We start from the raw sequence: 72,089 nt of genomic DNA on the forward strand, positions 1-72,089 counted from the left end.
GCTGCAAACTTAATAGTCTGTTTTATTAATGAAGGATTTGCTTATCAGTGCCTTTAATTTTGCAAAATGCTTCCTTCTCAAGCGTGACAGGAAATATTGAAATGTCAGACCCCCATGGGAGCCACCAAAATATTCATGAGTGCCTCAGAGAATCTTATCTATGTACAAACAGAAAAAAAATATGCCTAGATATATATCAGGGAAAACTTAATTTTTCTACATGAAATGCCTTCTAAATGAAGATATATTATTTTCTGATATAATTGAAATTCAGTTCTCGTAAACTAGCAGTAAAAAGTCCATCCATTCATCAAAACACAGCATGATTACAAATGAATAATATCAGTTAAAAACATTAAAATTATCTTTCTTTTAAAATCTTTAACATCCAAAATTATATGTTTAAACAGTAAAGGAAAAGGAATCCTACTCAGCTCACGAAAGTTCTCAATCTGTCTTATCTAATTATGAGCAATCTGAAAATTCTTCTCACTTTTGGCTGTTCCCATTCCTTTACATTAAATTTGGCTGATGTAATTATTTTAACTATTCTCCCTAAAATTTTTCATCAGCTTCTAATAGTCTCTTAGTAGAAAAAATATATATTTTTTCACTCTAACAGTTCTTCTGTCTTAGGCTGAATGCTTTTAAAGACATTCTCATCTTCAGATTAGATCTTTCTCTTTTTTTCCCTTTATAGAATGTATGCTTCCTAAAATCCAGATTTTTTTTCTGAGTAAATACCATTTTGAGACATGATTTATTAGAAGCAAGCTAATATTTCGGACTTGGAATATGAAGCTACTGGAAAAAGAAATTCTGAGAAATAGATAGGAGGAATGGGCTGGGAAAAAGCCTTAAAGAGCAAGGTGAATCTGAGTAATATATAAAAAACATAATTTCTATCAAAGTTATTCGATGATATTTTTTGAGCTGTCCAGAAGGCAATGGTACCCCACTCCAGTACTCTTCCCTGGACAATCCCATGGATGGAGGAGCCTAGTAGCTGCAGTCCACGGGGTCGCTAAGAGTCAGACACGACTGAGCGACTTCACTTTCACTTTTCACTTTCATGCATTGGAGAAGGAAATGGCAACCCACTCCAGTGTTCTTGCCTGGAGAATCCCAGGAACAGGGGAGCCTGGTGGGCTGTCGTCCACGGGGTCACACAGAGTCGAACATGACTGAAGTGACTTAGCAGCAGATCTCAAAACTATTTAAAGACAAATATTTATCTATAACTCGTAAAAAGTTGTTTAGGATTGATCTTAAGAAATAAATAACAATTAAAATTCTGCTTTGTAAATGATAATTTTTATTTAATCATTTATCTAAATCTAGATTCTCCTTCTCTATATCTTGTTTAGGCAAAAAGACACCCTCAGAAATCAATTAAAATGATTATGTTTGGAGTTACCATTTCATAACCTTAAAATACAGTTTGTTTGATCATATTTTAATTGTTCACATGCTCTAATATTTACTATAACTTTAGCATTTCTTATGTGATAAGTACGTGAAAATAATTTATGAATTGAATGTGAAATTCAAATAAATGAATTCTTCTGCACTGGAAAGAGCTTAGAATGTACCTTGTGTCAGCTGAAGCTGGTATACACAGAATTTACAGCAGAGTATATCAAGAGCTAATTTGGATAATTTTAGCAGAAGATGATCATCCATATAACTCCACAAGTAATTGTTTATAATGTGCACACAGAAATGGAAAGAAAAAAGGAAAAGCTAGTCCTTTAATCAAATAGCAGCTGATTGTTAAGTCTATAGGCCTTCCTTTGGTGTTAATAATCAGTTCTTCCTTTCCAATTACAATGCCTTTAGAACATTATTTAAGGAATTTAAAGAAAATCATCCGTGGAGAAAATTTCTTTATTCTTTGATCTAGTTTAACTTATTATAGCCTCCTTTAATCTTCAGCACATTTTTTCCAATTGCATATTATTCAGGTAAGTAAAATAATTCAACATTTCACTAATTACAGAGAAATGTAGAAACGTCTATTTGTGGGGTTTTTCAAATACCGCTAGAAGGACAGTAACTCAGTAACTTTCCGAAGGATGATTTGGTAATGAATCACAGAAGACTAAAAATTCACAAATTCATTAACACAGGATCACATCACATAATTGGTGGTAAAAAGAAGCAATAAATAATATTCACACAGAAATACATATGGAGGATTTTAAGTATTAGCCAGTTTACAATACAAAAAGGTATTTGGAAACAGCAAATGCCTTCCAAGAAAATACCATCGTGGCACTAGAACACATCAACAATGATGCAGTGTATTCCAGTGCACTGGAATCTTTTGCATCAGCTGTTATTAAAGGAACGTATAATGCAATGGAAGAACAAATTAAATACTATTTACTTGGAAAATAGAGTTGCTTTGATCTCAGTTTGTATGCTCTGATCTCATTTTATTTTAAAAATTATATCCCATGTATTTTTAAGAAGCATAGTCTTAAAATGTATAGTCTAATATATATATATATTAAAAATCTCAAATTTTTTGCCCGTGGAGTTTTAAAATAATATACCATGAAATATATTTTATTTTTTAAACCCAGAGTGTATGTGTACTTAATCTTTCCAAAAGCTTCACTTTTACTCTCTCAATTATTGTCCTGCTGCTGCTGCTGCTGCTAAGTCGCTTCAGTCGCGTCCGACTCTGTGTGACCCCATAGACGGCAGCCCACAAGGCTCCGCCATCCTTGGGATCCTCCAGGCAAGAACACTGGAGTGGGTTGACATTTCCTTCTCCCATACATGAAAGTGAAAAGTGAAAGTGAAGTCGCTCAGTCGTGTCCGACTCTCAGCGACCCCATGGACTGCAGCCTACCAGGCTCCTCCGCCCATGAGATTTTCCAGGCAAGAGTACTGGAGTGGGTTGCCATTGCCTTCTCCTAATTATTATCCTAGCCTACAACTATTAAGAACCTACTGTATAGCACAGGGAACTTATTCAATACTCTGTAATGACCTATATATGGGGAACACGTGTACACCCATGGCTGATTCATGTCAATGTATGGAAAAACCCACTACAATATTGTAATTAGCCTCTAATTAAAATAATTAAAATTAAAAAAGAGTGGATATATGTATATGTATATATATAACTGATTTACTTCACTGTGCAGCATAAGTTAACAAAACATTGTAAATCAACTATACTTCAATAAAATTCTATTTTAAAATATTCAAAAAATAAAATCTTGCTCTCTGTGGAGAGAATAAGCTTGGGAAGCGTTGAGATCTTCCCAGGAGACCATGCATCATTCCATTGCCTTCCGCCTATCTTCCTTTCTCTCTTTTCTATTGCTCCTTATTCTTGACCTTTTCTTTTCTCAGGCTCACTAGTCCTCCTCCCAGCAACTCCTCCTCTCATTTACCTTTCTCTTTTTCTTTCTCTCTGCTTCACACTTCTTCACTTAACTGCCTCCTATTACGCCCTATACTCTTTTTTTATGTATTTATTTTCTCTGATTTATATTGGAGTATAGCCAATTAACAATGTTGTGATAGTTTCAGGTGGACAGCAGAGAAACTCAGCCATAAATATACATGTGTCCATTCTCCCTTAATTGTCATGGATTTGATTTACGTCATACATGAATGGTCATCTGAATTAAATTCACCTATTCCAGTCCGTTTTAGTTCGCTGATTCCTAGAATGTCGACATTCACTCTTGCCATCTCCTGTTTGACCACTTCCAATTTGCCTTGATTCATGAACCTAACATTCCAGGTTCCTATGTAATATTGCTCTTTACAGCATCAAACCTTGCTTCTATCACCAGTAACATTCACAACTGGGTGTTGTTTTTGCTTTGGCTGCATCCCTTCATTCTTTCTGGAGTTATTTCTCCACTGATCTCCAGTAGCATATAGGGCACCTACCAACCTGGGGAGTTCCTCTTTCAGTATCCTATCATTTTGCCTTTTCATACTGTTCATGCGGTTCTCAAGGCAAGAATACTGAAGTGGTTTGCCATTCCCTTCTCCAGTGGACCACATTCTGTCAGAACTCTCCACTATGACCTGCCCATCTTGGGTGACCCCACATGGCATCGCTTAGTTTCATTGAGTTAGACAAGGCTGTGGTCCACGTGATCAGATTTGCTAGTTGTCTGTGATTGTGGTTTCTGTCTGTCTGCCCTCTGACACAGTTTCTCGGTGCCTACCATCTTACTTGGAATTCTGTTACCTTGGATATGGGGTATCTTTTCACGGCTGTTCCAGCCAAGTGCAGCCACTGCTCCTTACCTTGGACGAGTCACCCTTCCTGACCTTGAATGTGGGGCAGCTCCTCTTGGCCTCTCCTGTGCCACTGTATCTACTACTGTGGCAGGAATCCCTTAGAAGAAATGGAGTAGCCATCATGGCCAACAAAAGAGTCTGAAATGCAGTACTTGGATGCAATCTCAAAAATGACTGAATGATCTCTGTTCATTTTCAAGGCAAACCATTCAATATCACGGTAATCCAAGTCTAAGCCCCAACCAGTAATGCTGAAAAGCTGAACTTGAATAGTTCTATGAAGACCTACAAGACCTTTTAGAACTAACAACCAAAAAAGATGTCCTTTTCATTACAGGGGACTGGAATGCAAAAGTAGGAAGTCAAGAAACACCTGGAGTAACAGGCAAATTTGGCCTTGGAGTATAGAATAAAGCAGGGCAAAGGCTAACAGAGTTTTGCCAAGAGAATTGCACTGGTCATAGCAAACACCCTCTTCCAACAACAAAAGAGAAGACTCTACACATGGACATCACTAGACGGTCATCACTGAAATCAGATTGATCATATTCTCTGCAGCCAAAGATGGAGAAGCTTTATACAGTCAGCAAAAACAAGACGGGGAGCTGACTGTGGCTCAGATTATGAACTCCTTATTGCCAAATTCAGACTTAAATTGAAGAAAGTAGGGAAAACCACTAGACCATTCAGTCAAGACCTAAAACAAATCTGTTATGATTATGCAGTGGAAGTGAGAAATAGATTTAAGGGAGTAGATGTGATAGACAGAGTGCCTGATGAACTATGGATGGAGGTTTGTGACACTGTACAGGAGACAGGTGTCAAGACCATCACCATGGAAAAGAAATGCAAAAAGGCAAAATGGCTGTCTGAGCATGCCTTACAAATAGCTGTGAAAAGAAGAGAAACAAAAAGCAAAGAAAAATAGGAAACATATACCCATTTGAAGGCAGAGTTCCAAAGAATAACAAGGAGAGACAAGAAAGCTCTCCTCAGTGATCAAAAAAAAGAAATAGAGAAAACATTACAATAGGAAAGACTAGAGATCTCTTCAAGAAAATTAGAGATACCAAGGGAAATTTTCATGCAAAGATGGGCTCAATAAAGGACAGAAATTGTATGGACCTAACAGAAGCAGAAGATATTAAGAAGAAGTGAAAAATATACACCGAAGAACTGTACAAAAAAGATTTCCATGACCCAGATAATCATAATGGCATGATCACTCACCTAGAGCCAGACATCCTGGAAGGTGAAGTCAAGTGGGCCATCACTATGAACAAAGCTAGCGGAGGTGATGGAATTCCAGTTGAACTATTTCAAATCCTGGAAGATGATGCTGTCAAAGTGCTACACTCAATATGCCAGCAAATTTGGAAAACTCAGCAGTGGCCACAGGACTGGAAAATGTCCATTTTCATTCCAGTCCCAAAGAAAGGAAATGCCAAAGAATGCTCAAACTACTGCGCAATTGCACTCATCTCACACCCTAGTACAGAAATGCTCAAAATTATCCAAGCCAGGCTTCAGCAATACGTGAACTGTGAACATCCTGATATTCAAGCTGGTTTTAGAAAAGGCAGAGGAACCAGAGATCAAATTGCCAACATATGTTGGATCATGGAAAAAGCAAGAGAGTTCCAGAAAAACATCTATTTTTGCTTTATTTACTATGCCAAAGCCTTTGACTGTGTGGATCACAATAAACTGGAAAATTCAGAAAGAGAAGGGAATACCAGACCACCTGACCTGCCTCTTGAGAATCCTATATGCAGGTCAGGAAGCCACAGTTAGAACTGGACAGGGAACAACAGACTGCTTCCAAATAGGAAAAGGAGTATGTCAAGGCTGTATATTGTCACCCTGCTTATTTAACTTCTATGCAGAGTACATCATGAGAAATGCTGGGCTGGAAGAAACACAAGCTGGAATCAAGATTGTTGGGAGAAATATCAATAACCTCAGATATGCAGATGACATCACCCTTATGGTAGAGAGTGAACAGGAACTAAAAAGCCTCTCGATGAAAGCAAAAGAGGAGAGTGAAAAACTTGGCTTAAAGCTCAACATTCAGAAAATGAAGATCATGGCATTTGGTCCTATCACTTCATGGGAAATAGATGGGGAAACAGTGGAAACAGTGTCAGACTTTATTTTTTTGGGCTCCAAAATTACTGCAGATGGTGATTGCAACCATGAAGTTAAAAGACGCTTACTCCTTGGAAGGAAAGTTATGACCAAACTAGATAGCATATTGAATAGCAGAGACATTACTTTGCCAACAAAGGTCCATCTAGTCAAGGCTATGGTTTTTCCAGTGGTCATGTATGGATATGAGACTTGGACTGTGAAGAAAGCTGAGTGCCGAAGAATTGATGCTTTTGAACTGTGCTGTTGGAGAAGACTCTTGAGAGTCCCTTGGACTGCAAGGATATCCAACCAGTCCATCCTAAAGGAGATTAGTCCAGAATATCCTTTGGAAGGACTGATGCTGAGGCTGAAACTCCAATACTTTGTCCACCCCATGCGAAGAGTTGACTGATTGGAAAAGACCCCGCTGCTGGGAGGGATTGGAAGCAGGAGGAGAAGGGGACAATAGAGGATTGAGAAGGTTGGATGGCATCACTGATTTGATGGACATGAGTTTGGGTAAACTCCAGGATTGGTGATGGACCAGGTGGCCTGGCGTACTGCAATTCATGGGGTCACTAAGAGTCGGACACGACTGAGCAACTGTAATGAACTGGTACATGAATTGTCTAGTGGTTTTCCCCACTTTCTTCAATTTACGTCTGAATTTTGCAATAATGAGTTCGTGATCTGAGCCACAGTCACCTCCCAGTCTTGTTTTGCTGACCGTATAGAGAGAGCTTCTCCATCTTCGACTACAAAGAATGTAATCAATCTGATTTTGTCATTGGCCTTCTGATGATGTCCATGTGTAGAGTAGTCTCTTGTATTGTTGGAAGAGGGTGTTTGCTATTATCAGTGTGTTCTCTTGGCAAAACTCTGTTTGTTTTGCCCTACTTCATTTTGTACTCCAAGACTAAACTTGTCTGTTACTCTAGGTATTTCTTGACTTCCTACTTTTGCACTCCAGTCCCCTATATTGAAAAGGACATGTTTTTCTGGTGTTAGTTCTAGAAGAAGGTCTTGTAGGTCTTCACAGAACTCTTAATTTTCAGATTCTTTGGCATAAGTGGTTGGGACATAGACTTGGATTACTGTAATATTGAATGGTTTGCCTCAGAAATAAATAGAGATTATTCTGTCATTTTCAAGGCTATGGTTTTTCCAGTAGTCATGTATGGATGTGAGTTGGACTGTGAAGAATGCTGAGCACTGAAGAATTGATGCTTTTGAAATGTGATGCTGGAGAAGACTCTTGAGAGTCCCTTGGACTGCAAGGAGATCCAACCAGTCCTTTCTGAAGGAGATCAGCCCTGGGATTTCTTTGGAAGGAATGAAGCTAAAGCTGAAGCTCCAGTACTTTGGCCACCTCATACGAAGAGTTGACTCATTGGAAAAGACTGATGCTGGGAGGGATTGGGGGCAGGAGGAGAAGGGGACGACAGAGGATGATGACTGGATGGCATCACTGACTTGATGGACGTGAATCTGAGTGAACTCTGGGAGTTGGTGATGGACAGGGAGGCCTGGAGTGCTGTGATTCATGGGGTCGCAAAGAGTCGGACACGACTGAGTGACTGAATTGAACTGAACCACATTTCAGACCCTTTGGTTGACTATGAAGGCTACTGTATTTCTTCTAAGGGATTCTTGTTCATAGTAGTAGATATAATGGCCACCTGAATTAAATTCATCCATTCTAGTCCATTTTAGTTCACTGATTGTTAAAATGTTGATGTTCATTCTGGCTATCTCCTGTTTGACCACTTCCAATTTACTTTGAATCTTGGACCTAATATTCCAGGTTCTTGTGCAAGGAACCCTGTTGTTCTTTACAGCATCAGACTTTACCTTGACCACCAGACAGGCACAGCTTGGCATTATTATTGCAAAACTGAGACTTAAACCTAACAAAGTAGGGTAAACACTAGCCATTCAGATACGACCTACATTAAATCCCTTGTGATTATACAATGGAAGTGAAAAATTGCTTAAATGGATTAGATCTGATAGACAGATTACCTGAAGAATTATAGATGAAGGTTCATAACATTGTAGGGGAGGCAGTGATCCAAACCATCCCCAAGAAAAAGAAATGCAAAAAGGCAAAATGGTTGTCTGAGGAGGCCTACAAATAGCTGAGAAAAGAAGAGAAGTGAAAAGCAAAGGAGAAAGATATATCCATTTGAATGCAGAGTTCCAAAGAATAGCAAGGAGAGATATGAGAGCCTTCCTAAGCTATCAATGCAAAGACAGAGGAAAACAAGAATGGGAAAGACTAGAGACCTCTTCAAGAAAGTCAGAGACACCAAGGAAACCTTTCATACAAAGATGGGCACAATAATGGACAGAAGCAGGATGGAACTAACAGAAGCAGAAGATACTAAGAGGAGGTGGCAAGAATACACAAAACTAGACAAAAGAGATCTTAATGACTCAGATGATTACAATGATGTGATCATTCACCTGGACATCCTAGAATGTGAAGTCAAGTTGGCCTTAAGTAATAGCCCTATGAACAAAGCTAGTGGAGCTGTTGAAATCTCAGCTGAGCTATTTCAAATCCTAAAAGATGATGCTGTGAACATGCTGCACTCAATATGCTAGCAAATTTGGAAAATTCAGCAGTGGTCACAGGACTGGAAAAGTTTGGTTTTTATTCCAATCCCAAAGAAAGGCAATGCCAAAGAATGTACAGCAAAATTGCACTTATTTCACATGATAGCAAAGTAATGCTAAAAATTCTCCAAGCTAGGCTTCAACAGTACATGAACCAAGAATTTCCAGGTGTATAAGCTGGATTTAGAAAAGACAGAGAAACCATAGATCAAATTGTCAATATCTGTTAGATCATAGAAAAAGCAAGAGAATTTCAGAAAAGCATCTACTTCTGCTTTATTGACTACGTTAAAGCCTTTGAGAGTGTGGATCACAACAAACTATGGAAAATTATTAAAGAGATGGGAATACCAGACCATCTTACCTGCCTCCTGAGAAAACTGCATGCAAGTCAAGAAGCATCAGTTAAAACCAGACATGGAACAATGAACTGGTTCCTAAGTGGGAAAGGAGCACGTCAAGGCTATATATTGTTACTGCTTATTTTACTTCTATGTGGACTACATTATGTGAAATGCTGAGCTGATGAAGCACAAGCTGGAATCCAGACTGCCAGGAGAAATACCAATAACCTCAGATATGCAGATGATACCATTTGAATGGCAGAAAACAACTAAAAGAGCTCTTGATGAAGGTTAAAGAGGAGAGTGAATAAAACTCTACATTCAAAAAACCAATATCATGGCATCCTGTCCCATCAGTTCAGTTCAGTTCAGTCTCTCAGTCGTGTCCAACTCTTTGCGATCCCATGAATCACAGTATGCCAGGCCTCCCTGTCCATCACCAACTCCCGGAGTTCACTCAGACTCACGTCCATCGAGTCCATGATGCCATCCAGCCGTCTGATCCCCTGTCGTCCCCTTCTCCTCCTGCCCCCAATCCCTCCCAGCATCAGAGTCTTTTCTAGTGAGTCAACTCTTCGTATGAGGTGGCCAAAGTACTGGAGTTTCAGCTTTAGCATCATTCCTTCCAAAGAAATCCCAGGGCTGATCTCCTTCAGAATGGACTAGTTGGATCTTCTTGCAGGCCAAGGGACTCTCAAGAGTCTTCTCCAGCACCACAGTTCAAAAGCATCAATTCTTCGGTGCTCAGCTTTCTTCACAGTCCAACTCTCACATCCATACATGACTACTGGAAAAACCATAGCCTTGACTAGACGGACATTAATCGGCAAAATAATGTTTCTGCTTTTGAATATGCTATCTAAGTTGGTCAAAACTTTTCTTCCAAGGAATAAGTGTCTTTAATTTCATGGCTGCAGTCACCATCTGCAATGATTTTGGAGCCCCCAAAAATAAAGTCTGACACTGTTTCCACTGTTTCCCCATCTATTTCCTATGAAGTGAATGGACCAGATGCCATGATCTTCGTTTTCTGAATGTTGAGCTTTAAGCCAACTTTTTCACTCTCTTCTTTTGCTTTCATCAAGAGGCTTTTTTAGCTCCTCTTCACTTTCTGCCATAAGGGTGGTATCATCTGCATATTTGAGGTTATTGATATTTCTCCTGGCAATCTTGATTCCAGCTTGTGTTTCTTCCAGTCCAGCGTTTCTCATGATATACTCTGCATATAAGTTAAATAATCAGGGTGACAAAATACAGCCTTGACATACTGGCAAATAGTTGGGGGAACAAAACAGTGACAGGCTTTATTTTCTTGGGTTCCAAAATCACTTCAGAGGGTGACTGTAGCCATGAAATTAAAAGACCCTTGCTCCTAAGAAGAAAAACTATGACAAACCTAGACTGCATATTAAACAGCAGAGACATTGCTTTGCCAAAAAAGGTCTGCCTAGTCATAGCTATGGTTTTTTCCAGTGGTCAGGTGTGGATGTCAGATTTGGACCATATAAAAGGCTTTTTGTGGTCCATAAATTGATAATTTTGAACTGTGGTGCTGGAGAAAACTCTTGAGAGTCCCTTGGACAGCAAGGAGATCAAACTAGTCAATTCTAAATATTCATGAGGACTGATGCTGAAGCTGAAACTCCAATATTTTAGCCACCTGATGGGAAGAGCCGACTCACTAGAAAAGTCCATGATACTTGTAAAGATTGAAGGCAGGAGGAGAAGGGGATGACTGAAGACAAGATGTTTGAATGGCACCACCGCCCAATGGACATGAGTTTGAGCAAGCTCCGAGAGCTGTTGAAGAATAGGGAATCCTGGCATGCTGCAGTCCATGGGGTCACAAAGAGTTGGACATGACTGAGTGAATAAACAACAATTCTACTCTGCCCCCCACAATTTCTCCCTCATAAGTTCATTGTCTAAGACTGTGAGTCTATTTCTGTTTTGTAAATAAGTTCATTTGTATCATTTCTTTTGAGATTCTGCACATAAGGAATATAATACCATAGTTCTCTTACTTCACGCAGTCTGACAGTCTCTGGATCCATCCATGTTGCTGCCAATGGCTTAATTCATTCCTTTTAACGGCTGAAAAATATTCCGTTGTATATATTACTACATCATCTTTATCTATTTCTCTGTCGTTGGGCATTTAGGTTGCTTCTATGTTCGACTATTGTAAATAGTGCTGCAATGAACATTGGAGCGCACTTATCTTTTCCAATAGAGTTTTCTCTGGATGTATGTCCAAGAGTGGGATGGCTTGATCAAATGGTAGCTCTATTTTTTATTTTTTAAGGAATCACCATACTGTTCTTCAGTTGGTACAGCCCCCTTTACTCTTTTCCTCATCCTTCTTTGACTATGACCTGGAGATTCTGAGGGCTAAATACAGAGATGTCTGACTTAAAGCATGTGATCTCTTTTGCTTTGTGGCCTTTCTAATAATAACTGTAATGGGATTTTAAGTATAAAACGTTGTCTAATTTAGAATCAAATGGATAACATCTCAGAGTTGAAGCCAGGAAGGCTCTTAAGAGGATCGGAGTATCAAGGAGCCTGCAGTAACCATGGCCATAACCTTAACGTACACTTAAAAGACTTTTGCTATAATTCTCTTTTATGCTACCTAAGCTGAATCATTTATAAGTTAATTCTATACCACATGATATAGTAATACAGATGCTGCCCTCGTATTTTAAAGTGTGGCCTTTTATAAGAGAATATAGATTAAGGGCAGTATTTTAAATGACAAAAATATCCTGTATATTATTTTTAAAAGGCACCTAAAAACCTTGTGAACAATTATAAGTTTAGATATTCTTTCTCATGACACAAATACTTCATTCAACAACTCTTTCACACTTACATGTTGTAATAAATATCTGATATGAATGGCTCAGAAATGCGTTTTCTCTCTTCTGTTTCCCCACAGTTTCCAACCCTAATCCTACCTAAGAAGGAATGAATGTTAATAGGAGGAGAAAAGTGATCACAGGGTCAGTCCTGAATGAGGGCTTGGAGAAGTTTGAAAAATCTCTTAGATGAGAGATAAATCGTCATCAGGGATAAATCACATAAAAAGTAAGATACTTAAGCAAGGCCAAATGACATTTCCTGTTATCTGGATATAGTAACATTCAAAGTATTTAGCCTTGACGTCTGAGAACATGTGAATATTTGCTAGTGGTAATAATAGTGTCCTTGATAACCTAAACATTTTCCTAGCTAGGAGAAATAAAGGCATGTCATGATCCATGCTAAACCGGAAAGAGTGCTTATTTCATACTTACATGTCAGAGGTTTCTCAGAAAATGAACAAACTGTAAGAAACCCTCAGGAAAAAAAGAAAGCAATGAGTGAAGGCCCTAATGCAGAATGAGCACTAAGCCATTGGGAATGTCTGCTCATGGCTCTTAGAAAGCCACGTGTCTTTAGCAGGCCATATTACCTGAGTTTGTTTTCTAATTACCACACATGCATGAGTATTTGGACTATATTATCTCTGAGCTCCATTAGATCTCATGGCATGTGATCTTATTTGCTTTGGTGAAAGCTGTCCTTTTCCTTCCAAACATACACACACACACACACACACACACACACACACACACACTTTACCTCTGCAATTACTGCGAATATTGGGAAAATGTTCTTTCAGTTCAGAGATCAACTGAAACTTTAAGTGATATTTTCTTTAATTCTCTGGTCACTTTTAAGTATAACAGTTGTATCTAGAATGAACATTCACTTGCATGTCTAGTTGATGTCTCCTCTGCTTCCTAAACCCTCAATCCCACATGGGCATTGGCCAAACCAGTCTTCTTACCATTAAAAATAAAAAAAATTATATTATTTATATTGTTATTTTTTATTGTTAGTTTTTGGCTATGCCATGTGGCATATGGGATCTTAGTTCCCTGACTAAGGATCAAACCCACACACCCTTCATTGGAAGTGTGAAGTCCTAACCACTGGTCCTCCAAGGAAGTCCTCCTCTTCCTTTCCATTTTACACATGTTTTCTTCCTTCTCTGATTGGAGTGAGGACTCCAGCGGCTGAAAGGGAACCATGTCTTGCTGCTGTAGTTTTCTTTGCTCACCACTGCTTCTGTGGCCAAGACTGCTGTCTCAGGATCCCCTTTGCAGCTTATGTCACAGTGCTGGTTCTCAGGCAAGTTCATGTGTGGGTCATCTAGGGGCCCTGAAGGCCCCACTCTGCTTGTACCTCTGAAGAGAGACCCCCTCTGACTTAAACTTTTCTGGTGCCCTTCACTCCTGCTCTGGGAGGAGGAGATGTTTGCTGCTGGAGTCAGATCTCTTGGGTCACATAGCAACAAGCTGGTTCAAGTTAGGCTAATGCTTATAGTGTTCACTTCAGTCTCTACAAGCTCAGTTTTCTTTTTGGATCCTCCTCTCTGCCCTGTTTTCTTTCTTTTCAGTTATCTGCCTTCCTTACACTTCCCTTGTGCACAAAAGCCCAGTTGACAAGTAGGAAAGTTTACCGTGTAGGCAGATGCCCAACCAGGACTTGGGGTGTTAGTCTCAGTTATAACAGACTCCCTTTAATCTCTACAAGTAAATCTCTTGGAATTTCATATTTATGGGAGGAAGCTGTAGCATTGCAAATAAAAGCAGAAAAAAAGCCACAGTACTCACTTTCAAGCTTGCACATCTAATTCAGCTCTAACTGCATGCTACCATCTTATTATACCAACTGAGGAAGAAGCAGGTAGAAGTATCATTTGTTGTTTGTTCATGTGGATAGTATACGTGTGTATGTATGCAATGCTTTAAAATCTCAAGAGGCCTAGTAACAATGCTTTTCTGTTCTTTCTAGGGTGCTTTCAGGCTAACTCTCCCTGGGGTTGTCAAAGTGGGCAATTAGAGTAACAGTGTAAAGCTCACTTCACATCCTGTTATTCCACACTGAAGTGCAGGTTATTCTTCCTATGAGATTATTTCACCAAGTTCCCAGGAAAAACTTACTCCTCATGGTTATTCCTTTAGTGGAAGAAGGAGGAACATATTGACTAGAAGAACTTAAGGAAGTTCAGTTCAGTCACTCATTCGTGTCCGACTCTTTGCAACCCCATGGACTGCAGCATGCCAGACTTTCCTGTCCATCAAAAACTCCCTGAGCTTACTAAAACTCATGTCCACTGAGTCAGTGCTGCCATCCAACCATCTCATTCTCTGTCATCCATTTCTCCTCCTGCCTTCAATCATCCCCAGCACCAGGGTCTTTTCCAATGAGTCAGTTCTTCGCATCAGGTGGCCAAAGTTTTGGAGTTTCAGCTTCAGCATCAGTCCTTCCAAAGAATATTCTGGACTGATTTTTTTTAGGATGGACTGGTTGGATCTCCTTGCAGTCCAAGGGACTCTCAAGACTCTTCTCCAACTCAAGGAAGAGATAACAAAACAATGGGAAAGCGGGATACTCTAACCTCCTTAAGATGGAAATCAGGAAAAAGATACCTCTAAGGTTCTTAGTTAATCTTTTATCTCTCTTCTCTGTAAGGTCAGCAGATTCTTAACGTGTTGGGAAATGTGGCAGCCACAACCCTATATGTCACATATAAAAAATTTGCAAAAATCATGAGAGAGGTCTAGTTTTTAGAAATTTTATAAGAATCTCATTTTAAACCAATTGATTATGGACAGTAAGGTAGCATCCTGAAAATCTATTTGATATTGTATTGTATAATATACAATAGTATATGAAATAAATCAATGTTCATCAACTGATGAATGAATACCTGAAATGTCTTATATGTATACAGTGGAATATCATTTGATGATAAGGAAAGAAATATATTACAATGTGAATATACTTTGGAAATCATGGTGTTAGAAAATATGTCAAAATATGTCAGAAAGGACCTCATACTGTTCATTTATATTACATGTTCAGAATAGACAAATCTACAGAGACAAAAAGGCTAGTTTCTGCCTAGGATGTTTTGGGAGAGGACAAATGTTGTAAAGTTAGACTGGTGATTATTGTTTAATCTTATGAATTTATGAATGAAAAGATTCTATTCACTTTAAATGGGTGATCTGTACAGTGTGTGAATCATATGTCTATAAAGCTGTTAAAAAGAGAAAACAACAAATATTCATGGAATTCCCCTGAACTAGGGCAGTTGATCTTATAGGTGGGAGCTTTCCTACCATGTTACATTGACTTTCTTCTAGAATGCATCCCAGATTCACAAGGGGTCCAGATTCTTTAGAAGATAGCATAAATTTTGCTAGAATGGAATTGATTTTTTCTTCATGAACATCAACATATGATACCAATGACCTTCTTTATATACATTTGTCATGAATGAGTTCATATGCTAATAACTCATTGGACCAGAAGAATGTGTGAAACTTAAGTCTGCCTCTTGAATGGAGGTGAGGAAAGTGAATGTCCAGGAAATGATCAAGAGCAAGAATTTGGTTATGGGAATGAATTATTATAACTTATATCTGTAATTTTAACTATTTGATATTTGCATAGATATTCGTGCTCATCAGGCTGATAGGTCAGATAATTCCTTAGGGTATATGAGTTATCTTGAGAGAAGGCTGAACATTCTGTAATGTGTGGAGCATGATAGGAACACCCAAATGTGGTCATATACCTGCAGGATGTTGAGATATGTTGCAATTTATGCATGACTATAAATGTGGATTATATTATCTAGTTTCATTGACTTCCATGCTCATCAAATAACCAGGTGTCTGAGAAAACTTCCTTGAAAAGAAGCCACAGAAAATGTTGAATAATGCCTTTGTAAACAAAGCAATAAAGATATCTGCAGAACCGACACATCTCCCCCTAACACGAGCTCTTTGTCAACCAGGTTTTGAAGTAAGACAATCAGAATTAAGCACCTCTGGCAAAAATCTGACGAAGATTTTTTAAACCATCAAGAAGATACTTTGAAATTTAGGTTTCCATCCACTATTGTTAGTGGTAAAATTTCCCTTAAATGCACGTTGTACCTTGAGTGATTAGATAGTGATGCTTGGAAGGCACAAAGCAACTAGGAAAGCTTTTTGGAGATAGGGGCCCAGAATACAAAGAAAAAAAAAGAGTATATTTTTTAAAAAACATTATGTGGAATTGAAATGAGCATTTTCCACAATTTCATTAAGCTTAATGAACATAAAACTTTCTTATTTAATAGTCAAATGCAAGAGGGAAGAGAAGTAAATTCGACCACCAAATAACACTGAATGAAACCTTATTCTTCCTGGCTCTGTTCAAAATGTCGAAGATAATACATGGCAAATGTCTTGTTAATGAACCAATCTCATTTCTTTGTTCTTAAGTATTTTTGGAAGATAATAATAAAGATAAATGTGATAAAGACATGAACAAATGAATATAATGACAGATCATAAGAAAGGAAAGAAGTACTGATAAATGACAGCAAGGATGAAAACATTGACCAGAAGTGAAAGTTTAGCTGCATAGTTCAACTGAATGTATAGATATTTCCAGAATGACTCAATTTATGAGGATTTTAAAAAACTACAGTGAATAGCTAACTTTTTGTGAACTGCTTTTCTGGTTTCAGTAGTAAAAGACTCAGAACAGGTGAAGAAAATGTCTTAAAAATCTGTTCCTTTCATTAGAGCAAAAAAAAAGGTTTTTTTTCTTATTTGTTTGTTTTGTTTTTTGCAAAATTTCCTTTTAATATTGATGGAATGACTTTGACTTAAAACACAATTTCTCATAAAGTTATAAAAATAGCACCACACATGAAAATTATTCACTGCATTATTCATGGGCAAGTTATTTCAGTGGAAAAGTTTTGCCAAAAATGGTTAAAGTACTGCATGAGGTCAATTTTTCATTAAAAAAAAAAAAAGACATTTAAAACATAGTATCTTTTTAAAAAATGCTTTGTAATAGATTAAAAGTGAAAGAAAGAATATCTTTTCTATTATGCAGAAGTTCTCATGTTACCTCATGGAAAAATACTTGGAAGAATTGCATATGTATGTATTTTCCTTTTATTAAGAAGACAAGTGTTTCAAATTTGTGAACTTTGTGTGTGTGTGTGTGTGAGGTAAGTGAGTCAATAGCCTGCTATCTACCAGAGAGCACTACACCCAAGAAAGAAAGACAAATGAATGAATGAATAAATATTTAATCTAGTGCTTATAGGCAAAACTGATAGTTTAACAGAGAATCAGAAAGTAACTGCTTTCAGTAGAAAAGAAAAAAGGAAAAAAATGATGCTCCAGAGAGAGGATTTTTTAATTGTGTTTCAAAATGTTTCCATAATTAAGTAATTTTGATCAAAAACAAGTATGTCACCTATAAAATTTATTTTATGCCATATTTTAAAGAGAAAATTTCATACTCTATTTTCAAAATGAAAAACTATAGTAAGGTTTGATTGATTCATTATAAATATGAACTTGCAGTTACCTTCAACTAGTTTGCAAGGATAGTAACATGGACAATTCTAAATCAAATTTCAAGAAAAAAAGTAAATAAAAGCCTTGTACTTTGTGTATCAGGTAGTTGGAACTAACCAATCATTGAGTAATTGGATTTAACAGGATAGCCAATAATGTACTTCTTTGATTTGGATCCACATATCCTAGTAATAAATCTTTTTTTTTTCCCTTTTGACAGCCTTTAAAACAAGTCTTCAAACAAATGGAACTTAGAATTATATGATCACAGAGTTATATCACAAAACATTAAACCAATATTTTCAAAAACCGTAAAGCATATTCATGTTGTGCTCACCAAATACATTTTAGGGAGAATAAAAATGTTTTTGAACAATTTATCAATACGTGTAAGTGAAATTCTTTTTAAAAAGCACTATTAGTTTCAATTACCTTAAATTTGTTTTTAATCTTCTATAATGCACAGTTATTAATATATCAAAATTCTACAACCTGAGATAAATAGACTTAACAATGATTAAGAAAGTGATATATACATTTTGAAAGAAGTCTAGAGTTAGGCAGTGCTACAGTTAGTTCAGTGCGTGTGTGCATTACGTGTGTGTCTGTGTTTGTGTACTCTCAGTCATGTCCGATTCTTTGCCACCCTGTGGACTGCAGCCCACCAGGCCCCTCTCTCCATGGGATTTTCCAGGCAAGAATACTGGGGTGATTTGCTACTTCCTCCTCCATGGGGTCTTCCAGATGGTAAAGCATCTGTCTACAACGCGGGAGACCTGGGTTCAATACCTGGGTCAGGAATATTCCCTGGAGAAGGAAATGGCAACCCACTCCAGTACTCTTCTAGAAAATCCCATGGACAGAGGAGCCTGGTGCAGTCTACTGTCCATGGGGTCGCAAAGAGTCGGACATGACTGAGTGACTTCACTTTCACTTTCTTTCCTCCATGGGGTCTTCCAGTCCCAAGGACTGAACTGGGAACTCCTGCATCTCCTGCTTTGCAAGCGGATCCTTTACTGCTAGGCTGATGGGGAAGCCAGTTAGTCCAATAGCTCAGATAACTTCCTCAGGAATCTATTCAGCAATTTCCCTGTTCTCACTGTTCTGACATGTGCAGCCTCCATGATAGCTGCATCATGTCCTTAACCTGCTGTCTCCAAGGATAGCGCAGAGATGGTCAACACAAAAAGGCAGTTCTCCTTGGTAGAAACACTCTTTTTTTCAATGAAGAAAATCTCTGGAAATTTCTAGCAGATATCTTCTTGTGTTTGCTTGGTCCTGAGAGATTTTCATGATTATGTTTGGACCAAACTGCTGGCAGCAGCAAAGAGAACAGCCATGGTCTACTGAGCATAAGTGTGTTTCATGCCCAAGGACTAGATAAATCACCCAAGTGAAATGGGTTTTCTGCTAACAAGAAAAAAAGTTTTCTGTCAGGTAGACGACTAAGTTTCTGCACCTGTAATACATTAGTATAGTATGTCTTGTATATGATTTATGAGGAAATAAATATGCCTATATTGGCATTTTGTGCTCTTTTATTTATTTATTTATGTTTTCTGATAATTGTATGCTATCAAGAAAGTTTTACAGTTGTGGCTATACTTTAATCCCAGTGATATTTGTAAAAGAATGATCTAATTGAAAAGTTTCTAATTAATCATTTAAAAAGTGAATTAAAAATAAATCACCAGTAAGTGAATAAAAATTCTGTCTAAGAGGATTAAGAATAGGGAATGACTTGAGTACTTCAGTCTTTGTTTTCATTTTTAATACGACATTTGTGTTTGAAGGGAAACTATTGAGAATTCTAAACAGCTTAAGCTAACTGGACCTAAAACTATCAAAAAATATTAGGAAAATGTCTATAGTAGCTGTCACTTCAAATGAATAAATGAGACATCTTAAAAATAGACTTGGCAACATAAAGCATAAGTCTTAGATTGTAAATGGCCCAGAAAAAATACTGGGTTTTTCTTTAACTCCAATCCTGGCATAAGGGATCTTTATAAGAAGTGAATTGTTAGTTCATTAAATGTTTAACATTAAATGGTATATTCATTAAATGTAAATTAATTTCAAGTAAACATTAAATTAGAGCCATGTAGTTAGTAAATCAACAATATTTATGTGCTGAGATTTACAAAAGAGGCTATAGTCCTTAAGAATACAGACAGTGAGTCCAGTGAGGGTAACAGGACAAATACAAACAGAAAAGATTTAACTAAGAATATATAATGGGAAAATATACAAAGTAAATGTCAATCCATCCATCTCTAATGAACTGAATGTATAAATACTTGAAGAAAGCCAAAGAAAATTGAATAACTGAAGTCAAATGGAAGCATTCAGTAGAGAATCTGTAAGTGATGTCAACAGTTGACTTGTGCATGAACAGGGCAGCAGACTTGTGGCTGAAAAGCACAGTGATCATACATCCATTCCCTGTTGGCTTGGAAAAGTTATAATTGATGTGGACTATCCTGATATCCTGATTTAGAATTTTCTTTCTGTTTTTTAAAGCTGGATATTATTAGTAAAATTTGCTTTAACATAGATGAGATAGTTTTGGTAGATCTCTGCTTTGTATTTCCAGCCCTGCAATTACTTCCTCTAATAGTGAATTAAACACATGTATAGTGGACATAGTTTTCATTTTTATATGTGGATAAATATAAAGAGCAAACAGTGATATCCTGCCACTCATTTTCCAGTTGTTCCATATGCAGAGTAGTTGCCTTCTCCCTTTCAAGACAATAACATCAAGGCACTTGCTGATAAACCATGAGTGCTGAAATTATGTGCTGCACAGGCTGCATTGTGCTGTCACTTCAGTCATGTCTAACTCTGTGACTCCATGGACCATAGCCCACCAGGCTCCTCTGTGCATGGAATTCTCGGCTAGTCATTCTATTCTCCAGGGGCTCTCCCTGACCCAGGAATCGAACTAGGGTCTCCTTCATTGGAGGTGGATTCTTTACCAACTGAGCTTTCAGGGAAGCCCCTATTGGTTGTGAGACACATATAATTCACAGATGTGTTCAAACAAGCTGCAGTATTCTAGCATCTAAAATAGAAGTCCTTGCCAAAAAATATTTTTATACATACTCACACAAAAGAATTACGACATTTTTCTGATGTTGATATTGAATAAAACATTGTGGTAGTATAAAATTCTCCTTTTATTGTGCAACATTATATAGCATATTGAAAAAGAGAGACATTACTTTGCCAACAACGGTCGTCTAGTCAAGGTTATTGTTTTTCCAGTGGTCATTTATGGATATGAGAGTTGCACTGTGAAGAAAGCTGAGCGCCGAAGAATTGATGCTTTGAACTGTGGTGTTGGAGAAGACTCTCATCAAAATGACACTTTCCATGTCACTCTAGATGGCAGTACTGATAAGGAATGAAGGCTGGGAACTTAATCTAATTTACTGAACTTACTGTGCAGAGAATTATATAGCTCTAACCTTTCTACCCCTGTTCCCGTGTCCTATTCTACCACCTGCAGCCCTATAAACAGAACAGCCTTGCCGGATGGGAGCCATCTGTAAAATAACTCATCTCTTCAAAGGGCAGCTGGATTCAAGTGCTATCATGTCTTCTAATATGCAGTATATTTTAGTTATTGCTTTTAAATAATCTTCAGTTTTCTCTTTTGCATATTGGTAAAGACATTAAATAGCAGATGTCAAAATCACTTGATTCTTTTGCTTATTGACTTCCAACCAGTCCATTCTGTGGGAGATCAGCCCTGGGATTTCTTTGGAAGGAATGATGGTAAAGCTGAATCTCCAGTACTTTGGCTACCTCATGCGAAGAGTTGATTCATTGGAAAAGACTTTGATGCTGGGAGGGATTGGGGGCAGGAGGAGAAGGGGACAACAGAGGATGAGATGGCAGGATGGCTTCACTGACTCGATGGACATGAGTCTGAGTGAACTCCGGGAGTTGGTGATGGACAGGGAGGCCTGGCATGCTTCAATTCATGGGGTCGCAAAGAGTCGGACACAAATGAGTGACTGAACTGACTGAATCTTAGTTTGGATATATTTGAGCCTGTAAAGAACTATGTCACAAGTCAAACTGTTTCCTATATTTGTATTAAACTATTTTTAATATTTTTGGTTGTAATTTTTTTAAATATTGGAAATCTTTTAAAATGTTTTATTGGAGTATGGTTTCTTTACAGTGTTCTGTCAGTCTCCATTGTATAACAAACTGAATCAGCTGTACCGATACCTATATTCCCTGTTTGTTGGATTTCTTTCCCATTTAGGTCACCACAAAGTACTGAATAGAGTTCTCTGTTACATGGTAACTTCTCATTTGTTATCTATTTTATACATAATAGTGTATATGTCAATCCCAGTCTCCCAATTCATCTACCCCCATCCCCTGATTGTGTCCATGTTTGTTCTCTATATTTGTATCTCTATTTTTTTTTCAAATAAGTTCATCTGTATCATTTTTAGATTGGCACTTATTTTCTCTTTATGACTTACTTCACTCTGTATAACAGTCTCTAGGTCTAGTCACTTCTCTGCAAATGGCACAATTTCATTCCTTTTTATGTCTGAGTAATATTCCATTGCATATATGTACCATATCTTTTCTATCCTTTCCTCTGCTGATGGACATTTAAGTTGCTTCCTTGCCCTGACTATTGTAATTAGTACTGCAATAAACAATGGGGTGCATACATCTTTTTGAACTATAGATTTGTCTGAGTTTTTGTCTAACCTGATGTGGAAAGGTTAGCGCTATATAATTCTCTGCAGAGTAAGTTCAGTTTATCTCAGGAGTGAGATTGCTGGGTCACAAGCTTCTATTTTATAATGTGAATTTGCATGGAATTCTAGTCAGCTACATGTTTAAGACATGTAATTTTGTTTTAGGTTTATTCTCATATTAATCTTATTTCTGAGGTTTAGTAGTCAAATTACACTTGCATTTCATCACAACATTATCTTTCTAGGTAAGATGCCAACAAACACTTTTCTTCTCAGCCACCATCAATGTGAGTTATTTTAAACTTGAGAAGCTGGGGATTACCTGCTCCATAAGAGACAGTAGTGCAAAGACATGTCTTTAAAAAGTATACCATGTCCTTTTCTGTTAGCATTAATTTCTGATATAGACTAAATAAATATTAAAATATCTGAAAGGATTAGGAAGCACACACCTTGGAAAATACAATTGATGTTTTATTCAGTTGATACACAGTGCTATGGCAGCAATTCATGACTCTAAAACCTCCTATGTTCAGCCAAGAAAACCATTCTTAGAACAAACCGTGTCTGTTGGATGCTAAAAATGGTGAGATTCTAATGAGAATGTATCTGGATCAACAACCTATTTCTACCATTATCTGAGCACCATATGGCATAGCACTCATCATAATTTTAACATTTGTATTATCACAGTGAAGCCAGCTTATCTTCAATTCTCATTAAAGGAAAAAGAAAATCCCCAAATCTGCCCACAAAAGGTAAATATTGAAATAAGGACTCTTTGTACTATTACTACTGTTTGTGCTCCCCTACCAGTGTGTATTTTGCATTCACAGCAGGTAGAGTAAGAATTAGGGCATCAACAACAGTGGCATGAATTTTTGTTTATCCTGGAGGAGCTAAATATAATAACAAAAATATCTAAGCTAATTTCTGGGTAATGCATTCAGAATTTTTCTCATCCATGGCCCACTGCTGTCTATAGAAGAAACTTGATTAAATTACATTATTTCATACAAACTATGCTGTGGAAGGAGATCTTCATACTTAACACTTCTGGGAAGTCAATAAGCAAAAGAATCAAGTGATTTTGACATCTGCTATTTAATGTCTTTACCAATATGCAAAAGAGAAAACTGAAGATTATTTAAAAGCAATAACTAAAATATACTGCATATTAGAAGACATGATAGCACTTGAATCCAGCTGCCCTTTGAAGAGATGAGTTATTTTACAGATGGCTCCCATCCGGCAAGGCTGTTGTGTTTATAGGGCTGCAGGTGGTAGAATAGGACACGGGAACAGGGGTGGAAAGGTTAGAGCTATATAATTCTCTGCACAGTAAGTTCAGTAAATTAGATTAAGTTCCCAGCCTTCATTCCTTATCAGTACTGCCATCTAGAGTGACATGGAAAGTGTCATTTTGATGAGAGTTTAGTACATGAAATCAGTTTTTCATAATTTAGCATACTAGTCCAAAGGAAATAGCTTCCTTATTTACAGTTGAAGTGGAAATACACTTTCCATGTCAGTAAGACTGATATACGCAATTTAACTCACTTATACAAATTTTATGAACAACCATATATAGCCATTTATTTTATAAATAGAATAATTTACATAATTAGGTTGATTAGGAATGAATGAAAATTAGGGTGTGGATCAGCCAAGACAGAGAAGATAGCAACCAACCTCCTCTCAGTGACTCTCAGACAATAAACAAGTTTTGGTTTTTTTTTTTCTTGATTAATCTAGATGTAATGTACAGGTTCAGAAGAGACATTCTTCTTATCAAAAGACACCCAAGATTTGGGCAGACAGAGGCTTCACCATCTTTAGATGTAGTCCTTTCACTAAAAGCCTCTGTGATTGTCAGTGGAGGGAGCATTTGAGAGCCCTGCATTGGAAATTAAACAAGCAAGCCTAGAAATGACATGGTCCACTTTTGGCCATTTTTAATAGCAAAGCAAGTTACATCTACGACTTCACAGGGGTGAGTAAATACAATGTATCTGGAAAATAGAATCTGAAACACTAGTGCTCAGCAGCAGTGCTACCCAGGAGGAAAACAGCACAGAGTGATGAAGTTATATTGTCCAAGCTGCTGCTGAGTCACTTCAGTCGTGTCTGACTCTGTGCAACCCCATAGACGGCAGCCCACCAGGCTCCGCCACCCCTGGGATTCTCCAGGCAAGACCACTGAAGTGGGCTGCCATTTCCTTCCCCAACTGTCCAAGCTGTGAAACTATAATAATACACCTGATATTTCAACATTTTTTCTTAAACATCTTTCCAAATGCCTTCCTAAAGGTATCACTGTGAAAGGGTACTTGAGGTAAATTTAAGAGTATAGTTAAAGGAGGGGAGAAATTATGATTAAATTTCAGAGAAAAAATACTGGTTCGCAAGATTAAAGACAAGTTTTTTTTTTTTTCCTTAGCAAATATACTATAACCATTTATTGAAAGGCATAACACAGAAATGATATCAAATGATCACGAATTGATATGCTTTAGAACCCTAGGACATAAACTGTTGTTGGAAGTGGAGGGAAAAAGACAGTATCACTATTCATAGCCAGACATCTTGACAAAATTCTTAAATAAACTTCCCTAAATTTAAATAGCAATTTCAAATACTTCATAATAAAACATTGGCTCATACTATGGTATTTTTTACCCATTATCTATATAGATTTTTTTTGGAAATGATGAAAAATTACTAAAATAGATTCCTACTTGCTTTGGGTCTGAAAGTCTAGAAGTATCTATTTCCAAAATCTTTGTTATGACCTGTGGATTCTATGACTTTGCTCAATTAGATCAGTTAAAAAAATCAAATGTCCAGAAATTTGGATAAACTTGAGAAAGCATGTACAAAACTATCAACGAAGCCATCACACACACTGTCACTGACCTAGTCTAGCAAAGTTGGCTTTTATTAAATGGCAGCTGTGCCTGATTAAAAAATTATGACTCCCTTCAGGAATCATGAGGGTCATTAAAAACCAAGTCATAAAACCCTCTGCTCCTTGAAGGCACACTGACAGAGAACACTTCCTATTTCCTTATATAATTTAACTTTAACTACCATCATACCCAACATATACTTAAAAGATTTTTTTAAATTGTAATTTTATCTCTTACACACGTATCTCAAATTGTTAAATAATTACCCTCAACTAATAGTTGAAAAACACAAATGACCTGAATTATAAATATAATCTGAGAGTTGGTTACTTTAAATCCTGTTTTTTCTTCAATATATGAATGAGTTTTCAACTAATTTTCTTCAATAGGAGTATTTGTTTCTCTTTACCTTCACAGTTCTAAAAGAGATTGGATGAGAAAATAAGAATCTATCAATGAGTAAACAACCTATGAAAGTTCATAGGCTTATCAAATGTTAAAAGACTTTGTGGATGTCTTCCTAATTTAAATTTATAGATAATGCTTTGCATATATATGCATGTATTCTTTTTGGAGGAAAATTCTTCACTTTTTATTTTCTTATTAATCTATCTGACTTCTCTTCCAAAGGTTGCACTTTTCCAAATTTGTTTGCTGACAACTGGCTACAATTATCCAGATAATTTACAGAAAGCCAATAAAGTATTTAGTGAAATGGACCAGAAATTCCCTCATAGCCATTTTTCCAATATCAGTACAAAGTTTCTACAAAATAGCCATTATTACTGATAAAGATCAGATTTAGAAGTTTTGGCTTTTGTCTGCATTACTGGTGTGGAGAAGGTGAGAGAGCTCCCCAGGGCCGCTTTTTAAGGGCACTTTTGTCATTTATGATGGCTTTGCCCTCAGACACTAATCACCTCCCAGAGCCCCCACCTTTTAATACCATTAATGACAATGTAGGATTTCAACATATGAATTTGGGGAGGGACATCAACCTTCAGTTGATAGCAGCTGGAAAGCATAAGAACACTAAGGATGCATCCTAGGATTGTTGATTTTCAGTTATGAAGCAGTGTCCAACTCTTTGCGACCCCGTGGATTGCAGCATGCCAGGCTTCCCTGTCCTTCACCATCTCCTGGAGTATGGCATAATGATTTTTTCTGCTTCAGTTCAGTTCAGTTCAGTCACTCAGTCGTGTCTGACTCTTTGTGACCCCATGGATCGCAGCACGCCAGGCCTCCCTGTCCATCACCAACTCCCGGAGTTCACTTAGATTCACATTCATCAAGTCGGTGATGTCATCCAGCCATCTCATCCTCTATTGTCCCCTTCTCCTCCTGCCCCCAATCCCTCCCAGCATCAAAGTCTTTTCCAATGAGTCAACTCTTTGCATGAGGTGGCCAAAGTACTGGAATTTCAGCTTTAGCATCATTCCTTCCAAAGAAATCCCAGGACTGATCTCCTTCAGAATGGACTGGTTGGATCTCCTTTCAGTCCAAGGGACTCTCAAGAGTCTTCTCCAACACCACAGTTCAAAAGCATCAATTCTTCAGCGCTCAGCTTTTTTTCTGCTTAGGTTGCTATAAAAAATACAGGAATGGGTGGCTTAAATGGTTGTATATTTCTGTTAAAATATATTTTCTAACAGTTCTGAAAAAGTCCAAGATCAAGTTTCCAGTTGATTCATTTACTGATGCAAATTTTCATGTGGGCTTTCTGATGTCTGCCCATTTGCTATATCCTCACATGGTCTTTGCTCCTTGTGCATGTTTAGAGAAAGAGGAAGAGCTCTGGTCTCTCTTTCTCTTCTTATAAGAACACTAATCCTATTGGATAAGGACACCACCCTTATGCTCTCATTTAATCTTAATTATGTTTCAAAAAATCAGCATTGTTAACCATGGGGACTATTGGAACCAGGACTCAAACCATATTTGTTGGGCCTCTCGTTTTCTTTTTCACTGGGCTAGCCCTTCCCTTACTTTGCCTTCAATTATGTCTAGGGGGTTGGACAGGGGATAGACAAATGAGAAATTGACCAAGTCCCCGTTCCCCACCTCCCATTTTGCTGTCCCATCATTGGAGATCACACAGCTCCAAGACTTACAGAAGTACTGTTGTAGACCGCCACAAGTCCCCCAACTGTTTTTCACGTGTCCCAGGCATGCATAGAATCCACAGTCCCTCAGCCATGTCCCCTCCCAACCACTGTCGATCAGTTTCCCTAGGTTAAAGTACAGATCTGGCCACCAAGTATTGGGGGGGGTGAATTCCGGTGGTTGAATTGAGTACCTCTCGAGTCAGTCCGTTCTGAAGCTTCCAGGTGATTTTGGCGGGTTGGTGCGGGTTAGCACTGGCTGTCCCAGGATCGAGGAAGACGGCCACCAACAGGAGAGTCAGAGTGATTCGTCCAGGACCTGCTGGCGGATGAGCTTCATTCTTAAAGGATGGGAGGGATGTGGTGTCACCTTCCATTTTTCCTGGGCCTTCTCTTGTTCCTCTGGAATGGCACAGTGCACGTGGTCACAGTGCACCCAAGGTCCAATGTTGTCAACCAACAAGGCGTCCACAGAGCCAGCCACCTTCCCAGCACGATGCCAGGCCTCGGCCTTACGCCAGCTATCCCCTTACAGAGCCAGCTGCCTTCCCAGCACGATGCCGGGCCTCGGCCTTACGCCGGTTAGGTCGACCTCCTTACAGAGCCAGCCGCCTCCTCAGCACAATGCTGGGCCTCAGCCTTATGCTGGTCTTAACCAGAAAACAGAGCCAGCCGCCTCCCCAGCACGATTCTGGGCCTCGGCCTTACGCTAGTCTTAACCAGAACTAACACCGGTGTTCAGATATCTCTCCTCCTAGTGAGGAAACCCCTTCTACCGGGAGAGTGTTACTCTTCCCAGTTAAAGGGATCCCGGATGAGCCCCCAAATGTTATGCCCAGTGTCTGAGTCCCCAAAACTGACAGAATAAGACATCCACAGCAATGCAAAAGCATAAAGGGGTTTATTGCTAGCTCGAGCTAGGGCTCCCGTCCCATCCAGCACAGTGGAGTCTTGATGAAAGAGCCCTGAGGTCTGACTCACAGCTGCTTTTATACAGGCGGTTCTTAGTACAGCTGGTGGGTAATGATTGGCTGAGCCATACGCCCACGCGATTTCCAAATCCCGCATCCCTATCCAGATTGGCTCAGGTTTGGCACCATCGGGGACTTTCCCAGGGTGTGGTTCCCTGGAATCATGACTGGTTTGGCACCAGCTGGAATTCTCCTAGGGTGGGGCTTCCTAGAATTATGACTCATGCTTATAAAAACCTGAGGCTTAGGCCTGGTGTGGCCTGTTGAGCCTGTCATGGCTCAGGTTAGGTCCCAACACAGAAAACATCAAACATTAAGAACACTTCCCTATCATACTTTTATATGTGAAGGACCTACCATTTATGTATCGAATATTTTCTTGAATCCATATTTTCAGTCAGTCTATGATCCTAGATCCTTTTTTCACTCTTGATGAAAGTGAAAGAGGAGAGTGAAAAAACTGGCTTAAAGCTCAACATTCAAAAAACTAAGATCATGTGATCCCATCACTTCTAGGCAAATAGATGAGGAAACAAAGGAAATAGCAACAGACTTTATTTTCTTGGGCTCTGAAATCACTGCAGATGGTGACTGCAGCCATGAAATTAAAAGACACTTGCTCCTTGGAAGGAAAGTTATGATCAAGCTAGACAGCATATTAAAGGCAGAGACACTACTTTGCCAACAAAGGTCCATCTAGTAAAAGCTATGGTTTTTCCAGTAGTCATGTATGGATGGGAGAGTTGGACCATAAAGAAAGCTGAGTGCTGAAGAATTGATGGTTTTGAACTGTGGTGTTGGAGAAGACTCTTGAGAGTCACTTGGACTGCAAAAGGATCAAACCAGACATTCCTAAAGAAAATCAGTCCTGAATATTCATTGGAAGGACTGGTGCTGAAGCTGAGGCTCCAATACCTTGGCCACCTGATGTGAAGAACTGACTTATTTGAAAAGACCCTGATGCTCTGGAAGATTGAAGTCAGGAGGAGAAGGGGATGACAGAAGGATGACATGGTTGGATGGCATCACTGACTCATCAGACATGAGTTTGAGCAAGCTCCGGGAGTTGGTGATGGACAGGGAAGCCTGGTATGCTGCAGTCCACAGGGTTACAAAGAGTTGGAAATGACTGAGCATTTGAACTGACCTGAGGATCCTTTGGTATTATAAATTACATGAGCTTATTATTTTCTATTCCATGCAGTATATCTTTGTGTTTATTCTATAGATAAGACTTAGGGGAGGACTCTAGCATTTATATTATTGACTATTTTCTGATAGAGTTTATTTTCATTATATAGATAGCTTTTTAAGAATCAGAAAATCATATTGCTCCCTATATTCATTTTCAGATCAGCATTCTTACTGTTAATTTTTTTTAAAATGTAAAACCTGTACCCCTGACCATTTTTTAAATTATAGGTATCTGGCTCTCACAGAGCATTTCAGATACAGCAGAACCTTGATTACTTATAAAACAAAACATAAATTTTCTGCTTATTTCAGTGTAATTACTATGGTTTAACAAAAGGACTATCTTGTAAGTTTATAGTAGTTAGTTTTACCTTATTCTTACTTTAATCAGTCATATTTGTTTAGATAAATTTAAAATTCTTGTAACTTACATTATTTAGAAAAACTAAATAATAATCAATATGCCTTTCAATGCAGAGAGTTTTCAATGCTATAATTATGCTTTTGATAAACATGAAAGATAATGTTTTCTCAAATTGTTTACTATGAAAAAAAGTCACCTTATAGAGTTTTTAAAAAAGCAAAGTTTATAAACAAAGTTTTCATGGTGAGTTAAAAATATTTCAAATGTCATTTTGTCATCTAATTTATAAAGTAACTATAAAATATTTTTAAACCTTTAAAACAAAAAAAAAATTAGAGATGCTCAAAAAATCATTGAAATTGACTATTAAATCTAGAACTGTATAAAAGTATTATTATATGCTAGCAATTATATTGTAAGGACATAAATATATATAAATACAAAATTTTAGAGTATAAATTAGTGCATAAATTCTGATAGTTTATACAGCAAGTAATAGTAATCAATATTATTATTTTATTTTATTTTTTTATTATTTTAATAATAGAGTGTTTAATAGAGTGTTTACAGTCTACTTCAGTTCAGTTCAGTCACTCAGTCATGTCCGACTCTTTGTAACCGCGTGAATCGCAGCACTCCTGGCCTCCCTGTCCATCACCAACTCCTGGAGTTCACTCAAACTCACGTCCATCGAGTCAGTGATGCCATGCAGCCATCTCATCCTGTGTTGTCCCCTTTTTTCCTCCTGGTCTCAATCCCACCCAGCATCAAAGTCTTTTCCAATGAGTCAACTCTTCCCATGAGGTGGCCAAAGTACTGGAGTTTCAGCTTTAGAATCATTCCTTCCTAAAAAATGCCAGGGTTGATCTCTTTCAGAATGGACTGGTTCGATCTCCTTGCAGTCCAAGGGACTCTCAAGAGTCTTCTCCAACACTACAGTTCAAAAGCATCAATTCTTCAGTGCTCAGCCTTCTTCATAGTCCAACTCTGACATCCATACATGACTATTGGAAAAACCATACCCTTGACTAGACAGACCTTAGTCGGCAAAGTACTCATTATTTAAAAATTGCAGTATTCTGAGATAGTAGTTACACACTCTCCTTATATAGATAAGAAAGTGGAGGCAAAGGAAGGTTAAGTAACTTTTCACAGCTACAGAGCTATAACGTGTAAAATCTAATTTCAGTCACGAGGTCTGACATTAAAGCCCATGTTCTTAACATTTAATTAAAACTCCTTCAAATACACAAATGCAGAGTAAAAACCTCTGCTTGTTGGCTGACCTAGAAATTTGAGTAAATAAAAAAGTTCAGTTCAGTTCAGTTCAGTTCAGTCACTCAGTCGTGTCCGACTCTTTGCGACCCTGTGAATCGCAGCACGTCAGGCATCCTTGTCCATCACCAACTCCCAGAGTTCACTCAGACTTGTGTCCATCGAGTCAGTGATGCCATCCAGCCATCTCATCTTCTGTCATCCCCTTTTCCTCCTGCCTCCAATCCCTCCCAGCATCAGAGTCTTCCAATGAGTTAACTCTCTGCATGAGGTGGCCAAAATACTGGAGTTTCACCTTTAGCATCATTCCTTCCAAAGAACACTCAGGGCTGATCTCCTTCAGAATGGACTGGTTGGATCTCCTTGCAGTCCAAGGGACTCTCAAGAGTTTTCTCCAACACCACAGTTCAAAAGCATCAGTTCTTAGGCTGTCAGCTTTCTTCACAGTCCAACTCTCACATCCAGACATGACCACTGGAAAAACCATAGCCTTGACTAGATGGACCTTTGTTGGCAAAGTAATGTCTCTGCTTTTCAATATGCTATCTAGGTTGGTCATAACTTTTCATCCAAGGAGCAAGCATCTTTTAATTTCATGGCTGCAATCACCATCTGCAGTGATTTTGGAGCCCCCAAAAATAAAGTCTGACACTGTTTCCACTGTTTCCCCATCTATTTCCCATGAAGTGATGGGACCAGATGCCATGATCTTCTTTTTCTGAATGTTGAGCTTTAAGCCAACTTTTTCACTCTCCTCTTTTGCTTTCATCAAGAGCCTTTTCAGTTCCTCTTCACTCTCTGCCATAAGGATGGTGTCATCTGTATATCTGAGGTTATTGATATTTCTCCCAGCAATCTTGATTCCAGCTTGTGCTTCTTCCAGCCCAGCAATTCTCATGATAAGTTAAATAACCAGGGTGACAATATACAGCCTTGACATACTCCCCTTCCTATTTGGAACCAGTCTGTTATTCCATGTCCAGTTCTAACTGTTGCTTCTTGACCTGCATATAGGTTTCTCAAGAGGCAGGTTAGGTGGTCTGGTATTCCCATCTCTTTGAGAATTTTCTACAGTTTCTTGTGATCCACACAGTCAAAGGCTTTGGCATTGTCAATAAAGCAGAAATAGATGTTTTCCTGGACCTCTCTTACTTTTTCTATGATCCAGTGGATGCTGACAGTTTGATCTCTGGTTCCTCTGCCTTTTCTAAAATCAACTTGAACATTTGGAAGTTCACGGTTCATGTATTGCTGAAGCGTGGCTTGGACAATTTTAAGCATTAATGTGCTAGCTTGTGAGATGAGTGCAATTGTGTGGTAGTTCGAGAATTCTTTAGCATTGCCTTTCTTTGGGATTGAAATGAAAACTGACCTTTTCCAGTCTTGTGCCCACTGCTGAGTTTTCTAAATTTGCTGGCATATTGAGTGCAGCACTTTCACAGCATCATCTTTAAGGATTTGAAATAGCTCAACTGGAATTCCATCACCTCCACTAGCTTTGTTCATAGTGATGCTCTCTAAGGCCCACTGCACTTCACATTTCAGGATGTCTGGCTCTAGGTGAGTGATCATACCATCGTGATTATCTTGGTCGTGAAGATCTTTTTTGTACAGTTCTTCTTTGTATACTTGCCACCTCTTCTTACTATCTTCTACTTCTGTTAGGTCCATACCATTTCTGTCCTTTATCGAGCCCATCTTTGCATGAATGTTCCCTTGGTATCTCGAGTTTTCTTGACAAGATCTCTAGTCTTTCCCATTCTGTTTTTTTTTTCCCTCTATTTCCTTTCATTTATCACTGAGGAAGGCTTTCTCATCTCTTCTTGCTATTCTTTGGAAATCTGCATTCAGATGCTTATATCTTTCCTTTTCTCCTTTGCTTTTTGCTTCTCTTCTTTTCACAGCTATTTGTAAGGCCTCCCCAGACAGCCCATTTTGCTTTTTTGCATTTCTTTTCCATGAGGATGGTCTTGATCCCTGACTCCTGTACAATGTCACGAACCTCCGCCCATTGTTCATCAGACACTCTATCTGTCCGATCTAGTCCCTTAAATCTATTTCTGACTTCCACTGTATAATCATAAGGGATTTGAGTTAGGTTATATCTGAATGGTCTAGTGGTTTTCCCTACTTTCTTCAATTTAAGTCTGAATTTGGCAATAAGGAGCTCATGATCTGAGCCACGTCCCAGTCTTGCTTTTGTTGACTGTATAGAGCTTCTCCATCTTTGGCTGCAAAGAATATAATCAGTCTGATTTTGATGTTGACCATCTGGTGATGTCCATGTGTAGAGTCTTCTCTTGTGTTGTTGGAAGAGGGTGTTTGCGTTGGAAGAGTGGGTTCTCTTCGCAAAACTCTATTAGCCTTTGCCCTGTTTCATTCCTTATTCCAAGGCCAAATTTGCCTGTTACTACAGGTGTTTCTTGACCTCCTACTTTTGCATTCCAGTCTCCTAAAATGAAAAAGACATCTTTTTTGGGTGTTAGTTCTAAAAAGTCTTGTAGGTCTTCATAGAACAGTTCAACTTCAACTTCTTCAGCATTACTGGTTAAAGCCCATATTCTTAACATTTAATTAAAACTGCTTCAAATACAAAAATGCAGAGTAAAAACCTCTGCTTGTTGGCTGGCCTAGAAATTTGAGTAAATAAAACAGTAAATACAGACTAATGGGGTCGCAAAGAGTAGGACACGACTGAGCAACTGAACTGAACTGAATGTATAAATACGGTGGTGGTATATTACTTGTTAGAGCAAGCTATTGAAAAAGTCCTAATGAACCACCAAAGGAATTGGTTCAGAAATGTGCATCCTTGAGATCAAATACCATGGAATTGATAAATGCCATTCCATTATATAATAGTTAAGAGTATACAGATACTACTATATATACAATAGGTAACTAATAAGGACCTACTGTATAGCACAGAGAACTATGCTATATTCTGCATATCAACATTCTATATTATATCAACATTTTGTAATGGTTTATATGGGAAAAGAACCTAAAAGAGAATTGAACCATGTATATGTGTAACTGATTCTCTTTGCTGTAAATTAGAAACTAACACAATACTGTAAATTAACTATATTCCATTAAAACTTTGGAAAGAATATACAGATAAGTTTATGATTTGTTTTTAGGTTAAAATAGCAGGTTATTCACAGTAGGTACAGTGTAAATTTAATTGTTCTGTGTCTACACCCAAGTATTAACTCTGATAATCCTGAAAATCTAGAATAAAATGTTTTTTTCCTTCTATGTCACTTTTGTTTTAAAGTTCTTAGAAATTTACTGTTTTTATATTGGAATAAAATATTAATTGTGAATTTTCAGTAAAGATGGCTCATGTCTTCCAATTTGGGTCAAGAAATTCTAAAAATAGTAAAATTGATTTGTCCATAGTTACGCCCTTCTCAATGAACTTCTCAACAGATTAACAAATTACAAATAAGAAACACATTATAGCCAGATTAAAAAAAAAGAAAAAAAAAGAGCAAAACAAAATACAAAGCACTGTGTTCTATGAGAACTCAGACCACCAAATGACAGTGAGCTGATCATGGTCTGGTTTATCATTTTCTTAATGATGCTGACCCTTCCAGATAGTGAGTTTTCAGTGTGGGTTTGGGACACCTAATGTGAAAATCTCATTTTGAATAGAAGTGATGTGGAGAAATACTCAAGGTAAATACAGCTAAATATTGCTGGTTTCATTTTGTATTCTGGAAAAAATCTTTAGGTATAGGGTTGATGCACTATTCATTTTAATAATAATGTAGATTGAAAACAGTCATTTGTATATCTCTATGTTTAAAGCCAGTAGTAAATTGTAAAAGTGATTCTTAAAGGATTAAGATACGTTGCTATAGCAACTTCTTATTATAGTACAAGCTGTTAATACAACCAGAATATATCAGATAATGTGTTAAAAATGGTCTCTGTGATAAAATAAATGACTTTTTTGCACTTTAACATTAATGTGTTGCAGATATTTTGTAACACTATATTGCTAAATATAAGAAAAGCATATAATATTTTGTTGTAGTTCTGAAGCATAACTATCTAATTTAAGTAGCTATTTAAACTTTAATTTTTGTCCAGTAAATGCACTGGGACAGAATCTTGCAAATAAATTGTACTGAATGAAGGAATACACCTAAATTTGGGAGAATTAAATATGAAAAACAATTTAAGGTCTAATGAAAGATTCCAATTTTTTCTATCCATTGTTATATATAACAGGATATAAGTTAGCACAATAAATACTGAATTACCTTCAAGTTCAACATTCATAACTATTATAATGACCAGAGACTACTTAATTCTTAGTCTTTACCCTTCTCTGTGTACTTGGTCCGAGTCTATATTTTAGTACTAGTTACCTATGGCCTGAAGATCAAGGAGGAAATCAAGAAGGTATTGAGGATTGAGGAGTGAAGAACTAACTAAATCACACAGAGCTAAGAATAAAGTCATATGAAGACAGAAAAGTGTTTCTGGCATTTTGTTTTGACAGCAAGCATGAGGGATGCCCCATGTGGCACTAGTGGTAAAAAATCTGCCTGACAATGCAGGAGACACCTGAAATGCAAGTTTGATCTTAGGGTAGGGAAGCTTCCTTGGAGTGGAAATGGCAACTCCCCCCCTCCCCATCTAGTAGTCATATCTGGAAAGTTCCATGGACGAGGAAGCCTGGAGGGCTGAGGGACTAAGCACTCACATGGAATAAGTTCAAATTTATTGAAATGGTATCAGAAAATTTGCATTTAAAATTCATGTGAAATGAGAAAGTAGAGAAAAAAGTGAATATGCTCTTCTCTGAAATTTGGCTTTTATAAGGACTTAAGGATGATAAGGGAAGGAACTTGGAAGGAAAGTTATGACCAACTTAAACAGCATATTAAAAAGTAGAGACATTACTTTGCCAGCAAAGGTCCGTCTAGTCAAGGCTATGGTTTTTCCAGTGGTCATGTATGAATGTGAGAGTTGGACTGTGAAGAAAGCTCAGCACTGAAGAACTGATGCTATTGAACTGTGGTATTGGGGAAGAATCTTGAGAGTACCTTGGACTGCAAGGAGATCCAAGCCATCCATCCAAAAGGAGACCAGTCCTGGGTGTTCATTGGAAGGACTGATGATAAAGCTGAAACTCCAATACTTTGGCCACCTCATGAGAAAAGTTGACTCATTGGAAAAGACTCTGATGCTGGGAGGGATTGGGGGCAGGAGGAGAAGGGGACGACAGAGGATGAGATGGCTAGATGGCATCACCAACTCGATGGACATGAGTTTGAGTGAACTCTGGGAGTTGGTGATGGACAGGGAGGCCTGGCATGCTGTGATTCATGGGGTCGCAAAGTCATGACTGAGTGACTGAACTGAACTGAACTGAAGGATGATAAAAGTTAGCATTGGGTATAGAAGAACATGTTGATTAAATAGTAAGAAGAATCCAGTAAAGTGGAAGTTCAGTTCAGTTCAGTTCAGTCACTCGGTCGTGTCCGACTCTTTGTGACCCTATGGACTGCAGCACGCCAGGCCTCCCTGTCCATCACCAACACCCAGAGCTTACTTAGACTCATGTCCATTAAGTCAGTGATGCCATTTAACCTCATCCTCTGTCGTCCCCTTCTCCTCCCCCTGTTTATCTTTCCCAGCATCAGGGGCTTTTCAAATGTCAGTTCTTTGCATCAGGATGTCAAAGTATTGGATTTTCATCTTCAACATCAGTCCTTCCAATGAATATTCAAGACTGATTTCCTTTAGGATGTAATGGCTTGATATTTTTGCAGTCCAAAGGACTCTCAAGGGTCTTCTCTAACACCACAGTTCAAAGCCATCAATTCTTCGGCATTCAGCTTTCTTGACAGTCCAACTCTCACATCCATACATGACCACTGGAAAAACCATAGTGTTGACTAAATGGACCTCTGTTGGCAAAGTAATGTCTCTGCTTTTTAATATGCTGTCTAGATTGGTCATAACTTTTCTTCCAAGAAATAAGTGTCTTTTAATTTCATGGCTCAGTCACCATCTGCAGTGATTTTGGAGCCCCCCCAAAAATAAAGCCTGTCACTGTTTTCACTGTTTCCTCACCTATTTGCCATGAAGTGGTGGGACCAGATTCCATGATCTTAGTTTTCTGAATGTGAGCTTTAAGCCAACTTTTTCACTCTCCTCTTTCACTTTCATCAGGAGGCTCTTTAGTTCTTCACTTTCTGGCATAAGGGTGGTGTCATCTGCATATCTGAGATTACTGATATTTCTCCAAGCAATCTTGATTCCAGCTTGTGCTTCTTCCAGCCTAGCATTTCTCATGATGTACTCTGCACATAGCTTAAATAAGCAGGGTGGCAATATACAGCCTTTCCCTATTTGGAACCAGTCAGTTGTTCCATGTCCAGTTCTAACTGTTGTTTCCTGACCTGCATACAGATTTCTCAAGAGGCAGGTCAGGTGGTCTGGTATTCCCATCTCTTTAAGAAAAGTGGAAGAGACTGATGGTATAGAAAAAGGGAGGACTAATAAGGAGACAGGATGCCTTGACGAGACTATGGGGGAAAAGGATTACTTCATTTATAAGGACTGGGCTTGGAAAATAAATGACTTTTTATTGGTCAATGTATTTTATTTTTAATCTGAAAAATATTAGGAAACTATGATGGCTTGGTTCAGTTATCATACCCTATCATACCTACACTCTGAAGTAGCTTGCCTTCTGTTGAGCTACTTAACCTTTGTTCTGAGTTAGAGAGTTTAGAATAATTCTACCTCTTTTAATATTTTCCCCAGGTTTCTTCTCATAAAATGGAACATGGGTCTGTGTACAGCATGAGATTTTTTTTTCAGTCAACTATATCATATCTATAGAGTTACCTTGTTCCTTACTGTAGAGGGAATTCATTCTTGTAAAGATGTTTATCTTTTTCACAGAGATAAAGCAGTAATTCACAATATTCTGTTCCATGATGTGCTTACAATAGATTTCTACAGTGAAATCTTCACTTTGAAAATCATAACCAGAGAATCACTTGATACTGTTAGGGATGGAAAAAAACACCATTAGGAGTAAAAGAATATTTTCTGTGATAATTTTGGCAAATAGCCAAATATCCATGATGATCCCATTATGACCACCAGAGTTTCTATACTATTAATACATCATATCTGGTTATATCCACTTAGCCTTCATTGACTATGTCTATGGAAACTTTCAAAAGTCTTTGGGCCAGAAGAAAGCCAGTAAAATATGATGCTGCATAATTTGTCAGAGAATTCTTATTCTGCACTTCAGAAATTCTTTAGCTGTGGACTGTACCATATCCCAATCTATACAGGCATATGTTGTCTAATGATATCAGTTTTGGTAACACAGATTATAATTTTGCCTTTTGGTATGTTTTGCAATCTTATCCCAACTACTGAAGGTATCTAAGAATAAATACAGTTGTGCACTCTCCTTTTCTCTTAGATTTTTTTTTAAATTTCTTGAAGCAGGCTTATTCTTCATAGATTTAATGAACCACCTCCTGCAAAACAGACACACACATCTGGCAAAATTCTAGGAAACTAGGTTAAAACAAGAGGAATAGAGAAGATGAGTACAGATATAGTTAGTTTGTAGATTTACTGATGGATAATGGAGGTGATTCCTTCTGATGACATCTTTTCTAAATTGTCCTACTTGGAATGTAAGCAAAATAATGGACCTGCAGTTGGGAGTGCCCTTAAAAAATCCTCTGGAACATTAGCTCAGAAATTGTTTAGGGTGAATAATTAGCTACTCAATCCCCAAATTGCAACGTGACAATTATTTTAGGAGGAAATAATTTTAAAATTTTAACTTAAAAGGAAGAAGAAAAAAACAGCTTGTAAAAAATATTCAAATTAGTTAAAGATATGCACAAGTGGCTCACTGGTAAAGAATCCACCTGCCAGTGTTGGAGAAGCAATAGATGCAGGTTCAATCCCTGGGTCGGGAAGATCTCCTGGAGTGGGAAATGGTAACCTACTCCAATATTCTTTCCTGGAAAATCCCATGGACAGAGGAGCCTGGCAGGCTACAGTCCACGGGTTGCAGAGTCAGACACAACTGAAGCACACATGTGCACGTGCATATTAAAATATTTTTAGATAGATGTATAATAATGTCTGCAACCTTGAGAAACTAAAAAGTAACATGAACAATAGATTAGAGTGTTCAATAGATAGGTAATAAATCAGGTGTAGTACAATGTTAGTTATGGGATCTAACTGGTAGGAATATGGGGAATATGGCTGTTTACAGTCATGCTTTTTAAACTTTTCTCTGTGTTTGTCATATTTCTTAGAAAAATGTTAGGTAAATAAAATAAATCTGCATTCTAAAATATATGTATAAAAGCAAAAATAAACAAATGGGATCTAATTAAACTTAAAAGCTTCTGCACAACCAAGGAAACTATAAGCAAGGTGAAAAGACAGCCTTCTGAATGGGAGAAAATAATAGCAAATGAAGCAACTGACAAACAACTAATCTCAAAAATATACAAGCAACTTATGCAGCTCAATTCCAGAGAAATAAACGACCCAATCAAAAAACGGGCCAAGAACTAAATAGACATTTCTCCAAAGAAGACATACAGATGGCTAACAAACACATGAAAAGATGCTCAACATCACTCATTATCAGAGAAATGCAAATCAAAACCACAAAGAGGTTCCATTTCACGCCAGTCAGAATGGCTGTGATCCAAAAGTCTACAAGCAATAAATTCTGGAGAGGGTGTGGAGAAAAGGGAACCCTCTTACACTGTTGGTGGGAATGCAAACTAGTATAGCCACTATGGAGAACAGTGTGGAGATTCCTTAAAAAATTGGAAATAGAACTGTCTTATGACCCAGCAATCCCACTGCTGGGCATACACACCAAGGAAACCAGACTGAAGAGACATGTGTACCCCAATGTTCATCACAGTACTGTTTATAATAGCCAAGACATGGAAGCAACCTAGATGTCCATCACCAGATGAATGGCTAAGAAAGCTGTGGTACATATACACAATGGAGTATTACTCAGCCATTAAAAAGAATACATTTGATGAAACTGGAGCCGATTATACAGAGTGAAGTAAGCCAGAAAGGAATAACACCAATACAGTATACTGACACATATATATGGAATTTAGAAAGATGGTAATGATGACCCTGTACGCGAGACAGCAAAAGAGACACAGATGTATAGAACAGACTTTTGGACTCTGTGGGAGAGGGAGAGGGTGAGATGATTTGGGAGAATGGCATTAAAACATGTATACTATCATGTAAGAAATGAATCACCAGTCTATGTTTGATACAGCATACAGGATGCTTGGGGCTGGTGCATGGGGATGATCCAGAGAGATGATATGGGGTGGGAGGTGGGAGGGGGGCTCAGGATTGGGAACTCATGTACACCTGTGGCTGATTCATGTCAATGTATGGCAAAACCAATACAGTATTGTAAAGCAAAATAAAGTAAAAATAAAAATTTTTAAAAAAGATAAAAACCCATGAATCAGCAATAAATAAATAAATAAGTAAACATGTAAATATGTATATGTATATTGATTATGCATGCTAAGTTGCCTCAGTTGTGTCCAACTCTTTTTGAACCCATAGACTGTAGCCCACCAGGTTCAGGGGTTCCCCACGTCTCCTATGACTTATGCACTGCAGGCAGATTCTTCACCACTGAGCTTCCTGGGAAGCCCATTATTGATTATATTTACTGGTTAATATAAGCTTTCTTCTGCTTAGATACACACTTCTTTCTTGCTCCAGCAATGACCACTGATTTAAATCCAGTTCTATAATGTGAAAAATCAAATAATTCTCTAAATCTGTTTCTTTCAAAGCTTAGATAAAATAGTAAATAAAAAAAAGAAATGAATATTTACATTTTCTCAGTCAATAGTTGAGAAGGAAATGGCAACCCACTCCAGTACTCTTGCCTGGAAAGTCCCATGGACAGAGGAGCCTGGTAGGCTATAGTCCATGGGGTCATGAATAGTCAGACATGACTGAGCGATTTAACATTTAACTAATTTAATCAATAGTATTGTACATTACTGAACTGATGAACACTTGCAGTCCATTTTCTCTGACTTGTCTGTTACTTGAGGGGAAAAAAAAAAAAAAAGCTGTCCATTTGTCTCCTCTCTCAGGGAGAAATACTGAGATATGACCACTGTTGGAAAAGAATGCGTTTAATAAATAGTGATGCCTATGAGGTGGTGCTTCTTGAGAAACCTGTATGCAGGGCAGGAAGCAACAGTTAGAACTGGACATGGAACAACAGACTGGTTCCAAATAGGAAAAGGAGTACATTCAAGGCTGTATATTGTCACCCTGGTTATTTAACTTATATGCAGAGTACATCATGAGAAATGCTAGGCTGGAGGAAACGCCAGCTGGAATCAAGATTGCTGGGAGAAATATCAATAACCTCAGATATGCAGATGACACCACCTTTATGGCTGAAAGTGAAGAGGAACTAAAAAGCCTCTTGATGAAAGTGAAAGAGGAGAGTGAAAAAGTTGGCTTAAAGCTCAACATTCAGAAAACTAAGATCATGGCATCCGGTCCCATCACTTCATGGGAAATAGACGGGGAAACAGTGGAAACAGTGTCAGACTTTGTTTTGGGGGTCTCCAAAATCACTGCAGATGTGACTGCAGCCATGAAATTAAAAGACACTTACTCCGTGGAAGAAAAGTTATGACCAACCTAGACAGCATATTGAAAAGCAGAGACATTACTTTGCCAACAAAGGTCCGTCTAGTCAAGGCTACGGTTTTTCAGGTAGTCACGTATGGATGTGAGAGTTGAACTATAAAGAAACTTGAGTGCCGAAGAATTGATGCTTTTGAACTGTGGTGTTGGAGAAGACTCTTGAGAGTCCCTTGGACTGCAAGGAAATCCAACCAGTCCATCCTAAAGGAGATCAGTCCTGGGTGTTTTTTGGAAAGATTGCTCCTGAAGCTGAAACTCCAATACTTTGGCCACTTGATGCATAGAGGTAACTCATTGGAAAAGACCCTGATGCTGGGAAAAATTGAGGGCAGGAGGACAAGGGTCAACAGAGGATGAGATCACTAACTCAATGGACATGGATTTGAGTAGACTCCAGGGGTTGGTAAGGGACAGGGAGGCCTAGCATACTGCAGTTCATGGGGTCACAAAGAGTCGGACACGACTGAGTGACTGAACTGAACTGAACTAATGAAGTGGTGGTGTTAGAAGGCTCTAATTTAGAAACTTTGCAGCTTAATTCAGAGGGAAATTCATGAATTTAGTGAACTGTGACTCTTTGTAAGGAAAATCCCTATCTTCATTCTTGTTGTTGTTCAGTTGCTGAGCCATGTCTGACTCATTTCCACCCCATGAACTACAGCATGCCAGTCCTCCCTGTCCCTCATCATCTCCGAGAATTTGCCCAGGTTCATGTTCACTGTATTGATGATGCCGTCCAGCGATCTCATCCTCTGACTGCCAGCTATCTCATACTCTGACATCCTCTTCTCCTGCTCTTGATCTTTCCCAGCGAACAGAAGACTCATTGGAAAATTCCCTGGTACTGAGAAAGATCTTCATTCTTACTTCATTCTTATTTACCCTTTATCTACCAAAAGGCCCCATGTCCTCAAAGAATCTAAATTAAGATAGCATATTTTATTACACAGACTATTTATGTTCTTTGTAGAAAAAATTAGAAAACACAGAGAAGTAAAACTTACAAAGAATAATTTCACTAGAAAGTATAATTGTTTTTTCACATTTTTGAAGTACATTTGTTTATATCTTGTGTTTGTATATGTATTTATAAAATCACTCTATCAATTTATTGAATTTTTCACCATTTGTAGTTTAATAATAACAGAGGCAATACAAACATGGATGGATTTTGAGATGGAAATTATGCAAGCTGCAAAAAACGAATCTATTTCACCTCAATATAGTGATAGTTTTCATTATGCTAATCTATTCCAAAGAACAAATGTGAAATGCTTATCTAAAATTTGCACTATAATTATCCATTTTTCCAACACCTTTTATCTGTGAGGAATTGCCTTGCTTCATATAATGTGCAAATCAATAGCCTGACTATTATATATCTGATTTGTCTACAATCTTTCAAATATACCTGATATCAACAGCTATTCTTTCTATAGCTTTTTCAATTCATTCTCATATATCTTTGGTTACTTTTCTAATCACTTATTTGCTATAAACTCCTTGAAGATAAATTGCTAGACAAAGAGAATGTGTGTTTACAAAATTTCTTCCAAGAATGGTTGTACAACTTTCAGTTCAGTTCAGTTAAGTTCAGTCACTCAGTCGTCTCCGACTCTTTGTGACCCCATGAATTGCAGCACGCCAGGCCTCCTTGTCCATCACTAACTCCCAGAGTTCACTCAGACTTGTGTCCATCGAGTCAGTGATGCCATTCAGCCATCTCATCCTCTGTCATCCCCTTCTCCTCCTGCCCCCAATCCCTCCCAGCATCACAGTCTTTTCCAATGGGTCAGCTCTTCCCATGAGGTGGCCAAAGTACTGGAGTTTCAGCTTCAGTATCATCCCCTCCAAAGAAATCCCAGGGCTAATCTCCTTCAGAATGGACTGGTTGGATCTCCTTGCAGGCCAAGGGACTCTCAAGAGTCTTCTTCAACACCACAGCTCAAAAGCATCAATTCTTCGGCGCTCAGCTTTCTTCACAGTCCAACTCTCACATCCAGACATGACCACTGGAAAAACCATAGCCTTGACTAGATGGACCTTTGTTGGCAAAGTAATGTCTCTGCTTTTCAATATGCTATCTAGGTTGGTCATAATTTTTCTTCCAAGGAGTAACCGTCTTTAGTTTCATGGCTACAGTCACCATCTGCAGTGACTTTGGAGCCCCCAAAATAAAGTCTGACAGTGTTTCCACTGTTTCCCCATCTATTTCCCATGAAGTGATGGGACCAGATGCCATGATCTTCGTTTTCTGAATGTTGAGCTTTAAGCCAACTTTTTCACTCTCCTCTTTCACTTTCATCAAGAGGCTTTTTAATTTCTCTTCACTCTCTGCCATAGGGTGGTGTCATCTGCATATCTGAGGTTATTGACATTTCTCCCAGCAATCTTGATTCCAGCTTGTGTTTCTTCCAGCCCAGTGTTTCTCATGATGTACTCTGCATATAAGTTAAATAACCAGGGTGACAATATACAGCCTTGAATGTACTCCTTTTCCTATTTGGAACCAGTCTGTTGTTCCATGTCCAGTTCTAACTGTTGCTTCCTGACCTGCATATAGGTTTCTCAAGAGGCAGATCAGGTGGTCTGTTATTCCCATCTCTTTCAGAATTTTTGACAGTTTACTGCCTCACTCCCTAGCCCATGTGGAGTTATCTTTCTTTCTGAAGTGAGAGACAATGTTTTTCAATAACGTTGGAATAGAGTATTTTGGTTTATATATATTTTTTTTTCATGTTAGGGCTAAAGTTCAAAACACTGGTTAATTTTCTGGTATGGCATTCTATCTTCCTTGGTCCATGTGAATTCCTTGATTCTCTTTTTCCAAATTAAAATTTAAATTGAATGTTTCCTTTCCCCATTCTTCCACCCATTTTCCTTTCTAATTAGACAATTCTAAAGTGTTTATTTTGTGTTTGCGGGGTTTTTGTTGCATGCTCTTTCAAGATACTTTGTTTCTTTTCTACTTAGCATTATACTTTTATGACCTATGAATATTTATGTCTGTTTTTATCATTCATTCTTCAACTTACTGTGCTCCACAGTGAAATTTCATCACCTTTTATTCACAAAGTTTTCTAGTGCTGAAACAAGGTTAAATGTAAAATCTGGCACTTCAAATGATGTTGCAATGAACAACTTCATAAGGCCCTGCTCTGAAATTTCTTGAGAATTCCTTAGGGACAGACAAACCCAGAAGCAGATGCTCTGAGTTCTAAACTGGGGACAGTGGAAGCATCCACATTCTCACCAGTGGTCCATGAGAACTCCCAAACCCACACTTCCCCTTCAGTGTGGTCTCTGCCATTCTCATGGATGTTTTAGAAGGCAGCAGGGTACGCTGCTTCCTCTTAAGGCAAATTGAGGCAAAGATAGAACTCTGAAATGAATTCATCAATATAAAATCCTTAGCAGAATGCATAGCCCAGAAGTGCTCACGTGTGGGTGTATGGGTGCTCAGTTGTTGGTTGTGTCCAACTCTTTGTGATCCTATAGACTGTACCCCATGAGACTCCTATGTCCATGGGATTTTCCAGGTCAAGAATATTAGAGTGAGTTGCCATTTACTTCTCTAAGAGCTCAACAATTAGCTAATAACTAATATTCTGGGCATCCCTTGTGGCTCAGCTGGTAAAGAATCCACTTGCAATGCAGGAGACCTGGGTTCTTTCCCTGGTAGGGAAGATACCCTGGAGAAGGGTACCCACTCCAGTATTCTGCCTAGAGAATTTCATGGACTGTATAGTCCATGGGATTGCAAAGAGTTAGACACACCTGAAAGACTTTCACTTACTTATATTTTGCCTCTCAGTACTACCAACAATTAAAAGATAAACAGAAAAGGGTACAGTGCAGAGAAAAAGAAAACAAGGTCCTTGTCTCTTCTTAGTCTAAGTAGAAATTATTTTGCTTATGTCAGCATTTCCTGTTGATCAACTTTTAACATTCTGAATATTTAATATTACATATATCCCATTTCAAATAACTCATTAAGGTCTTTTCTGACATTATTAGCAGACTCAAATAAACGTTACATCTGCATTTGAAACACTGACTCTAATGCCACAGTCTCTTATTTAGACTTATCTTCCCTGCAATTCTTGACATTGAGAAAGGACAAATTAATAGATTTGGGAAAATGCCCAATTACAAACAGATTTAGAAGTATATAGATGGTTCTAGCACAATATTTAAAATGCTTAAAATCATCTTTTCCTGTGGAATTTAAAATGGTAGCTCATATTATTTTGCTCAAGGCTACAAATATTTCACATCCATATTTGTTAATATTGAAGTATTATATCAAATAGGAGTGTGATCCCATATATTTAAATTTTACATTATGAGACACATTCAGGAAAAAAATCCTAGCATGTTTATTTTCTTAAAAGTTGCTTTCCTTGCTTCTTTCTACATTATTGCAAATCTAAATTTTTAGTTTTGAATTTTCATTTATATATTAAAAGAGTCAGGCAGGAATGGGTTCAGTGAAGTGGCTCAATGAAGTGTGACAATTGAAGTGTGATTTGAATGATTTTGAGAAATGGGGGTTTCAGAAGCTGTATTTTAAAGTTATCTCCATTCTTTTACATTACATCCTGATTTTCCACTGATTGCTCTTTTGTGGCATGTTTTCAGTATGTGTCAAGGTAGAGAGTATGGTTATTGGTCTCCCTCATTATGAAAAGAGAACAGGAAAAGATTTATTGTTCCAGAGTTTATGTAATGTAAAAATGCCTGCCCTCTTTGGGGCAGAGTCTGTGATTTTTCTTACTACAAGAAGGAAATTTCAGGTATGAATGGAGACATATTGGCCAAGGAAGTAAACAAGGTTTTTTTTTTTTTTTTTTTTCTCTCTCTCTCTATAAAATTATATGAGCTAAAAATTTCTTTTTTAGCTTCTGTTTTCTATCAGTTTTGCTTTTTTGAAAATTATTCTTTCTTTTTTATATTCTAGTGATTTCCTATGAAATATTCAGTAACATACTTAAACATACAGTTTCCTAATATTTGAAAACATTTAATTTAGATTTTATTTCTCTCTACTCTTTAGGCTTCTTCCTATATGCTACGTTTAAATTATCTTGAATTCAACTGTGCAGTCTCATTTTGAATGTACTTTTTTGCAATTGATGTTTATTTTTCAATTCTAGTATAATTGTTGCTTTACAATGCTGTACAACAATGTGAATCAGTTATATGTATATGTATATCCTGTCCCTCTTGCGCCTCCCTCTCATCCCACCCCTCTAGGTCTTCACAGAGCATGGAGATGAGATCCCTGTGGTATAGGGCAGGTTCCCACTAGCTATCTATCTTATGCGTAGCAGTGCATATATGTCAATGCTGCATGTATACATGCTAAGTCATTTCAGTTGTATTTGACTTTTACTTCAGTTGGTTTGTCTCATGTCTCCAGCATTGGCAAGCAGGTTCTTTACCACTAGGGCCATCTGGGACACCCATTTCAATGTCACTCTCTCAATTCGTTTCAGTAATATTTATTTGAAGAAAATGTATTACTGATTATTTTGCCTTAGTGATTTTTTTTTCTAAAAAATGTTCTTAGTGAGGAAAATTTCCTAGGTTTTTTATTTAGCTGATTTTGTTGTTGTTCTCACTCTTGAATGATCTTTGACCAGTTTGAAAATTCTTGGTTCAGCACTTTGAAGATGTCATTCCTTTATCTTTCTACATCCAGCATTGCTATTAAGTCTGTGGTCAGTGAGTGTTTTTCTGCTGGGAGCCAGCACAGGAGATCCCACCCATGACAAGGTCATGCGGAGAGACCTGATGGGCAAGGCGAGTCAGGTCCTCTGCCTAAGCATCTACCCCGAAACCAAAATCTGTCTGTCTACAGTCTGCTATACTATTCTCTTGACATTACAGGGAGCTATCCCCGACCAACTTTCTCTGGAAAAAGTTAACTTAGAGCTCCAACTGGTTTTCTGCATATGAAAGGAATGTTTCAGCTCAAATCCCTCTGAAGGCTCTCTAACATGCCTGACAGGTTCCCCCGGGACTTTTACAGCTTGTGATTGTTTACAGCCCCCCAACCATGAGAGGCACGAAGCTTAAAACATCTTAAAGATATAGAGCCTTTTAGAGCTAAGAATTAGTTTGGTGAAGGTATTCATTGCTGAGTCAATGTTTGCTGCCAGGCCTCCATGTTCTTTATCTTTTAGGCACCTGAAGGATATTAATCAATGTAACTGGGATATAGAAAAAGGAATATAGTAGTTTTGATGTTAGCAACACTAGACTTCTGAGTTAATTAATTTTCTCTTTGTTATAAATCACTGTACTCTTTCTTTGTTATAAATTGTTGTGTCCTTGTTATGTAAGAATGTAACTTTATTTAGTACTTTCTGAGAGTGGCACCAGACTTTGGGAAGAACAACACTATTAAGGTAAATAAGTTTTCTGGTTGACAGACTCTTATCAGAAAAGGGCTGTAAAACGTTAATTGGCCTTCTGGCCAGAAGATGATGTAAATCACCTAAGACTTGTGTATATAGCTAGGTACGCAGAGAGAAAGCCTGGTCTCGATAAGAGTCAGGGCTTCTGACACTGCATAACTTTGTGTTATCCATTGATCTCTATGTACAACCAAAAGTATAAAATGCTTTCCTGGACAATAAAGGATGGGCCAGTCACTGGAAAGACTGGTTTCCCCCATGTGGTCTTTTTTCCTTCTGTTCTTTTCAGGCTGAATTCCCATCTGGAGTGTGGAGGCCTACCACGTCTACTTACTTGCCTTGGCTTCTAAGACCCACGCAAGAGGCAACCCAAGGCAGGGCACCCTCTGCTATTCAAGCAGGCGCTGGTGGCCTACGTAGATGGTGCAGACCTCTTGTCTTGAGGTTTTATTAGCTTTCCGCGTAAACCAAGTTATTCAGCATCTTTTCTCCACCAATTTTCCTACTATACTATTCTTTCCTAATCTCTCTTTATATTTCTAAATAAGTAAGTTTTTTCTTGCCTACTCCATCTCCCCTTCTAATTCCCTGGATCCACCAGGGCTGGACCTTGGCATTTTTCCTTTGGAGATGACCTACTTTATTTTTCTCTGACAGTAGTAACTTCTGAGGTTTCTCCTTATATTTTGTCTTGGAAACGTATTCCATATCTATTTACTCGACTGTATGAGTATTTTGGTGTTTTCTTCCCTCAAATATTCATTTATGTTCATTATATCTCTTCCTATCCCTTTATTCCTATTGAAAATCAAGATGTTCTGGGTCTTATATTTCATGTATCTGTTTTCTCTTATGCTCGCCATTTTTCTTATCTTTTGTGCCAGCTATTTTGGGACATTTCTGCAGCCCCAAATTGAATTTTAGAGTTCTTATCCCACCAAAACCTTGCTTTCTATTTGTAACAGGCTCTGAATAAACTTTCTGAAAATGCTTTCTATCATCCTCAAAATTTGGTAGTAGGGAGACTCCATCCTGTGCACCAAACCATCTAAGTCCAGTGTTCTTGTTGTTGTTGTTTTTCCTTTCACTTTATCAATATATAACTGGAGATGACTAGACCAGACAGAAAGAAAATTAAAGAAAGTAGCTGATTGGCAAAATAATATATGTTGTAAATTTTGATGCTGCAACATTCAACACTGACTCTGTCAGATACAATATGCCAGGCACTGTTCTAGGCATTTAGGATACAACAAAAAGGGGAAAAAACTCTTCACCCTCCTGAAGGCATTCTAGTATCCTTTTTTAGTATTTTACTAATAGAGTTATTGTGACAGTAAAATATTTGAATAACATGGATGCTTTTTAACAACATATATAAAAATTACTCATTTTATATATTTATTGATTGTGGTCATGTATGGAAGTGAGAGTTGTACTGTGAAGAAAGCTGAGTGCTGAAGAATTGATGCTTTTGAACTGTGTGTGGTGTTGGGGAAGACTCTTGAGAGTCCCTTGGACTGCAAGGAGATCCAACCAGTCCATTCTACAGGAGATCAACCCTGGGTATTCTTTGGAAGGAATGATGCTAATGCTGAAACTCCAGTACTTTGGCCACCTCATGTGAAGAATTGACTCACTGGAAAAGACTCTGATGCTGGGAGGGATTGGGGGCAGGAGGAGAAGGGGATGACAGAGGATGAGATGGCTGGATGGCATCACCAACTTAATGGACATGAGTTTGAGTGAACTCCGGGAGTTGATGATGGACAGGGAGGCCTGGTGTGCTGCGATTTATGGGGACGCAAAGAGTCGGACATGACTGAGTGACTGAACTGAACTGAGCTGAATGTTTAGTGTATGTTTGTGTGTGTGTGCACGCGCATGCGCTCAATGGTATCCATGTCTTTGAGACCTCATGGACTGTAGCCCAACAGGGTCCTCTGTCCATGGAATGTTCCAGGCAAGAACACTGGAGCAGGTTGCCATTTCCTACTCCAGGAGATCTTCCTGACCAAGAAATCAAACCCTGCATCACTTGCATCTCTTGCACTGGCAAGCAGATTCTTTACCACTGTGCCATATCTATATATATCCTACTGTGCAATGCTTTAGGAGACTACAGAGATCATCAAAGAAAAATGAGGCTTCCTCAAAAACTCAAAACCAGTATATCTTAAACTTGTAGAGAAAAAGATTAAAGATTATGGAACACATTCCCAATTAATTATATGCATAGTGATATATGAAATTAATAAAAAAAATTATATCTTAAATTTTGGTTATATCACACTTCTATGTGCTTAGCAAAATATGCACAAAATAAGAAATTATAAGCATAATAAAGATATAATAAATGTGTTTTCAAAAATTATTAATGGTATAAAATCTACTCAAATCTTCAAAGATTTTCTTTATGTTCTGGACTCTTGGATTTCGGTAATCTTGCAGACAAAGTACTTTCAAACTACCATTGGCTCTGCTAAGGAATGTTTGCTGTGATACGGACTCCTGGCTCTCAAGCTGTCTGTCCCATGTACCCCTCTAATGGCGCCATTACCAGGAACCTGTCCTTCTCAGCCCACAGTCACAGGCCGGCTTCTACCATCTGGGGCTCATTGCTTGTATGCCCCAAGTCCACTAGACTATAAACCATGTCCTCTAAACACTTAGAGTCAGAATTCTGATACTACAAATTGTGAGCCACCTAATATGATAGACTTATCTGTATGGATGGGAGGGGGTTAGAGCAACAGCTATTGAATGATACTCTCATTGAACATCTAGAAACAATGTCCTGGTCCTTGATACAGTGAGTCTGAAAGTGACAGTTTCAGGCAAATTTTAAATTGTGCCATTTTCCCCAGTTATTAGAACAGATATTTTTTGGAACAGAGCAAAATGATTTTGTGGGCTTTTATTTTCAGTATTGTTTTTGAACTTGCCCTTTTCTTCCACGCACATTTGATGCTACTCAGCACTTATTTAGTACCAAATAAGGGTCTCTCCAATGGTTCAATGGGTAAAGGATCTGCCTGCAATGCAGGAGACATAGAAGACATTGGTTCAATCCCTGGATGGGGAAGATCCCCTGGAGAGGAAAATGGCAACCCACTCCAGTTTTCTTGCCTGTGAAATCCCACGGACAGAGGAGCCTGGTGGGCTACAGTCCAAAGGGTCACAAAGAGTGAGACAAAACTGAGCATGAGCTCAGACAGAATACAGGTATTAGTTATTTTTGCCTAGTTTAAAATTGAATGTTCATGAATAATTTATTAAATATATTAAAATCATTTTTATGATGAAAAATTGAGATCAAAGTTAAAGTATTTATTAGTCTGGTTCATTTAAAAAGGCAGAACCATTCAGAGATCTACTTATCTATCCATCTGTCTATCTATGGATTTATTATTTGTGAGATGGATGAGGGATTTGACCTCATGATGTTGGGATAGTTGTGAAGCAATCTCTACAGAGCTGCTGCCTTTGTATCTGAAGATGAATCTTGACATTCCAATGCGGGTAGCTGAGTTGAGAAGATAGATGTGAATTGGAGGAAAATAAGAGAGAGCTAGAGCCCTCAGGAATGCTCTGAGGCCCATTAGGACAGACTAGTACCACTTTAATATTTGTTGCCTCTGACTTTGATGGTACAGGTTTCCTGCAGAAGCTGAAGCCCTTTATCGCTGAACTATGCAATATACACCTGGCCCAGGTACCAAAGAAACTGAAGCCAAGATTGAGTGTTTACAGGCCTGGCTATAGCCAAGAAGGTAAGTTAACACTTACTGACAAAATGTGTGAACTAAAAAACAGTTGCTGCTTCCTCTTTTCTCTCTAAACCTCTCACTAGAATCCTTTTTATGGTCCACCCTTATTGGAAATGTACAGAAAAGGAAATTCCAGGAAATGAAGATGAGCCTAGCCAAAGATACACATTACAAAGTCACTACATCTAGCATTCTGCGTTGAACAACAGTTTGCTACTCCTAATGCAATTTTCCAATTCTCTTCAGAAATAGTGAAAGCTGTATTCCTAAAATCAGGTTAAGGAACATTTTTGATGCTGCAGAGCAACATTCTGATAATCTAGAAAGTAAGCCAGAAGATGAGAACAACCATCAGAATAGTTAATTTGATTTAGTAATTAAATCAGTTTCATGTTTTACTGAGCTGATCATCAGAATAGGTGATTTAATCATGAATACAGGCAAGCTTCAGAGAAATTTGGAAAATTTTGCTCTAATTTTAATAGTATTATCCTTATATAAATAATCAGCAGGTTGTTTAATAATCAGGCTTTTGAAACATATTTTTTTAATATAATTTAAGGAAGCACTCAAAGCATAACACATTGAGAATTTTATCCTCTCAATATTCTCAGAGGTAAACTGTCACTTCTGATTGCACTGTTTTATTTGGCCATTGTTTACTGTGTCTTTTAAAAATTTTATTTGTAATCAGCACCTGAACAATCAATAAAATTAGTACCTTCCAGAGCAAATTCAAAAAAACTGTTTAGAAGTAGATAATTTATTTTCTTAATAGAATTGTCTACAATTCTCTCAGCCACTTAAGAAACATTGCTACCTAATTTAGAGGAATTTTCTTTATCTTGGACATTAAAATTAACTCTAGATTTTAAGAAAGAAAGATAAATAACTTTGGATTCTTATCTTTAATTTCAGAGGAAAATTAAAACAATATAAATAGCATTATAAAAATAGTGTATTTGAACTTAAATCCAGAAATTGGAATCTTTAAAAATTGCAGTACTAGTCTTTCAAATAAAAGTGAAGAAAAAGAGAACAAAAGAGGCAGTGTCTAAATACATACAAATTCTCAACTACTTTTCTGTTTTAAAATATTTGAAACATATTAACCAACACAAAAAAGAAGGTACAATTCCTCAATAGTTTCTTCAGTTCACATATTTGATTAGTATCTTGGTGGGTAGAGAGGGAGAGGTACATCCGTAGATGATAGGTAATAGAACTGAGGTAGAAATTAATCTTCCACCCTGGGGAGTTACAATCCTTAGAAATTATAAATATTTGTAGTTTTTGTGTCTTCAGATATATATTTTTCCACGCTTTATGCTGCACACACAAATGGATCCATAGATGCACAATTTTCTAACTAAAATTAGACTACAGATTTTCTGCTAAATATGTATGAATATATCTTAACACAGAGATATAGTCTACTTATTTTTTGGATTCTTCTGTATACAAACCATAATTAATCAGTTTACTCTTTTGGATATGTAGATTGGTTCTTTTCAGTTGTTGTTTGTTTGTTTTGCTGTGTAATAATTCTGCAATGAAAACCCTTGTACATTTGTAAGATAATTTCTTACTTACTGCAGAATAAATCCCTGTAAGTGGAATAGCTTGATCACATTTTTTGTTCATTTTTAATCAGAACAGAATTCACATCTACCATTAAAAGAAAATGTCCTGTTCTTTAATATTCACCAGCCTGGAAAAGTATCCATCATTTGTTTTAATATAAATTTACTTGTTTAATTGGAGGTTAATTACTTTACAATATTGTATTGGTTTTGCCATACATCAACATGCATCCGCCACAGGTATACACGTGTTCCCCATCCTGAACCTCCCACCCTCCTCCCTCCCTGTACCATCCCTCTGGGTCGTCCCAGTGCACCAGCCCCAAGCATCCAGGATCATGCATCGATCCTGGACTGCTGATTCATTTCATATATGATATTATACATGTTTCAGTGTCATTCTCCCAAATCATCCCACCCTCACCATCACCCACAGAGTCCAAAAGTCTGTTCTATACATCTATGTCTCTTTTGCTGTCTCGCGTACAGGGTCATAATTACCATCTTTCTAAATTCCATATATATGCGTTAGTATACTGTATTGGTGTTTTTCTTTAAACTTACTTCACTCTGTATAATAGGGTACAGTTTCATCCATTTCATTAGAACTGATTCAAATGTATTCTTTTTAATGGCTAGGTAATACTCCATTGTGTATATGTACCACAGCTTTCTTAGTCATTCGTCTGCTGATCGACATCTAGATTGCTTCCATGTCCTGCTATTATAAACAGTGCTGTGATGAACATTGGGTACACGTGTCTCTTTCAATTCTGGTTTCCTTAGTGTGTATGCCCAGCACTGGGATTGCTGAGTCATATGGCAGTTCTATTTCCAGTTTTTTAAGGAATCTCCACACTGTTCTCCATAGTGGCTGTACTAGTTTGCATTCCCACCAACAGTGTAAGAGGGTTCCCTTTTCTCCACACCCTCTCCAGCATTTATTGCTTGTAGACTTTTGGATCACAGCCATTCTGACTGGCATGAAATGGTACCTCATTGTGGTTTTGATTTGCATTTCTCTGATAATGAGTGATGTTGAGCATCTTTCTATGTGTTTGTTAGACATCTATACGTCTTCTTTGGAGAAATGTCTATTTAGTTCTTTGGCCTATTTTTTTGATTGGGTTGTTTATTTTTCTGGAATTGAGCTGCATAAGTTGCTTGTATATTTTTGAGATTAGTTGTTTGTCAGTTGCTTCATTTGCTATTATTTTCTCCCATTCAGAAGGCTGTCTTTTCACCTTGCTTATAGTTTTCTTGGTTGTGCAGAAGCTTTTAAGTTTAATTAGATCCCATTTGTTTACTTTTGCTTTTATTTCCAATATTCTGGGAGGTGGGTCATAGAGGATCCTGGTGTGATTTATGTCGGAGAGTGTTTTGCCTATGTTCTCCTCCAGGAGTTTAATAGTTTCTGGTCTTACATTTAGATCTTTAATCCATTTTGAGTTTATTTTTGTGTATGGTGTTAGAAAGTATTCTAGTTTCATTCTAAAGACCTATATATAGAAAACTATAAAACACTGGTGAAAGAAATCAAAGAGGACACTAATAGATGGAGAAATATACCATGTTCATGGATCTGAAGAATCAATATAGTGAAAATGAGTATACTACCCAAAGCAGTCTATAGGTTCAATGCAATCCCTATCAAGATACCAATGGTATTTTTCACACAGCTAGAACAAATAATTTTACAATTTGTATGGAAATACAAAAAACCTCGAATAGCTAAAGCAATCTTGAGAAAGAAGAATGGAACTGGAGGAATCAACCTGCCTGACTTCAGGCTCTACTACAAAGCCACAGTCATCAAGACAATATGGTACTGGCACAAAGACAGAAATATAGATCAATGGAACAAAATAGAAATCCCAGAGATAAATCCATGCACCTATGGACACCTTATCTTTGACAAAGGAGACAAAAATATGCAATGGATTAAAGGCAATCACTTTAACAAGTGGTGCTGGGAAAACTGGTCAACCACTTGTAAAAGTATCAATCTTTTAAAATTTATGCTCTTTATTTTAAAAAGGTACAATTTTTCATTTTAATTAGCATTTGAGATGATTAGTAAGGCTGAACGTCATACTGTGCTTGCATGCTAAGTTTCTCCAGTCATGTCCAACTCTTTGTGTCTATGGACTGTAGCAGCACCAGGCTTCTCTGTCCATGGGATTCTCCAGGCAAGAATACTGGAGTGGGTTGCTAATCCCTCCTCCAAGGGGATCTTCCCAACCCAAGGATTGAACCTGCATCTCATGTCTCCTGCATTCGCAGGTTGGTTCTTTATCACTAGCATCACCTGGGAAGCCCATTATAATATATGTTTAGTGATCAATTGTGTTTCTTCTCTTATGATTTTGCTATTCACATAATTTTCCTATTAAAAAAAAAAACTTAAGCTATTCATCTTTCCCTTATTTATCTGTAAGTACTCTACATAGGCTTGGAATATTAGCCCTCTTTTTTATTTGTTGTAATTTATTTGACTTTTGATAGTATCAAATAGAACATGTATATAAATAAGAAATATGGAAAGTAATTTTAAAGTGTACACTCATCACTTTATCAAAAGTCTACTATCACTTAAAGAAACAGAGCAGTCACCCTGATGTTCCTTATGTATCACATCCCTCTTTCAGTGATGAGGCACACTATCTTGACTTTCATATCAGTTACTCTCACATTAATTGTCCCTTATATTTTTATAGTTGTGCTGCCTATTTATACTTCCCCAAATACGGTTTTATTTTCCCATTCCTTCCAGCACCCCTACCCCCCACCCCACAAACACACACAGACTCTGCTCTAATGGTGGTTACTCATTTTCTTTTTTTCACCATCAATATCTCCTTGTTCTCTGGATACTCCAAACATCTGCCGATTTTACAAACCTCTTTTGACTACTCATTGTCTTCTAGATATTTTTCTCTCCTCCATTTTTTTACCAAGATTTTCTTTCTGTAGTTTCTCATGGTCTGTTGATTTGTTTTTGGTGCTAAGCTATACATAAACTAGACTATCTTAAAGTGAAAGTGAAGTCACTCAGTCGTGTACGACTCTTTGCGACCCCATGGAGTGTAGCCTACCAGACTCCTCTGTCTATGGGATTTTCCAGGCAATAGTACTGGAGTGGATTGCCATTTCCTTCTCCAGGGGATCTTCCCCACCCAGGGATCGAACCCGGCTCTCCTGCATTGTAGATAGACGCTTTACCGTCTGAGCCACCATCTTTAAATTTACGGTGTAGCGGCATTAAGTACATTCATACTGCTGGTACAACTATTATCCCTAACAATCTCCAGAACTTTTTTTCATCCTAAACCAAAAGGCTGGACCCTTTAAATGATCATTCCCTACATTTCTTTTCTTTAGCCCCTGACAGCTACTATTCTACATTCTATATCTTTGGTTTTGACAATTCTAGGTAACTCATGCAAGTGGAATCAAACAACGTTTGTCCTTTTATCTCTAACTTTTTTCAGTTTGCATAATGTCTTCAAGTTTCATCCATGTTGAATTTCGTATTAGAATTTCATTGCTGTTTGATGCTTACTTATATTCCAGTATTTATCTACCTTTTTTTCCCTCATTCATCCATTGATGAATACTCAGATTCTTTTCACGTTTTGACTATTGTGAATAAGCCACTCTGAACAAGGATGTACAAATATTCTGTTTGAGTTCCACTTTTAAATCTTTTGGAGCCATAATTAAAAGGGCAATGGCTGGGTCACATGATAACTCTATGTTTAAGTTTTCTTAGGAGTGATCATAATGTTTTCAATTGTAACTAAACCATTTTAAAACAAAGTTTTATGGGATGTATTTTCTGACATATTTGTATATAGTTTTGGAATTTTAAAATTGAGTGTTGTTAAATCTGTTGTTATGTCTATTTGTGGTTTCTAGGTTACCTATTATTTTACATATTGTCAGTATTTTTATTTTCAGCAACCATTACTATTCTTTAAATGCAATGACAGATGATACATTTTGTAGAACATTTTTTGAAAAATATTTACCTTCTCATATGCTGTTATTTATGTGAAAAATATGTATTTTTTTCTAAAAATATCATAGTACATAAGACAGGATCCTAGAATATTATCTAAGATTACATCATGCCATGAAAGGCAGTATTCTTGAATATAAGCTCCATGTGGACAGATTTTATTTTATAATCCTGTGTTCTGGGTTCCTAAAATAGAATTTTGTGCAAAGAAGTTGCTCATTAAATATTTATTGACTTTGAATTAGTTAATCCTGCATTTTATGCTTAACTCTCTGTGGTTTAATTGTGGGTGCCTGAAAATCAAACGAGCATTTTGGATGAGGTTAGTCATAATATTTCCATTAGCTTCTTTCCCTCTGGGATATGAAAGAAAAGATTAATGCTTCCCAAAATGTGGCATGTGTCAAATTATCTCCTTTGGTAGATATTTGAAGAAGATCTTTGTGATATTTCACCCTGTTCTCATAATGCTACTTAGAAAAAAATGATAACAGGCAGTTGTTATTCTTCAGAGAAGGCATTTCAGATGGTCATCATAATAGTTAAAGGCTAGTTATATGTAGAAAGATATTGTAAAAATGTTTTAATAAAAAACACCCTGAAATCTGTATCATCTTAGGCTTTATAGACCATAAATGTGTAATTTACAAGCTCACTAGCTTGAATTTTGATGTGTGATGAGACTTGTCTTATAAATTTATCAGTTACCACTGAAACAGTAAGCATTTAACTGTCTTTAGACTTCATTGACTATAGAATTAGGTAGTAACTGCTTAAGAACATTGTAAATAATGATCCTAGAAATACATAAATGTAAGCTTCATAAAAAGATAAGCTTTCAGCTACACTGTGGGAAGTGGACTTGTGACTCGTTTTACTCAATGAAATGAAAATAGAATTTTGATTATAACCTCTTGGTAGCTTTAAAAGCCATTGCTCAATATCTTAATTTTTGTTCTAGGCTTTGTGGACATGGATGAATGTGAATACACAATTTTAAGAAAAATATTGGTCTTCCTGTTCTAGCATTATAGTGCATTGGATTTAAAAATAGTCACCCACTATATAGGATCCATACATTTTGATAAGATGTAGCAAAAAAATAATACAGCCAGCAGTGCAAAGAAATCTCTTCAAGAATGTTCACAGCAACTTTGTGGCTGACTGGAAGGAAACAAATTTCTACCAACAAGAGAAAAGATAAATAACTTGTAATAATCATACTATGGCATACTATGAAAATTAATAAGCTATTATGTACAATTTATCCATTAGGTACCATACCATTTATGCACATAAAATGTTATGTACCCATTTATCCAAATGGATGAATCATATTAAAAAAATACTGAGAAAATTCAAAAAAGAGTTTGTAGAAGAAGGCATGTAACTCAAAACTTTGAAAACATGTAATGTATGCTCAGTTGCTCAGTCATGTTTGACTCTTTGTGACCCCCTTGGACTGTAGATAGCCAAACTCCTCTTTCCATGGAATTTTCCAGGCAAGAATACCAGAGTGGGTTGCCATTTCCTTCTTCAGGGAATCTTCTCGACCCAGGGATTAAACCTGCGTCTCTTGAATTGGCAGGAGGATTCTTTACCACTGCACCACCTGGGAAGCTTGGTGGCTTATAAAACCATCCACAGATTATATATGTATCTATGTACATATTTATGTGTGCAGCTGCATATATGTAAATATTTGTATATATGGAAGGGTCAATAAATGTTGGGAAAAAAATACCAAATTCAAGTTAGCTTAAATTTTAAATTAGTGACATTAGTTATAATCTCAGGATGAGGATTGAAGAAAGTGTTATCAAGGAGGGATAAAGCAGGCATTTGAAGGATATTATGTGTGTAATGTTGTATTTCTTATAGTTTTTCTATTTACTCTTTGTATTCTTGTGTCTCAAATATGTAATAATAATTTAAAAAACAAACTGCAATTTCTTATAGCTCCAACATAGTCTTCCCTCACTTATCTATGACAATCAATATAAGAAATAAAAGTGTTATGGTTTATTCTCATCAAATATCATTGATTGCAATATCATTGTTACATAGCAAGCATGTAACATCCGAACTCAAGCAGACTGTGGTCCATCTTCCCATTAGCTATAGTTCACAAGCCAAGCTCCTAAGTGTAACTTAGAAGATCCTCCATTTTTTCTCCCTAAACTGACTCTGCTGCCACTTTCTAAACATACAAAATGTTGCATCAAATTATCATTTTCCCCAAATCATAAATTGCAACATACACTTTGTAATTTTATTCAAGATATTCCCTTGGCTTGTGATATCTCATTTACCCTTGGCTAAAATAAATTTACATCTTTCCAAAGGCACATGTTTTGCAGGCATGGATTTTATTCCTGACACCCTGAGGATGGTTAGTTTTTCCTCTGAGCACAACTGTTTCTTTTCCAGAGTCACATGTAGCTTGGCCTTCATCTGTGCTCATGTCTGTCTTTCTAAATAAAATACGGACACCTCACTTCACTCACTTCATACTTTATCACTGGAGAAGGAAATGGCAATCCACTCCAGTATTCTTGCCTGGAGAATCCCGTGGACAGAGGAGCCTGGCCGGCCGTGGCCTATGGGGTCGCAGAGAGTTGGACATGACTGATGTGACTAAGCACGCATGCAAAGAGCAGGAGAGGAGACTCAGAATCTCTAATGTGAGGAATTTGAGCACATAATCATCCTAGAAAGATATGGGGATGAAAAAGGATGAGATGGTTGGATGATATCACTGACTTAAAGATATGTGCTTGAGCAAGCTCTGGGAGATGGTGAAGGACAGGGAAGCCTGGTGTGCTACAGTCCATAGGGTCACAAAGAGTCAGACATGACTGAGCACATAAACAGCAACAGGAATAATCCTAGGATCTCAGAGTATGTTCTCGTTAATGGTGATTGTACCAGTGTTCTGAGAAGATTCTGGATTCAAATATTTCTAAAAATATGGGGGGCAGAATAGTGCTTACTCTGAAGATATACATAAGTTTCTACCTCATGATATGGGAAAATACATACATCTGCAGAGAAGTCTCACTGTTCTGTAAATGGAAAAAGTTTTTGGGTCCAAAATGGAAGGATCTCTTTCTGGACTGGTAGGCAACGACATTGCACTATAGTGGTGGTCTGGGGGACAGACCAAAAGAGAGCTCTATAAACTCTAATCTTAGTCATATCTGAGAGCAGTTTACAGATGCTTTTCTGGGCTGTAATGTTTTACTTTAAGTCAATTGGTAAATTTAAAAAAATAATGCAGTCTGATTTTATTTGCCCTGGGAACGGTAAGTATGACTGCATTTGAAACATATCAGTAAGCAGAAACAGAGTTGCCTGCAGGAGTAGGTAATGAAACTGGAGGTAGCTTTAATATTTCTAGAACTATTGCTAGAATATTTTGCAGAATTGAAAGCTAATGACCAATACAGATTTCTGGAAAATGTAAGTGTTCCTTTGGGGTTTCCAAAAATTACATAGCAAAAAGAAACTAGTATAAGAATGAACTTTCCAGAAGGAAAAGTGAATCAGGGAGGTACTGGCAAAGGTGACCTTCGTTTATACGCATGGCTTGTGAGGCCTGAGAAAAGTATAAGCTTACTGTTGAATGAATAATTGAATGGAGAAAAGAAACACTTAAAAAAAATTTAATGCTACCAAGAAATCTTTGGATTAGACTTCAAAACAGAGTCTGGTGAGAAGGACTTGAATTCATTTACTCTGCTACTATCTATCCATGGACATTTTATTCCTTGTAGTGATTACAGCCTAGGAAATATGCTGCTTATATTATGAATCTTGTGTTCCCCTACAGCAGTACATTCATATACGTTATATTTAATGCAAGATAAAAATTTAAAAAAAACATGTCAGAACAAAGAGAGATGATTATAACTAGAAACTCTATGAATAATTTCTTACATGATATTGTAAAATCGATATCTGGTTACCTCTAATTTTACTTCTGAGGAAAATGAGCTGTTTCTTGGGTGCTAAGTCATGTCCGACTCTTTTGCAGCCCCTCGGATGGTAGCCCACCAGGCTTCTCTATCCATGGGATTTCCCGGGCAAGAATACTAGAGTGGCTGGACATTTCCTTCTCCGGGAGATCTTCCTGACCCACGGATTAAACTTGAGTTTCCTGCATTGGCAAGCAAATTCTTTGTCACTGAGCTACCAGATAAGCAGAAGGAAAATGAAATTTAGATCAAACTACATACTCCAAGGCATCATAGCCATTTAGAGGGCTGTTGGGACTCAATCTCATATCTTCAAACCTAGATCCCAACCTTTTTCATGTGGTCTACCCTCTGTCCACTTTCTAGGTACAAAGAGCAGAACTTTATATGGAGGACATTTCCATAAAGTCACTCAATTCATGCTCATACTTAACCCTAATTTTTCTCTCCTCTTTATGTGTAGCATTGTAGTATTGTAGTTTTCATTCTAGCAGCATCAAAATTAGGTCCAAGTTGACATTTTTGGAAATCCTTCAGCCACTGAGGAAATAATAGCTTTCATGTTTTAAATGGATCATTTCCCACTCCCAGGCAGACTGACCTGTATCCTAGCTCCAACTCTGAAGACAAAACAGCAGGACTTTGGCTCCTGTAGAATTCTCCAGCTCACAACCTCACTCTCATTGTTTTCTGCCTCTTAACCTGAACCTTGACCTTGTATTTGATTTATTTTTTGAACATGAGCTGCTTAAATTAACTCTTAGCTCTGAAGTGAAGTGGTATAAAACATGTTTACTTGGAACAGTGACTTGAGACCTATAGTCAACAAACATCTAACATCAATTTCAAATGCATGTACACAACTGGCAGAAATACAATCTAACAAAAATAGGTCTATATCAAACTCATTTAAATAGTTGTCTATTGGTGGGAGAAGAATGTGAATGAGGGCTACGGTTTAAAGAAATTTACCAGTATAAAAGGAAGAGGACCTTGGACCAATGGTCATAGAATTCCACAAAACAAGGAATTTCATTAATTCAACTTTCTGCTTGCCCTCAAAGTTCAAAAAGATAAAAAAAATCAATTGATAACACACTAAATATATTAAAGCCATTGCTGTAAAAATATGATGCACATTCAGTGGCTTAAAACTGATTTCTTATCTTACAGTTTCTGTGAGTCAGGAGTGCACACATGGCTTTGCTGAATTCTCTGCTTAGGGTCTCACAAGGCTACAGTCAAAATGTCTGCAAAGTTGTGTTTTTGTTTGTTTGTTTCTTTGTTTTTTCAGCTTCCCTATATTCATCATTTATTTAAGGATAAAATTACATATAAACAAATGCATAGACCTTAACACACAATTCAGTGAGTTTTGTTTTAGCATGGAGATACAAAAATTTCAATCTTTCAGAAAGTTACTTCAAGACTATTCAGTCAATAGCCACACTTACAATTAGATTTTTTTTAAAGATCAATGTTAAGTTTAGCAGAAAATTGAGAGAAAAGTACTGAGATTTCCCACATACTCCCTGCCCTTAAATCTGCATAAGCTTCCCCATTGTCTACGCTACTCACCAGGTTGGTTGGTTTGTTTTCTTGTCTTTCTTTTGCTGCTCTGAGACTTAGGACTCAAGCTTGGGTCCAGCTTTATGGTTTATCAACTCTTTTTGAGTGAACCCCGGGAGCTGGTGATGGACAGGGAGGCCTGGCGTGCTGCAATTCATGGGGTCGCAAACAGTCGGACACAACTGAGTGACTGATCTGATCTGATCTGATCTGAACTCTTCCTGTGGAAGTGTTCTTTCCCAGGAGGGTGCTGAGGCCCAAGAGCCTTGTTCTTATCTGGAGGCTTGGTGGGAAATAATCTCCTTCCAAGTTCATTTGCATCATGGGCAGAAGTAGTTTTCTCACAGCTGCAGCAGTGGGGCCCGTTGCTTTTGGCTATCTGTTGTCAGAGACCCCTCCAGGGTCCTAGGACTGCTCTCAGGTCCTTATCATGTACCCTCCTCCGCAAGCCTTTCACAGCATCACAGCTTACTTCTCAGAGCCAGAAGAGGAACTCTCTCTCACTTCAGCCTTCTGAGAGACAATCTTATACTAAGGGATTTAACTATGGGTGCACCATTCCTTCACCTTTGCCACATAATGGAACCTGACCAAGGCAGTTTCATCCCATCACATTTACATATTCTATTGGTTAGAGGCAAGTTCTGCCTATAGTCAAGCACAGTAGATGGCATGAGGGCATTGTTTATCCAGGATCAGCCTAAGGTATGTCCTCCTACACTGTGTGAACTTTAAAATGAATGAGGTACTCTCTCTTATTCTAACTCATGGACAAATTTCCGTATTATTCAGTACAAAAATGTAGAATCATATTTAAAATATACTACCAACTATGTTTTGGGGCTTCCCAAGTGGCTCAGTGGAAAAGAATCCTCCTGCAATGTGGGAGACCCATGAGAGGCAGGTTCCATCCCTGAGTTGGGAAGATCCCATGAAGAAGGAAATAACAACCCTCTCCAGTATTCTTGCCTGGAAAATTCCATGGAAAGAGGAGCCTTAGTGGGCTACAGTCCATGAGATCACAGGGAGTCAGACACTACTGAGCACGCACACACTCTGATCAGCTATGCTTAATAATTTTGTGTGTATGTGAGTTATTTCCTAGATGATTTCTAAAATGATGAACAAAAAAACTGTTGATAGAGACCCATTTTACAGAGTCACTAAATTGTGAAGCAGGGAAAGTAATGAAACTTAGCAATTGCCCTTGTGTATATTTTCAGTTTTGTACTAAATATGCAACAGCCTTTCAATGTTCATAGAGCAGTTTTTCAAAAAGTAAATGAGATTTCCTATAGGAAACTATTATTTTAAAAGTTGGAAAAAAATGAGAGTTTGCAAAATAGACAATTTAAAATAGAACAGAAACATCGCAGGATCAAAAATTATTTTCCTGTCTAATACCTTACCTGAAAAGGGAGTGGCAATATGTTTGTGAACATGGTCTCTTAAAAAATCCAACCTCTAAGTATAAGAGATATGTTGCTATTCATTCAGTGAAAGCAAGTTTTAGGAGATGAAAACAAATATAAATTAATTGATCATTTCTAACTTCTATGAATAAGTAATCACAAGATTATCTAAACAGAAGTTTGGCAACTTATTTTACCACAGGTACTTTGGTATCACATATTGTACAGAGTTATTCCAAAGCACTCTTATTTACAATTGCACAGCTGATCATGTTCCACTGGATACTTTCTAGTGTTTTAAGTAATGTGGTGCTGAGACTTGTTTTTCAGGCATCATGTGATCAGTACTCTAAGGAACACAGTCACACTGCAATAATCACTGCATTATGTTATTGCTCTCTACATCTCAGAGATGGAAGAGACCAAGTGTTTCATTTGCGAACTTTCATTATCCATCAGAATGATTGTATCTTAGTCGATCCTCAATAAATATTTGTAGAGCCTTTAAAAGAAGAGTGATAGAAAATAGTGAGAAGGGTTTTCATTAAAAAAAATATAAGTACAAGAAATTGATTAATATTTGTCTAATAAAATATCATCTCCATCTCTAAATGTCTTAATGATTCTGAAAGTGACTCATAAGAAGGCAAAATCCTGCTCATCATCTGAAATGTAACCTATACTTTTCCAATTATCTAGAAATAATGATACCTAGGTTAGAAAATCATAGGGAACAAAGCTCTTTGAACAATTTCAGCCTGGAATAGTGATAAAATGTGGCTCTCCTTGGCACCGGAACAGCACAATAGTAACTAAGAGCAAACAAGGGGAAATGGTACTACTTACGATGTGCTCTATGTATTCCAGATATTCTCAAGAACACAGATTTCTTTATTAGGCCACTTTCTCACATACCAGATGCATAAAATACCCTCTATAAATAAAAAAGCTTTGTCACTAGCAGCATTACACTTGCTCACAGACATATATACATATATGCATATGTTTATGTGTGTATGCATGCATATATATATATATATGAGTAAGTGCACACACCTACAGTGTGCAAATACTTTCAGTTAAGTGTTACTCAGAGTTGAAGTCCTTCATTTATACTATGTGATTTATTTCTTATAACAACCTTTCAAGATAGATTCAGTATTATCCTCTGATGAAAAAACTGAGACACAGAAAGGTTAAGGAACTGTTTTTTTTTTTCTCTCAGGACTACTAAGTGCCAGAGTCACATTTGAACCTGAGCAGACTGGCATCAGAGTGTAAACTCTCAGGTCACACAGAGACATCAACCACATGTGCTATAGCCTCTGACTGGACCTCTGGGGTGGCTCAGTGGTAAAGAATCTGCCTGCCAATGCAGGAAACATGGGTTCAATCTCTGATGTGGGAAGATCCCACTTTCTGCAGAGCAACTAAGCCCATGAGTCACAACTATTGAACCTGTGCTATAGACCTTGGTAACTGTAACTACTGAGCCCACACACCACATCTACTGAAGGCCCGCACCCTAGAGCCCATGCTCTGCAGCAAGAGAAGCCACCACAGTCAGAAGCTCCTCACTGCAACAAAGAGTAGCCCCCATCTCATCACAACTAGAATAACATCCATTCAGCAGTAAAGACCCAACATAGCCCCAAATAAGTGAATAAATGCATAATTACATATATATATATATATAACCTCTGCCTGGGAGAACCACATCTCAGGGAGATAGGCCCTCTAGGTTGCTTTAGCTTAGCCCTCAAAGTGAGATGGGCAAGAAGAAGCCCAATCATGGAAGACGATTCTATACTGAATAAAGTTTTTGATAACAAAGGGTATCATTGAAACACCCTATGTTAGCAATAGATTTACCACTTGAAAACATCCAAAATAGTGTGCTCTGCCCCATAACCATGCCCTGGAAACACTGCCTAGCCTATCTTACAAGATTTGGTTTTTTTGACAATTTTTCCAGTCCTTAGGAAAAAAAATATGTCTCGAACTTATGTAATACTTGCATTTCAAAGTACTTAACTAGATTTTCTATCAGATACATTGGGGAATGGGAAGTCTGTATTGGTATATATGTCTGTTACATTTATATTTATGCTCTCTGTGAATCTAAACTTAAAATTACAAGTAGACAGGAAACTTGGTTTTTATACTAAGAAATAAATGCAGACTCATAAAAATTAGAGTGTATGTTTAAAAGATACAATATTTAAATTACTCCATTACAAGCAGACCACTAGCTTTACTTATGTGTACTTCCTCACATCTCCCAGCATGGAATATCTCATTTTATCATATAAATATCTCATTTTATAGCAAAAAGATAAAGAAGTGTTTTGAACGAAGGTCTCATTTCCTGGCAAATCTTAAACCACCTTTAATTAATGTATACTTCTTGCTAGCTTACCTCTACCCAATATATATACATTGATGTATACCTACTTTGTGCTTCCCTGGTGGCTGAGATGGTGTCGAATCTGCTTACAGTGCAGGAGACTCAGGTTTGATCACTGGGTCAGGAAGATCTCCTGAAGAAGGGAATGACTACCCACTCCAGTGTTCTTGCATTGAGAATCCCATGGACAGAGGAGCTTGGTGGACTACAGTCCATTAGGACACAGAGTCAAACACAACTGAGTGACTAACAATAACTAACATTCCTACTTTTGCTTTTAAAAATTCTAATTCCTGACAGCACTCTTCTCAGTCTATACATAATTCATTGTAATTACTATCAATAACTTTCTAGTGCAAAACTCAGTTTTACCAGGAGCATAGCAAAAGGGTATGGTTGGTTGCATGCTTTTAGGCACCGAAGATTATCACCAAAGGGTGGCTGCATTAGTTCTAGTGGACACCCACAGACTCCAGAAGACATAGTGCCTTTACGGAGCACAGACACTGTGCTCTACAGAAGCCGGGAGTACTACTTAAGATCAGAATCTCAGGATAATATTCACAAGTTTCCTTTGGAGCTTGTAATAACAAGGATTGGAGCTTGATTACTTTTGCAGTGGATCCTTTTTGATAGAATCTGGCTTCCATCCTTCTGAAATATCTAAGTTGCTTGTGAATCCTGTCATTTGGTTGGGGAGGGACCACTTTTGTTGAGAGTTAGGACTTGCTTAATGAAAGCAGGACCCTAAGGCATTTGGGAAGAGACAGAATAATGATGTTGGTAATGCCTGCAATCTCTCCTGGGTGTGTGAGAGAATGACAGTTAAGAGCAAGGAAGAGGAAGAAAGAACATTTCCATCGTTATGTGTTTGTTTGTTTGTAGGATAAGAGGAAGCAAAGGCTTAGAGCTATGCTCAGATTTAATGGCTTTGTGGATATACCCTCCACAATTCAATAAAAATTGTCTGATTTCTTTAACTTTCTTCTGGGATCAGGACTGCCGCATTTTTAAAGAATGGAAATGCACATTTGGAGTCAGCATATATTTCACGTTGCTGAGACTGTTTCAAGATTCGTTCAGCTCTTGCTCTTTGCCTTTAGCATTTTGAGGTCCCGTGTGTCTGCCTCACCTGCATTCTGTTCTCCTGGGTGAGCAAACGAGCCCCAGGCCTGCTATGTGTCCATCAGGGATACAGAAGTTGTCAAAAGCCCTCCAGACAGAAACCTAGTTGTCTTTCCCAGAAAGCAAAGAAGTAGGTTCCCTAATATAACTCTTTTTCTTTAAAATAAGGCATAACTATAAATAGTTAACAAACTCTCATAGGATGCTTAGAAAACATCAGTGGGCATGCAAGGGTCAAGATAAAAAGAAGGGTGCTTTTAAAATCAGCATATCAGAGAAACACATTCTAACAAGGGTTGTCCTCTTCAGAGTAATCATCTGAGGAGGTCCCCCTCTGTTTTAGCAGAGCTTCCATAGCTCAGAACTGATCTCTTCTGGAATTGCCTTCAGAGTTAAGTTTACAAGCCACATAAGGAAACCATTACTTTATGGTTGTACCTCATAAAGTTCCATAAAAAGAATAAGAAAAATGCTGAAACAAATAGGGTGTGGCTTGTCCCACCTAAAAAATCAGCTGTATCCTTCCCAGAACACTGACACCTGATGTTCCTTTGGATGTGTGGCAGAAGGAAGAAGTTTTCTCCTTTGCATTGTATTTGATGCCTATGTACCTAATTGTTCATAAAACCTGGCAACAAAGAGAATGTTTCCTAAAGATTGTCAATGAGCATGTATTATATATATTCACCTGTGTTTCAGGACTGGATGGATGCCCTTGTAGAACCATTAGTGGAAATGCAACTCTTTCTAGAAGGAAGTTGATTTATTCCCATGTAAGCAACTTTAATGGTTTAATTGCTTCACCCACATGGCTCACTACCTGAGTCTGCGCTGTTATTCATTCTCATTTTCTTTACTGACGTTCCCTCTTACTAGATCCCCGTGTCTCTAATCCATTACCTTAAATGTAGGCACAATAGCCTTTCTAAATCATACTTCTGAATGACACTTCCTGTTAAAATCTTGTAATGATTGCACTTTACCTTCAAGATAAAGCTCATTGCTTAGTAGGCTATTCAAATTTTTCACAATCTGTCCACTTCTAGACTTTAAATTGATGAATCTAGTCTCATCATATCTTCTTTTCTCTTAATTGTTCTCCAGGCTGATGGGCTTGCTTCCAAGAAAGCATTGTTCTGTCTAGTTTCTAGAACTTGATTCTTGCTATTCAACACATGCTAACTGAAATATCTATTCAAGCTTTTAATGTACAGAACAGCCATCATTCCCCAAAGATTTTGTCTTATTTTAGACCAAAGACAGAAATTGTATCTTTCTAGCAATATTTTTTTATCATAGATACCTAGTGTGCATTATTTAAGATGCCAGTTTCTTTAGCATGACCTGAAGGTCATGTTCAAATGTGTTGAGTTCAAGAATTCATATTACTTAAAAACCATGCCAGAAGATTATTATGTAAGTTTTAATACTGTTTTAAGAAAAGTTTTTGAAATATTCCCCCCTTATCCTTAATTAGTGAAGGAGAGGGTTTTGGTCCTCACCTAAAATTCTTACTATGAACAAATGATTAAGCAAAGCATTAAATAAAAGGTAGAAACTTGAGAATGAATTATTGAAGAATAAATTCTCATGAAATGTCTACAATCTCTGTTACCTTGTAGCAGCTAGGGCCCAGATATGGTTGCAAATAATTATATTCCTCTTTGCACAAGCATGCTGCTCCTCCCAGCAAAAGGAAGAGAATTATGTCCTTTCCTTTGCATCCTGGCTGGTCCTCTGACTGTTTTGAATATAACAGTACAAAGGAGGTAACATTAAAAGAAAGCGCTTTTCCAAGAAAGGTTTGTATAGTCAAAGCTATGGTTTTTCCCAGTAGTCAGGAAGAGATATGAGATTTGGACTATAAACAAGGGTGAGTGCTGAAGAACTGATGCTTTTGAACTGTGGTGCTGGAGAAGATGCTTGAGAGTCCCTAGGGTTGAGAGATCAAACCAGTCAATTCTAGAAAAAATCAACTCTGAAAATTCACTGGAAGGACTATTGCTATAGCTGAAACTCCAATACTTTGGCCACCTGATGTGAAGAGCTGAGTCTTTGGAAAAGCCCCAGATGCTGGGAAAGATTGAAAGCAAAAGGAGAAGGGGATGGCAGAGGATGAGATGATTAGGTAGCATGGTTAGATAGCATCACCAAATCAATGGGCGTGAATTTGAGCAGACTCTGGGAGATAGTGGAGGACAGAGGGGCTGGAATGCTGCTCTCTATGGGATTTCAAAGAGTTGGACACAATTAAGCAACTGAACGACGTTAAAAGACTTCTAAGTGTAAGTAAGGATTATGACTGTCTGGAAGCATCAATCTTTTCTCTTTCAGGATACTTTTTTTTGAAATCCATATCCCACACAATGAGGAGCCCAAGGCGTAAGGAGTATCTATACAAGATGATTTATTTTGCTGAATTTTCATTTCACATTCAGCTTATGGTATTTTAAAAGCTCATCCCTGCTCACTTTGTTCTTTCATCAGTTTTCCACTCTCTGCTTGTTTTGTCTCCCACAAAGTTGAAAGCTATCACCTTAACTCTTGATTCTCCTGGAAAGGGTTTTCATATTCACTGCCATAATCATTAAGGAAGCTCTGAGATCATCTTGCATGGTGAGATTTAACTCAAATGAAATATCAGAAATCTTGACCTCAATTTCACCTCATTTCCACTATTTCATTACTCCTACAGTCAACATTCTTGAATCAACTCCTGGGTACTTCTCCATTGCATAATGTTACCAGCTCTGAATATCATGGTAGATACTTTCCCTCCATATGTCCTTCTCTACATTAAGGGTTAAAGTTTGAGTGTCCTGTAATCTCCGGGCCTTTAGATTAGATAGAACCCTTTAGATAAGTAATTTCATGGATACATTCAAGATAAAAAGGTAATGGATAATATATTTTTTAATTGTTGACATGCAGCTAACTTTAACATCATAAATGGAAACTTAGAATAACAATGTGACATACTGGAAAATAGATAAATAATACTACATAATATTTATTGTCAGATGCTATATTAGGAATGTTATTTATATTAAATATAATCTTAAAAATCATCTTTGAAAATAGGTATTTAATATTTCCATTTTATGGTGAAGAAAGCAAGCCTAAGACAGGTAGAGTAAATTTTCATAATCTCAGAGGAAAGTGAAAAGTGAAAGTGAAGGTCACTCAGTCTTGTCTGACTCTTTGCAACCCCATAGGCTATACAGTCCATGGCATTCTCCAGGCCAGAATACTGGAGTGGGTAGTCTTTCCCTTCTCCAGGGGATCTTCCCAACCCAGCGATCAAACCCAGGTCTCGTGCATTGCAGATAGATTCTTTACCAGCTAAGCCACAAGGGAAGCCCTAGAATACTGGAGTGGGTAGCCTATCCCTTCTCCAGGGGGTCTTCCTGACCCAGAAGAAGTAAATATTAAAACTGGGAAATTAGTCTCTGATCATTTAGTAACTCATGCTGCCCGCTACTTAAAAAAAAATAACTATCACAAAATAGAACATAGATTAACATTTTAGGCAAACCAGTGGTAAAAATATTTCAGTTGAACCATCATTTGGTGACTTTCATTCAAGGGAGTTATCGATCCTGCTAAGAGGATAGAAAAGGAAAGGAAAGGATAGGAAAGTGAAGTCACTCAGTCATGTCCAACTCTTTGCAACCCCATGGACTGTAGCCTACCA

The sequence above is a fragment of the Capricornis sumatraensis genome, chromosome 13, assembly GCF_032405125.1.
Source record: "Capricornis sumatraensis isolate serow.1 chromosome 13, serow.2, whole genome shotgun sequence".
Taxonomy (NCBI): domain Eukaryota; kingdom Metazoa; phylum Chordata; class Mammalia; order Artiodactyla; family Bovidae; genus Capricornis; species Capricornis sumatraensis.